Here is a 69,831-nt window from a genome sequence, read left to right on the forward strand (position 1 = left end):
CTCCAAATGTCTAATTCATTCACCAGCTGATTTCCAAAAATAGTTGGGCTATTCTTGAAGCCTTGTGGTAGAACCGTCCAAGTATATTGTGTCTTTCGCCCTGTTTCAGGATTTTCCCACTCAAAAGCAAAAAGCTTTGTTCACTGGTGAGGGTAGTTAGTACCGTATACAGGTTTGCAACTACTGGATGTATATCTTGTACTCTCTGATTTATTGCTCTAAGATCCCGGACTAAACGGTAATCTTTTCCGTTAGCTTTCTTTACTGGTAAGATAGGTGTATTATATTTTGACTCACATTCTATTAGCAACTCATATTTTAAGAATTTTTGAACTATTGGTACCAAGCCAGTTCTCACTTCTAATTTTAAAGGGTATTGTTTAATTCTCACTGGTGACGATCCTGGTTTTAGATCAATTCTTACTGGTTCCGCTCTCTTAGACCTTCTTGGAACTTCTCCTGCCCAAACGATGGGGATCACTGCATCTTCTAGTTCTCGAGGTATCTTGTCCCTTTGGGGATTTGTATCCTGTAACAACAAGGCTATGGCTTCGACATATTTAGATTCTGGGATTAAAATTTCAACTTCCCCATCCTTGAATCTGATTTCAGCTTCTACCTTTTCAAGTAAATCTCTACCCAGTAAAGTTTTCAGAGAATTTGGCAAATATAAAAACTGGTGAGTAACCCATTGTTTTCCAAGTTTAAATTTCAGGGATTTGAAAAATGGCCGGGCCTCAGGAGTTCCTGTCGCACCAATGACATTTATGCTTTTGTTACTTAAATTTCCTTCTAGTGTATTGAAGACCGAATACGTAGCCCCAGTGTTGACTAAAAATTCTGTTTCCTCATCTCCCAGCTTTGCTTTAACCAGAGGTTCTGCTGGGAGAGGTTCCTCCGGTCCCCATCAGTCCTCTCCCCCTGCTTACTTCAAAGGCTTCTCTCAGCACAGCCACAAACACACTTGATTCCTCTTTCCTTTAACATCCCTCTTCCTTAACCCTTTCCTCTTCTTGACCGCTGTAGCCAAACACATTACCTCATCCATTAACTTCCCTGGTCATTCAGGGACATGTTTAGAAAAATATTTTTCTTGCTGCACATATCCCAGGTTTCCACAATAGTAACATTTTCTTCTAGTGTTCCTTCACATTCTCCTTTTCTTTTTCTAGGTCTTAGTTCAGACCCTGTACCTGATCATCTTTCTTCCTAGTCCTTATCTCACTTGTAAATTCCTTGCAAAAGCGACTGCCAACAAATCAGCCTCTTGTTGCTTTGCTCCTCTTCTTTTTTTCTCTTTCTTTTTCTTTTTTTTTTTTTTTCATTTCTGCTATCAGGGGCCATTTGACCCACAAGGACACTAATTGCAAGTGCATCATTAAAATTTTGTTAGCAGAGCTTGTCTGAGTCCCCCAAAATCACTGGGATGCTCCTCAGGTCTCTGCCTGCATTCTTGCACTTTTAGTCCAGTTTACCAATTTACCCCTAGTTCTCCACATGCCCTAAATGGCTTCTATTAAATTTCAGAGCCCTGTCTGACAAACGGCTCAGTCTCCTACACTGTTATAGTCCCAGTTTCGATTTTTTTTTTTCTCCCCCTAGACTGTTGTGCTAGTTCTGCTCAGGGAAATTTAACCTTCACCCTTCTCCTTTTCTTATAGGGACATCAGATCCCAGGTAGCAGCCGCAGCCTCCTCCAAGGAAGCTATCCTTGAGATTTTTTCTTTTTTGGAGGAAGCTCTCCCCTCCGGGATCCACCTGTGACTCCTCCCAGCAACTCCCAGAGTCTTTTGATGTCTCTTTTAGGGACTTGGGATCCGGGGTAGCAGCCCCAGACTTCTCCAAGGCACCTACCCAAGATGATTTTTCTCCTTTGGAGGAAGCTCTTTCCTCCAGGGTCCACCTGAGGCTCCCCGGAGGCATCTCCCAGAGTCTTTTGGCCTTTTCTTATAGGGACCTCAGATCCCAGGTAGCAGCCCTGGATTCTCCAAGGCAGGTACACAAGATGATTTTTCTCTTTTGCAGGAAACTGTCTCCTCCGGGATCAACCCAAGACTCCTCCCAGTTATCTCTCAGAGTCTTCTGACCTCTGCTTTCGGTACCGGAGATCGCAGCTACCTGCCTCAGACTCCTCCAAGTCTGCCGTTATCTGAAGTGCAGCAAGAAGTCCGCATGTGAACATCCTTTATGAATACAGAAGGAAAGTGGAGGAAGGACAGAGGGGGCAGCCCAGGGACACAGAGCCCCAGGTCTCATCTGGCTGCTCCTGTGACCCTACGGTGTATTCAAAATCAAATACCTGAAGTGCTCCCTTAGATGCAGTTTACAGCCAGGGGACAAGAAGGTGGCAGTTCTGCATTTTGCAGCTTCCAGGCTGATGGCAGAGCCAAAGCGAAAAAAAAAAAATCCAAACCAACCAAGAGAGGTAAAACTGGAGCGCAGGGAGCAAATGCTTTTCTTTCACCTTAGGCCAATTGCTCGGACGCTCTCTATGCTGCCCTGCCACAGAGGGCATCCCTCTCGTACCAGTAAGAGACATAAGAGTGAATTAAAGCCAGGACCCCAAACCAGACCAAAAACCCGGTCGTGATGAAGAAGAAAGTGGAGAAGGCATCAAATATAACAGAAAATGATTTTGGACATTCCCAGTTTACATTTGGAAAAAAGAAAAAAAAAAAAGAGGAGGAATTAGGTATTAAAAGAAGAGCACTGAAGGATAAAGCAGTAGCAGTCCCTCTACCACTGCAAACCCACACCCCCACACGCACGTACGCACACAGACTTAACACCACCGAACTCCCATTGACTGTGACGTTCACCTCAGCTTGCTGGTCTAGAGATACTGAATGCCTGAAGCACACCAAGGATAACTGAAAACATCTGCATGGCTTTAATGGGAATCCTCCAACTGAAACAAAGCGCTTTCTCCCTCTGTCTGCATTGGCACATCCCCGAGTCACGCTCTCACTCCTCTCCTTCAAAGTCAAGATTCCTAAACGTGAAAAGCGGGAGTGGGGAAGGGCGAAGGGAAGAGAAAAAGAGGCAGAGCATCATCAGTGGAAGACCTGCCAGCTGCTGCTGATTCAGCCCTGTTCAGGGGACCACCCCAGCAGAGAGGAGCTGGTTTGAATGCCACGGTCCTCACTGCCTGTTCTCAAGGGACAGGCCATTTGCTCAGCCTTGCCGGCCAAAGCATGGGAAAAGCGTAGGCGTGCGCCATCGCTTGCAGAGGAGCACGGTCACGTTCATGTGCAATCCTTTACCTTTTTCCTCCCAGGATTCAAAGGGTTTCTGTCTTCAAAGTGAGAGCCTTCCATACGGGTGTTTGTGACGTTTCATCCAGGATAATAATCTCAGAAGGATCAGTCCTGCAATAAATATTTTACATAGCAATCCGTGATTATGGGAACTGATGCCACCAAGGGCATTAGCATCAGCAACAGGAACAGCGGAGCCCCGAGAATCAAAGCCCCGCATAAGCGTGGGAGGTTTTGCTGGATGAGGAGTTTTGGGAGGCAAGCCGGGGAGCTGCAGAGCAACAGCTCTGTGCAAAGGCTCTTGCTGGAGTTTAGCCCCGGTCCGGGTTCCTAAGCCACTGCTGGTACAGATCACGCCTGCAACTCCTCATGTTTAAGTATGAGGATCTCCAGCTACTGTAAAGGCACTGATGATGCAAGGTTTGGGGGTCAAACGCGAGTGCTGCAGCCACTCTGCTTGGGGTCAGAGCCCTGCGATCACCTCCTGCAGCCCTGCCCCCGAATTTGGTTTTCCCACCGAGCTGCCTGCTGGTTTCTGTGGGATGCCCCACAAAGAGGCAAGTGGAGAAAACTGTGCCAAACACCTTCAAGCTCATCTTGCCGGGGGTCCTGGCGCTTGGTGGGCCTTTACCTGTCACTGCGTTGCTTTGGGATATCCAAGTCACTGGTCTTCCCCACGCTCAGCTGAACTGAACTTGCAGCAGCAGCAGCTTCCATCGCCCTCTTGGACTCCTGACATAAAAAGGGACAAATCATGTTCTCTGTCTTTTGTCAAAGTGGAGATAAGCTGAAGGCCCAGCACAAACTTAGCAGTCTGCCCTCCCCTTCTGCCCCTTGGCAGCTATAGGTATTAGTGCAGCAGGGTAAAAACCGTTCACTCCAAAGATTTCGGGGCGGGGGAATTGTGTGTTCAAAACACGATTATGAGCAAATCTTGCCAGCAGCAGCAGCAGCAGCATCACCATCTAATAATAATAACGATAATGACCTTTCTGAAAAGCAACTTGTTTTAAAAATTACACCTGTATTCAAGTGTTCAGCTCACTGCTAATTGAGGAAACAAAGGTTACAACGTGGGATCCAGGCTATTGGGATCTATTTCGATCGAGTGCTGATCTTCCCCCAACGTTTCCAGACAAGCTGTAACAGAAACAGGCAATCTCAGCCCGAGGGAGATGTCCAGCCCCGAGGACCCAGCAAGCCTTACCTCTTCTTCTTCTCCGGCTTCATTTCTGCCATCGTCCAACTTCTTCTTCCTTTCTGGCATAAGGTCATCCAGAAAGCTGAGCTCTCGCTTTGAGAAGCACAAATCCATCGCTTTCCGGACAAAGACGAGAGCCAAAACCTTCACGAATCAGAGGGAAGGTGCGGTGAGCTCAGAGACGATGCTACCTCTCACTCCAACGCTGCAAACACCCCGCTGCCGAGCGGCAGCAGCTCTTACCATCACGGGAAAGATGATGGCGGCACGGGACACCTTGATGGTCCAGAGCAGGACGAGGCAGATCAGCTGGATCGCCGTGAAGAAATGCACCTTTCGCAAGGGCACGTGCCGCAGGTAGATGAAATCCGGCTGGTGTTTCGCCGGCATCCAAAACAGCTTCAAGCGATCAAAGAACTGCAAAATAAAAGGGAAAGCTTGCCACCTTGGGACTGCGGCAAGTTTCTGGCCCCCTCGAGACGTGGAGGCAGTTTGCAGCATCTCGCTTGCCGTCAGAAATCCTGGATCCCACCACGTTCCTCCTGGGAGCAGCACCCATTTTCCCTTCGCTCCATCTGTCAACCGGCTTGCCCCTGAGAGCTGCCCACCAAATGGCAACTATTCCACCTCATTCCATTATTAGCATTTCTTGGCCCACTGAATCCCCCAGCGAGGATTTCCACCAGTGGTAGAAACTGCCTTCCCTTTGCACTGAATTCCCCCGCTTTCACGTAACCAAACACTGACCTGCCCTAAACCCTGAAACAGAGCGCGCTGAACTTGCCTGGTCCTCCCAGCCCTATATACCTCCTGTGCCTCCACCGATCTTTTTCTTACGCAAAAGAGTTTCATTGCTTGCTCTGGGAGAAGTTTCTCCCATGCCACTGCTTTTTTCCCTGCTGCTACGGAGACAAAATACCAGGGAGCCGACACGCTGCATGCTGTAAAAGAGTCCGTACCCGAATTCCTCTGAGCGACGACACACCCATGTAGAGAAAGACGCCATAAAGCACAGGCATTGGTATAAACTGGGGGAAAAAGAAAAAAAAATAAAAGAAAAAAGAATGCAATCGTTTCTTTTTCTATGTTGCATTTTCAGTATTACCACCCTCTTCCACAGGCACTGCCTAAAATTGCTTGAAGCTTTCCAGTCTCCATTCAGGGTTAGAGATGGGTCAGATTTTAACCATTAAAGATTTTGTGCACACGCGTGAGCTAAGGCTCTGCTTTAGGCTGAACTTTGGAGTTACCTCTCATCAGAAGAATCCTATTTTCCAGAAAGATTGGAGGAAAATAGGCCATTTCACCCGTGTTACCCTATGCCCCATTCCGTGGCGGTAGAAAAAACACTTCTGCCTATTCTTGGGGCAACAGGCAAAGGCCACATGCCTCCTTTTAGCCTAGAGACGAGATTACTTTGTGGCAGGAATGTGCAAGGAAGCCCACGGGGATGACTTCAGTGTGTTTAGCTCCTGGGAACGGCTGTTGCGGGGCATTTGGGGAGCAAATTGCAACCAGTAAAGGGCTGCCTGTTTGAAAGAGAGCAGATGTGCTGGTCTGAATACGCTCAACTGTAACCCATAAACATGGGTGGGCCTGAAAGACACCCGAAAATTAAAGCAGTTGCGTTGCTCGCTCGCCTCGAGCACACCAAACGGGGGCCTGAAGGGCTGCAAAGCGTAACCGAGGCTGGTTCCCACCGTGGGTCAAGCCCCAAGGGTTGGGATCGCCTCCTCCTCCGCTCCACAACTAACTCCTCAGGCCTGCAGAGAGGGGACTGTTTTTCTGTAACCCCCAACAAGCTCGCGGTTGTTGGGTGGGTTGCATTTTCCTCTCACCTTTAACACGGAAGTGAAGAAGACAGAGCAGCCCATGAGCACAAAGATCAGCAAGCCGGTGACTCTCTGCTCTCGTATCCCCAGAAACTTGGGTTGTTCTCCTGGAGCTGAGCAGTCAGACTCTACTTTGAGGCTATTCACGTGGGTGATGGACAGCACGGTCGCAGCCACAAACCAGGGCAGCCCCATCACAGAGCACACCCCGAGCATCACGGCCACCATGAAAAGGTCCAGGTGGTACCCGCATCCTTTCTGCAGGCAGGAAAACAAGAAACAGAGCATCCCATAGCACAAGAGCAAGGACAACGTCGCAAATCAGACTCAAACCCTGCTCGAGCACAAGGCAACTTCTTCAGAATTTAAAACAAGAAATGGAAACAACTAAGGGTGTATGCAGGCTTTGCACAAGCACCTGGCATGACAATCTGGCAGGAGTTCAGACACAATGGATATGGGGAGCTTGTGCGATACATGCTTCTCCAAAAAAAAAAAAAAACCAACCCCAAACCACCAAAGCATTTTTTTCACTCACAAAGAAAATTCTACCACTTGCAAGGAAGGTGTGACTCTGAGTTATCCCTGGCAGCGCATCAAAACAATCCATTCCCCGCAGCTGCTGCTGCCATTTTAAAACAAAAGCACGCTTCTATATTGCTCCAAGATTAATTTGCTCCTCCAAAAGGTTGCTCATCTGAACTGCCCTGTCACTTGCTCCCTGCATCATCATTAATCCAGGAGAGCATCCTGCCACGCAATGTCCCAAACCCACGCCTTCAGAAAGCATTGGGAATAAGAGCTTCTCCCCAGACCTGCAGCCCAGAAGGGGCTGGGGATGGGGTCATCTCTTGCAGCTCCTTACCTTCAGCTTGTGCTCCTTCCTGTTCACAATAACGGCACTGATCTGCTGGTCCATGAATATCAAGATGGTGCAGAGCAGAGCTGGGACGAGCGCAGCCAACACCGTCCACCAAGGGTTGGGTCCTATGGGGTTGATGAACCACCCGCGGGCATCTCTGGTAGGCTGCAACAAAGCCCACACATCAGCATCGTCTCCCAGCCCAGGCACTCCGATGGCTTTCATTTTCCCCTCCGTCCCTGTGTCAGAGCACCTCCCAGCCCTGGCTTCATGTCACCCTCTCCCGTGGGCTTCAGCAGTGCCAGTGTCCTCTTTGCAAGCACCTCTAGATACTTCTCCTCTAGGTATCTAGTTTTGGGGCCATCTTCTCGTGTGCCAAAACACCCCATTACCTTGAACGCATGGGGGACGTGGAGCTTCGGTGATGGGATCCCAACCACAAAGTCAAGGAGCACCATGATGACAATGGTGAGGAAAACAGCAAAGTCGCTCACTGTGGACCGTACCTGGGGCGAGAAACCAGAGGTGAGAGGGGCATGGCAAACAGGGCCGTAACAGGAGATGCAAGAGTTGCAGACATCCACAACATTAAGGCTGGTTAACCAAATCCCACCACCCCTCTGAGCACATGCAGCCTAATCCCTTGCTTAGATACTGTTGCTGTGTTTGTCCCTGTGAGATCTGGTGTCAGACAATAAAAAAAGGTTAATTAGGCGGATAAGGGTTGGTTTAAGTCAAAACCTAAAAATAATAATAATATTAAAAATAAGAAAACAGATGTCTGCCACTACAGCTACACTCACAGCTACAATGGCAACAAGGCACTGAGGCATCCTTTATTCCTCAAAAGGAAGCTCCTCATTTGAATCTACTTTCTGCTCAAGCACATAATGCACAGAAGGTAGGGAAGAAAAAAACCCACAACCCCAAACCCCAAAACTTTGGGAAACCTGACTTCCTACTATCTGAGGAAAGGAAAACAAAAAAAAAAATCAAACCCAAAAACCATCAGTCTGGGGCAGGTCGTGAGGCAGGTGGGAAATGCTACGATGATTTTGCACTCATGGAAATGGGTGCGGGACATCCAAGCTCTTGGAGAGCTTGGCCTGCAAGGCCAACGTTTCCCAGCTTGACCAAGGGGTGGCAAATACTGCTCAGTGCTCCAGGAAAGCCATTTTGGGAAGCGAGTGTGGAGATGGACACTGGCCACCAACTTCTACCTACTCTGGTTGGAAAGTAGCGGCTGGTTTTAAACTTCTTCAAGAAGCTTGACAGGGCAAAGGTGGCGAAGAAGAGGATGCAGCACCAGAAGAACACGTCAGGCGTGTAGGGGCCGTCGCGTCCACAGGCAGGTCCTTGAAACTCCCCATGCAAATACCGACATTCCTGGAGAAACAGAGCGTCAGGACACAAAGGCAGTGCACGGGCGGCAGGGAAACCTCGCACAGCTAGGGGTTTTTGAGGATCTTGGTCCAAGATCCACGACCCTGTAAGTGCTCCTGCCAATGGAGATTTACAGTTAATGAGCAGCAGCAGCTGAACAAGTGACACATCGAACTACACAGCAGAGAAATGAGATGTGAGGGGACACCATACCACACACCCTCGGCACACCCTCTGCCTGCCATTCGAGCAATCGTGGCTAAAGAAGACACCAGAGGGGAGGGAAACACTGGAAACTCTTGGGGACAGAGAGAGAGGGAACAGGGAAGGAGGGCTAAAGACAACCATGGTAGGAAAGGAGGAGAAGAGACAGATCGTCCCTTCCCAGGGGAGGGCTCGCAGAACCTGGCCAAGAGGGGATGAAGGCCACCATAAGAGCCTGCCGTCCTAGGCCCGGGCTCTGCTTCCAGCAACAACAGCCTGAGAGGCTGCTCAGACATGCAAATTTATGCATGTACCTACAGACAGCACTGAATAAGAAAGCAAGGCCTGCAGTTACTAGGAAGGAGTACATTAAGGAGGCCAATTACTACCTTTCAAGCATGAACTTAAGTCCTACAACTTCTACAATAATCAAACCACCCACTACTTAACCTTGCTCCCAGTCAGAAATACTGTCCTGCAACAGGGTTGAGGGGGACACTTGCTACCCACAACGTTGGGGACCAGGTAGACTGGACAAGGTGGACTCTCCTCCCCAGGACCAAGCGGGTTAAAACCACACGCTAAATTTAAGCAAGGACTTTTCCGAGCAGCACTAGCACAGTTTGAAGCCCATCATCCCCTGAAGGGCTCTGACTTTTGCACCCTGCAAATGCCCCTGGACCCCATGGCCACGGCGCGAGGAAGCAGTGGCTCGGGGCACTTACGGTCACCGTGAGGTTTTCCCAGGCGATGCCAGACACGTTGATCTTGTTCCTCGCCCAGAAACGCAGGGTTTCGTTGCTGGGATGGGTCGGTGCCTCACACTTACAGCTGGGAGGAGAGAAGCCAAGACAGGGGTAAGGGAAAGGCGACGGAGGTGCAGCCCGGAGCTCCTGCCAAGGGGCAGCAGCTTTCTCAGGGGGAAAAAAACCCACTAGTAGCTGGTGAGGAAGTCCAGCTTGCTGTGCGTGTGCACAGGGTAGGTGTCTCGCAGGTGACTCAGCTTCTCCAGAGCCTCGTAGATGAAGATGATGCAGATGAGGGAGGCAAAGGCTTCTTCCGTGAAGCGGGTGACGTAGCACACCAAACAGCTGGCGTCGGTGGCCACCAGCACTATGCACAAGAAGGCGGTCCACAGCCCAATGCACGCCCGCAGAGACAGATAGGAGAGCGTGTACTCCCTGGGAAAGCAAAAGGAAACAAAGGCTGGAAAGGCCAGCAAGAGGCCCTGAGCCATGCCTGCCTTCGGGGAAAACGGGGAGCAATTTTGGAGCGTGCCAAGGCTGCGGATGGGAAATGCAGTTTCCATGTACTACTACAGAGAGCCTCGGGGCTGTGGTGCAGGGTGTAGAGCCACAGGAGGAGAGGCCCATTATTTAATTACCACTGCTTAACAAGGATCTTGTGTTAACACCTCGGAGGCTGCTTGAGGTCAGGTCCCTCTTGTGCCAGGTGGGGCTCTCCCACATCACCCTGATGCCCTAACACTGAAACCAGCTGGGTTTGCACCCAGTCACCTGCTGCCAGCAAGCTGGGGCTTAATAATAAACCTTATGGCAATAAGGGTGGTTTATCTCCCATCCAAGCCATCGCAACAAAAGGACTGTCACTAAAATCTAGCAACCACCCCTAAGAAAAACAAAAGAAAAGCATCTTTTCTCCATCACTGCTGGCTTCTGAAGGCTCTTGCAGCACCCAGCTGCGGCAGCCAGCCTTACTTGCAGAATTTGTAGAGGATCTTCTCAAACACGAGGACGGGTCCGGTGCTGCCGAGGATGGTGAGAGGTTGGCCGGCAAAGAGGGAATACACCACGCCGGCCACGGATGCGCCCAGCAGCGACTCCATGGCACTCTGTCCAGGGAAGAGAGGCAGCAGTGAGTAAAGAAATCATCAGGCAGAAACAAAAACCAATGCAAATTCACTGCAGCAAGGACTTTGGCCTGAGTTTTATCCTCCCCCATGCCCCCCAACAGAGAGAGGTGCTCACTATGTGGCCATTGGTCGCCTCCCCCAGCAGTCCCCCAAAGGTGATGACAGGGGACATGCAGGCACAGTAGAGGAAGAGGAAGGACGCCAGGCACTGCAGGCTCAGACCATCCCGGAAGTCGCTCCAGAACCACGGGGCTTTCCGCTTCACATCCAGGGTCAAACCTCCAAAGAGCCTGCAGGCAGGAAAAAGAAGAGAGTCTGTTCTCTTGGAAGAACATGTTGACTTTTCTTTGCTGCAGAAGGGCAATCACAAGCAGAGAGTAACTTCCATGGCTAAAAAGAAGCACTCTCCTTCATCCCAAAGCAAGGAAACCTGCGTGCAATGGTGATGCTGTGGCTGAGCCCAGCTGCCCAGATCTCCCACCTGCCCAGCCCAGGGGACCAAGCTGGTAGTGTGGAGCCCCTTCACTGAACCAGCTAACCCCAAAAACCTGCTAGAAGGGAAGGTGCATGCTCGGATTTGAGAGGCAAACAGAAAAAAACCCCAAACTGTTAAAGCTCCCACCTCCCCGTCCGCTGCAGTTCAGGGCCACCATGTTTCTCCAGCGTGCTGGGAGAAGCACTGTCATCAAGAGCTCCTGGCATCTTCCTTTTTTCCTGTTAAAATGGCAGTAAGATAAAGCTATGGATTTGTAACCACTGGCTTGTTTTGCTTCTGGTCTGGCTCTGTGACTGTGTCAGAGTGGGACCTCGTGACTTTGGGCACCTGAACAGCATCCACAGCCGTCCTGCCCGTCCCCCTCGCGCCTCCCGCCGACGCGGCACCCACCTGCGAAGGGACGTTTTTCGGGGGCTCGATTCGGATCGATGGATCCCACTCTCCTGGCGGCAAGACCGTGACCTGATCCAGGAACTCGTCGATGCCAGCCACGAGGTCAGCCCCGTTCTTGGCTTTATAGGCAACGTCACGGAAAACCTGCCAATAGAAGACAACCTAGCTCGGATGTCCTAACCAGCGCAATAAGCTCTTGGCTAAACGCAAGGTTTTCTCCCCCAAATTTCCTGCTGGAAAGGGCAGGAAATATTCCCCCAAAAGGAAAAATCTGTGCATCACGGCATTTGTAATCATCTCCCCCACGAGGCCCCCGTCCCCCATGGCACACCATACCCTTCTGCTTAAAGAGCAAGAGAAGTTTACTGGCCCTGGCAATGCCACCACTGGGGACAGCGTGCTGGGGACCCCAGGGAGAAGGATGAGGTGCAGGATGCACCCCGGGTGGGATTTCAGCCTCCAGGATGGGGGGTGATGCAAATCCGCGTGTTTGCTTTGGGGTGAGAAAGAGGGCTGGGCTATTTGGACAGCTGCGGGCAGCTGGGACAGCAAATCCTCTTCCTCACTACTTCAGAGACAGGGAGAGCTGAAGAGAGGCAAAAATGACCCGGAGCTATCTCATCTTGTCGCACCTCATCCGTCATGATAGTGGCCATGGACCTGCCGATCTCGTGGTACTGATGGCCTTTTCCTTCTGGTCCAAGCAAAACAAACAGGAACCTGGGCAAGAAAAACAAAATGAGAGAGAGAAGAAGGTGTCCTTGCTCCAAGAGCACCCAAGGAAAGCCCTGGGAGCTCCCAGCCCAGAGCGTGGCTCAAGACGGGACACGTAGGCTCAGCGACGCCACGATGAATTTGAAATTCTTCAAAACCGACGGCTAATTTAATTTGGGGGCCAACTTTCATTAAAATTGGCCGATGGGTTTAAAAGCTACAGCAGGGAATGGAGAAACGAAGGCGAGGAGATGTGGGGGGAGGGAACGTGCTTGCTCCCACTAGCCTTGTTCCCTTGAGACACCAAACTGATGCCTGCAACTTGACGTTTGGTTGGGTGTCTTTTTTACGGAAAAAATTTGTGCTTCTCATTCGCACCTTGTTGGGATGGGAACTTCCGTCATGCCTGAGAGGAGGACAGCCGGGCTCAGGCGGACAAATGCCACGACGGGCTGGTGAAGGAAATCCAGCTCTCCTACGAGCACGTTGGATGCTTCAGCCCCGGTGGGAATTTTCTTCATGAAGTGCAGCTCCGCCTGGGCACGACAAGCGATTGTCAGGCAATTACCCCAAAAGCAAAGCCCACAGTGCTCTGCAGCACACTCTGCAGCCAAGTTTGCAAGAGCAAATCTGGCCCTAAAGGCGTAAGAAAGCTACGAGTGTCTCACCTTGCTTAAATCCATTGCTCTGCTCTCACGGTTCACCCCATCTTTAGCTTCGGCAGTGGTGGGAGAAGGACAAGGGGTGGTTGTTTGGGCTGGTAGGAAAAAGAAAGCCACTCAGAGAGATGGACAAGGAGCAACTGGGATGCTTCTCCTTTGCCCGGACAAGTCTAATGGGGCCAAAGCCCTGCAGAAACCCTCACCTGGCTTGTAGAGGAGGTGCAGGTCTGACTGCCTCTTGCTCACATCGGCAAACGAGCAGACAACGGGGAGAAGGTTGGTTGTCTTCTCGTTCTGATGGTGGTGCTTCCTCAAAAGGACTTCTCGAACTTGCGCCCGCATGTGCTCGTCAAACTCCGTGGACTGTTCTTGCTGGGCCAGGATCATATCTGAGGATGGCAAAGGGAAATGAAGCCATCAGAGCAGAAACCCCAACAAGTCCCCGCCCCCAAAGCCCCCGGGGAAGGCTGTGCCACACAGGCTGCACCCTAACGCAGGCTCAGCCTTGCATAGCAAGGCCTTTTAATAATCTTCAGCCTTTGCAGCGAAAACGAGAATTTTCTTTTGCTAAAAAACATCATCCAAGTGCTTATTCATCATTCCGCTAAGATAAATATTTCCCATTCTAAATAATGCAATTTTCTTGCCCGACCTGGGCTTTCTGACTCTACACGTTTACCCAAATTATAAGCAATCTATAGCACAGACGTTCCCAGAGTTTCCCGGGCTGATCGAGTGCAATTTGCCGAGCCCGGGGAGAAACGTGCTAAGAACGGCTCCGACTTCTCCAGCCCTTGAAAGGGCTGAATGGAGACCTGCCGCCAGTCAAAGATAACTTCTCCAAAGCGGCTTTTGCAATTAACTTCAAGTATCTTCCCCACAGGAATACACTGCTTGGTCATCGCCAGATAAACTCTGCCTTAAAACTCTTAAATGCTGCATGTTAAGGCAAAAGGAAAAAAAAGAATGCGAGGAAACAGCTTGTAAGAAACAGTTCCTTTAAGGATGTTCAGCTCTTATGCAGACTCCGTATTTCTAAGAGCAGCCTGCTAAGCCCTGACACACACTCCTTTTTGGCTGGAGAATATTCTCTAGTGGCTTCTCCAACCCCACAAACTGCTTTCAAAAGGACCCCGTATTGGAATAAAAAACTGGTGCGACTGTTGCACGCCCAGTCTACATCCAAAAACAGCTCATGAGAAAAACACAGTGGGACTTCTGGAAAAGGACGTGCCATTGGGGCAGGGTTTGATCTGGGAGTGAAGAGCACCGTGGCGAGCTGAGCTCGGCCGTTCCCGGAGGGATGCAGCGCCCACGGTACCTGCAATCTCTTCGATGCTGTTGGCACAAACGTCCAGCAGCACCGTCCCGTTGCTGATGCAGCTCCTCAGCTCGGAGAGGCTGTGCAAGGACAGCGTGCCAACGTAGGGCTTGCTCCAGCGCTCGCCACCGTCTTCCGCATCCTCCTCAAACTTCAGCCACCTGTGGACATTGGGTGCGGTCAGCCCCATTGCAAGAAAACAGCCCCAGCTCCGCAACCCCTTTGATAGAGCCACGGGGTGGCAAGAGGAGAAGGCTCCTCGTGTCGCCACCTGCAGCTGCAAAAGCTTCGCGTCCTGGAGAGGAGAAAGCAGAGCCCACGGGCGCTGCCGGTGCGGGGACTCCTCTCCCACCGCAGCCAGCAGCAGGGATTTACCTTGCCGTTTCCTTCCACTCGGAATCTTGGCCCTCTTTTACACAGATCTCATCCAGCTCGGAGAATAAGCGGTGAGGGACGTGCTGCTCGTCCTCCTTGGTCCTGAGAATGAACTGCACCCGCTGGGACGGGGAGCCTGGGGGCAGAAGGCAAAGACCCATCCCGTTACCGTGCCTGAATACAGCTCGTCACGCTCACGTGCAAAGTGGCCGTCAGCACCAGTTCAGCCACAAACACTGGGCTGGCCCCTCTCCTCTGCGTCTGTCTGGGCTTCCACAGAGCCGTGGAGAAGGAGAAGCATCTATTCCACCTCTGCATAAGGATGGGCTGCTTTCCTTCCCCACATTGCCATTTTTAAAGCCAGGATCCCTCTGAGGAAGACGAGCCTAAACCCATTATGCATTTAACTGCATTAAAAAAAAACAAAACAAACCACCACCTTGGGAAAAAGAGGGTGTTGCTCAATAAGGCCACTTTCCCTCGGAAGAACAGCAACTCACTCAAACTAGCCACGGGGACCTGCTTGCAGAAGGCCCCAGCGCCCATGTAGCCCCCAGGAGTTTAGCGAATGCCGCGGTGGGACTTACAGTGGTAGCCCTGCTCCGTCGGGGCAGAGTCCTTCTCCGGTTCCCCTTTCCGATGCTTCTGGCCGTGGCGTCGGTGATGCCGCTGGCTCTGCCTAACCAGCGGCATCTGCGCACCCACGTACAGGGTCCGGTGGCCTGTGAAAAAGCAGCGTTTTTTGCAGCATTCTCGGCACTGCGGCAATGGTTGAGGTGGCTGGTGCCTTGCTATTTAACCTGGGTTAAATCCCAGGAGCAACACCAGCTTCCCTTAATGTTATTTTCACTGGACCTCCTTTTTTCCAAGCCTATTTTACTCGAGCTTTGCAACAACACAGCAACAACAAGTGTTGGCTCCGGGTCATCTAAAAGTGCCCTGAAAGTATCGAACCTCTTCTCAAATTCCAGCTTCGGCTGGACAACACTCAGACTTGCTCATTAGGCAGCAACACAAGCTAACTATTTTCAAAATCTCTCTATGGCACGAGGCGACAAGAGACGATCAAATCAGTCCCATCGTAATGAACTCCAGAACAAAAAGAGAAAATCACAGCCCCGCGTCTGCAGCCCTTAAATGATTCTCCTAACCTCTCCAAGCCAGGAGCAGCCTCTGCGAGAAAAAAAGCCGTGAATTATCGAGCCCCGTGGCTACAACTCACACCGTGGCCTCCCGGGGGGCTTTTTCCCTCCGTTTAAAACGCCATAACAGTAAAAAATGTGACAATAACTGTGCTGCTTTATTAAGAAGCGTGGCACGTTTTGCTGCACATGATGCGACACCGAGCAAGGCACATTGGAGAGACTTTGTGCAATGGGAAAACGCGCTGGGCTGGTGGCCCCTCTACCAGGACCTCAGCAGAGACTCACCTTCCAACTCCTCCTCCTCATAGCGAATACTGACAGTGTTGCTCGTTCTTCCCCGGTCAATCACTGCCTCCTCGTCATGTCTCTGTTTAGCAATGACAAGAAGGCAAAAGTTGGGGCTGGGGGTGGAGAGCTCCCTTACGTCCTCCCAGCCATCATCCACCCCTGCGTCCACGCGAGTCCACAAGCCATCACGCCTCTGCGTGCTTCCTCCTCCTTCAGGCACAGCCCTCAAACCACGGACTTGTAGGAGGTTTTTCTTCCCATACGCAAATAAAACAGCCCATAACATCACCTGTACTGTATACCATGCGAGTCTGGAAGTATTTACTACAGCAGGAGAGGGATGAGTGTTGCAGACCAAAAAAGCCCACCTCCTGCTTTGTTCTTGAGGTTCCTGTCTAACAAAGTGATTTCCAAACTGGACCCCCCCTCCCCTCCCCACAAAACTGCACTTTTGAGCCCCGGCCGTGCTACCTGTAACTCTTCCAGAAGGGTCATTTTGTAACCCCCGTTTGGGTTCATCCTCACGTCAGTCACTGGGTTTTGGGGACAACTGAACCTCCAGATCAGTCAGGGGGCCCGATTCCCCAAGGACTGATGGAGTAGCCCTCACGGGAGGAGCTAAGTGGCACCCAACGTGCACCAGCTCCAGTGACACAATAGGGACCATTATGAAATCACAAGCTACGATGCGGATCCAGGCAGCTATTTAAAGCCACGCACCCCTAGAGCCTTCCCGCTTGGAAAACTTAGTGCCTGGGGAGAAGCCAGCTCTGCTTTGAGCAAAAACTCTCCAGAACAGAGAAACTTCCTGCATGAGAGGTCTCAGGCTCAAAAGTGTGCAGAAGGAAAGCCCTTCACAGGCTCGTTCACCCTCCTGAGAAGCAAAGCCCATTAGCAGCATCATGTTTTCTCTCTTCTTCTTTCTAACAGTAGAGCTGAAGCTCTAGCATCCTGAGGATGCAAATAGGAGGTACAAATATGGTAGGGAAAAAGAATATCTTATTGGATCAATGGGTAGATTCAGAAGAAAACCCTGCTACACAGTAGTTTATCCTGACTGCTAGCTAGAACCGAGAAGACTGTTTTTTCCACCTGGGTCAACAGTTCTGGTGAAACATACTACCCGTCTAGGACGGTGTCCCGATCCAATGTCGGGGAAGGTTTCGATATGATCCCAGGAGCGAGATTAAGACACAAACGAGGTCAAACGCCGTATAGTCAAAAGAGCTTTTATTATCAAAAGTATCAAAAGTGGAAAATGGTGGCGATAGGATAGAATGGAAGAAAAGGTAGAAATCAAGCAAGCAGTCGGGATAGGATTGCTAGGATAGTCACCACCACGGATCCAGCGGCGTCCCGTTGGTCCTCAGGCAAGCAGTCGGCGGTGGGAGTTGCAAGGACGGATCCAGCGGCGTCCCGTCGGTCCTCAACCTTCAATTCTTTGGTGATGAAGAAGGCCCCCACAGCTTGTCTCTACGGGTTTTTATAGGGCATGTTTCGATGATGTCATGAGCTGCAGGTGTTGTCTATCACACGACCTTCATGGGATCGACACCAGAAACCAGTGTCTTATCAGCTCCAGCCTGTTTCCTCCTCTGGATGCCTCAATGGCCTGGTAATCGTCCTTATGGACAGAGGAGTGTCCTGCTTAAACAGGCCATCTTAGAGACAAAGGGCTCGAGATAAGCAGCTCACAGTTCCTTGAGATGACAGCCCAGTCCCTCACACCTAACAATCTTTGAGGCAAATAGTTCAAGATAACAATTCAGTCTCTTACACCACCCCGTGGCTCAAAGATTGCTTCAGGACCCATGGTGGTTTTGAGAAAAGACAGCTATATAGAAAAGCCAGAAAAGAGCATTTCATACAATCTCTATTACTGATGGTGTGGTTCGGTGTACAGCGCGAATTTGTTTAACACCATCAGGCGAAATAGTAGTTACAAATTGCATATTAGTTACAACACGTTGAATCAATTGTATAAAGCAGGGAATAATACTTGGTAAAAAGAATAACATGGCAAAACCACACAACAAGTAAAATAGGATTCGCTTAACCCATGGACCACCAGGGAGCCAGGAAAACATATCAACGTCCCAGCCTTTCCATGTCTGGACAGGAACATGGGCCAGCTTTCGTATTCCCGCAGTAATTTGTTTAACAATTTTCCCGCTGTCATCAATTTTTAAACAACAGTTAGAATCATTTAGTTTACCACAAACACCTCCTTCCTCGGCTAGCAGGTAATCGAGAACCATGCGATGTTGTAAAATTGCTGTTCGCATTTGTGTAGCTTGATCCGCCAATAGATCAAGGGCATGGGCTGTCTCATTAGTAATGATCTCTAGGACAGCTTGTAACCGGATGATGCGATTTAGGTTATAGATAGGTTCTCGAGCACCGCTAACACACTCGTTGGGGTTCCAGGTGGCAGGTCCATAATGTTGTATGATACGTTGAGGCGTCCACTCATCTTTGCCCCAGGTTTGACCACTCCCAGCTGCTATAGAGGTATCAATGGATCGCCGATATCGATTGAGATCATCGTATACCTTAACACCCAGCCCATCCCCTTTATCGTCTGGGAGCGGGAAAAACAAAGGGTGAATTACCCCCACATAACACACTCCAGTCCAATTTGCTGGTAGCAGTTTGTAGGCACGTTGGCCACACACCCAATAGTGACCCTTTAAGGCTCGTGCACCATTTTCAAACAAACCGGTAGGTGTCCATGGTGACTGGAAATATGTTGAATTACCTACTCCCAGAGGATGATCTGACGGACCATTCATCAACAACCTGTCCACAGTTTTTCCCACCTCCTCTATGGTGCCCCAACAGATAGGAAGTCCATCTGGACCTATACTCAAATGTCCCTGACAGTGGTCTTTATTATCACTTGACCACCAAATTTGAGTCCCATCAGGGAGACGAGAATATGTTTTATCAGTGGGTCTGCATCTCCAGGCACCAGAACCACGGTGCCAAAAGCAGGTAACATTAAGAAGGTTATTAGACTGATTAGTGAAAGACCAAAAATGGGAAAACCGTTTCCTGTGCCCTGTTTGATTCACCCAGGCCCATCTGGACCAGTGAGGCACAAAATTTGGAGAACTGGAACTCAAGAGGCGACAATATGCCTGGTCGTCCCCTTCTGGCAGTGACATAGCTGCCCTATGGTTTGAACAATCGATTGGTCTACAACCGTTAGTGAGGTAATGGTTGTCATAAGTATAGGTCCAGTTGCACTTGCTATTTCCCACAGGAATACCATCTTTCTTTCTATGTTCGGTTCAGACAATATTCACCTTGGACTGGGTATTGTATTGTCCAGGGCTGTGTGTCTTCACCCCAGTAAGAATCAGTTTTGACCTCACTGTAATTACTCACTAACCATTTTGGGGAAATAGGGACAGCAGTCCACGGCCAGCTTTCCAAACCTAACGGTCCACCACATACCCAACAATTAGTCAGATTAAAGGTGTTGGCCACTTGCTGGCCTAGAGCCACAAATTCATTTTGCCACTCCAAGCCGAAAAGAGGGGCACAGGAGTTTCCCCAGATATTAAAGGTGGCAACAATAGTCGACCAAAACAACATCTGTGGTGGTATACCAAACATCCTATAAATATTAACAAAGCAATCACTGACAAAACTACACAAACGATTAACAGCTTCACATATTTCCTCAGGCACGCTCCAGAGTCTTCACCTGAAAGAGAAAAGAGAAAACAGACTCGGTTCGTTCTAAGGAACCAGAAGCGAATTGTTATTAGAAGGATGGAATAATCCACCTGGTATTGATTTTATGTTCCCTTCCATAAGCATCTTTTGCTTTCCAAGCATATTTATTCATCGGTGTTTCCAGTACCAGAGGTACGGTTCCCACCGTGGGGAGTTCAACTAAGACTGGTTGGCCTGGAAAGTATGATGGATTTCTGAGACGATCCGGGTTATCTGGGGCTGGCATAATGGTTGGGGTCTTCGGGCAAAATGCTGTAATTTTCGGGCACCCATTCACTCCCCAACGACTGTTAACACTAGTCACTGCATCCCGTAGCCGTTCAGCCCATCCAGGCTTACGCGGCTTGAGGAAGCGTTTCAGCAAGCCATTCGTTCTTTCCACAATCCCGTTTGCCTGTGGATAATATGGAGTATGGCGTACCCACGAGATCCCTTCCTGTGTTGCCCAATCTTGGACTATGTTAGCAGTAAAGTGGGAACCATTATCCGACTGAATCGACTGAGGTTTGGGGAAAGTGCCAAACCACTCTTTCAAAGCTTTCACTGTGTTTTCCCCAGTAGCTCTGGCAAAGGCTTTGGCCTGGACTAATCCTGACACTATCTCTACTCCAACTAACACATAATGCTTTCCTTCTGATTTCCGGAAGGGGCCAATGTAGTCCACTTGCCAAGCCTCCCACAACCCTTTCCCCTCCCTTAGGTGTAGGGGATCACCTTCCAGGGGGTGTCTTTCCAAGCGGGTACGACATTGTTCACAGGCAGACACACAAGTTTTACATTCTTCCCTGGTAACTGGCCAACCTCGAGCTTGGGCCTCACAATAGAGATCTCTGATCCCTGAATGTTTCCTTTTTACGTGTAGCCATTCTAACAATCGCTCCCAGTCTTCTGCTATTGGGGTGTTCTGGAGGGGAGCTAATCGGGCCAATTCATCAGCTTTGCCATTCCACTGGCTAACAGGGGTGCCATCCTGTTGATGGGAAGCCACCCAGGCTACTGCAAATTTTCCTTGTCTAGCAATGGTTAGAATATCTTGCCACTTTTCTTTCTGCCATACAGGTATCCTATTGACTTCCCACCCATTTTGTTCCCAGAATGGAAGCCATTCAGTACAGCCTTTAAATACAGCATAGGAATCAGTACAGATATAGACAGGAGAGGTAGATTGAGCTTCATGCTGGAAAACACTCCATACTGCAACTAATTCCCCTACTTGAGCACTACCTTCCCCTTCGGTGATTATTTGTTTGTCCTCATCTACGCGGAGCGCTACAGCTCGATATTTCCAAGTTTTTCCTTCTCGTTTAGAGGAAGCATCAGTAAACCAAACATTCCGCAATTGTTCAGAAAACGGGGGGGGCCACTTGTATTACAGGAGTGTTGCCGAAATCCGGAATAAAACTCCTTAACAACAATGAGAAGTTAAGAAGCAGGCACTCCTTTATTGCAGCGCTGGGCACACGGGGGATCGCTCCACCTTCCTGGTGAGGTTTCTATGGTTTGCTTATTTCAAACTTAACAATACTAAGGTTCCTATAGTCACACATAACACAGTTCCTAAAGTTTCTATGACTACATTTCAAACTTAACACTGCTATACATTATGCTTCACAATTTTCTACTTCTTAATCAAACCAAACTCTTATATAATTGGATTTTAATTTCTTTATCAAAATATTTTCAACATTCCCCCCTTTGAAAGTTTTGAAAATCATTTCAATACTTTCACTATCATTTTACTAATCACTTACTATATGGTGGAGGAAACTCTGAGATTGTTGGTCCATCTTGCTGTCTTGCAACAGCTTGGATGATCATGCGATTAAAAGAAGTTTTACGAGTAATTTGTCTTTTCAAAAAGTAATAAATCAAAATGACCATTACAAAAATTATCAACAAGGTTAATATTGTACTAATCAATGATTTGATCCAAGAACTCAGATTCCAACCTAATCTCTTAAAAATCTTGTCTATCTAACTCTCTTGCATATCTTGCTGCAACTCTTGAGTGTCTTTCTCAATTTTTCCCAATAATTCCAAATCATGTTCTACATTCTGAGTTACATTTGGAATGTGTATACAACAATGGTCCATTCTGTCTTTTAAATATCCACACACCCCGTGTTCTTTGAGTAAAAACATATCTGAAGTCATTCTGTTTTGTAGAGTCATTTTGGAAGTGGTCTGTAATTGTATATTTAGATCTCTAAATCCTTTTCTGGTCACATTGGCCAGTTTCTCTACCTGTCCTGTTAGTTGGTACAGCCAGTCTCGATTTCTATATATTGCCAAAGGGGTTAGTAGAGATTCTAGGGTCCAACTAATTCTAACTCCGGTGGAGGGTTTATTCTATTAATCATCTATTTCTGACCTTTTCATCTGTTCCAATTTCAAATTGTCTAACAATCCTTTAAAAGGAGACTTTTTCCAAATTAGGCATAATGTTGGCATTCCCAAAGTGATTTGTTTTACCTTCCCATCAAGAGGCAGGTGGGTTGTCCAGGTTCCATCACTTATTGTCCAAACTAAGTGTCCTGGACTCTGAATAGTAGTTTTTCTGTAACTAAATATTGTTCCTCTTTTAGGTTTAAAGGTTTCAGTCAATTGAAGATCATTTTTAAGTCCTCTACACAAGCAGCCATACTTCACGGCTGCTGCTAAAGGTGGAATTCTTTGGATTGCCATGTCTTTAGTACTGTAATTGTATATTTTCTCACATTTCCACCACGGTACTGAATTTTCCTTTTCTCGTAATGTACTCCCTTTATCATTTACCGATGGTCAAGTTGTAAAAATGGTTCCGTCCTAAGTAAAACACCAAGGAGCTTTAGCCATATATTGGAATTGAGACAGTATAGTCATAGACCACACTGAGTCTCAACTAATTGTCCTTTCTAATATTGTCTGATTAGCCTTGTCACATTTCCATTCCATGATCATTCGAGTTGTATTTTTCTTAACTTGTTTATCATAAGTACAATATCCTACATTATGAAATCTCCCAACTTTTTATTTAATAAAACCAGAATTTAATAATTTTTCACAATCTGCCCTGCTCCTTGGAGACTTCCATTGTTTCTTGATAATTGTCACTTGTTCTTGCCATCTAACTACTGGTCTTTGTTCACAGTGGGTAGTCACATTTCTATGTTCTAAATTAGTTAAATTCATTGTCAAAATTCCTCATGGAATGGATTCACCAACTGCCCTTGGTATTGGTAAACAGGCAGTAATTTGTGTCACATTCTGGAAATTAGCAAATCCCTTAATCAATCTTACCATCAAATTTTCTTCCTGAGTTTTCTTTGGGAGGTAAATTAATTGTTCAGTTTGTCTCTTATTTCTTGTCTTTTTCTTCAGTTCAATTTGTCCTGGTAGATACTCGCCTTTTCCTTTCTCTCTCATCCAACTAATTTCTAATTTGTCAGGATCAAATTCTGGAATCTGAGTAAAATTACATCCCAATCCCAGAGTACCTCCATAGTTCACTGTTACTTGTTGTTCAGCCACAATCTCAGACCAGATCCCCACCAATATTATTTTCCAAATCAAAATGCATTTCCCCCAGATTCCAAAATTATATGGAAGATTAGGCATACTTCAAAGTCAGTTTTAAGGTTCTAGGGTTTCTATATATAACTTTCCAAGACGATGGAGCTTTCTTCACCCGAGTATAGTGGATCCATGCATCTGATTCAGCAATCTTGACAGCGGTGAAAGTAGTCAACAATACTTGAAAGGGTCCTTTCCAGCGTTCCTGAAGAGGTTCAGAAGTCCATGTCTTCACATAGACATAGTCACCTGGTTGGAAATCATGTACTGGATTTTCCAAAGACAGAGGTCTGTTCCAAACAACCGCACTCCGAAGTGTAGTTAAAGTTTTTCCTAAAGAAAGCAGATAGTTATATATATCTTGTTTTCCTTTTAAATGCATGTTCAGATTTGGTTCAGGAGATTCATAAGGTTTACTATATAATAGTTCATAGGGACTGATTAACGTCCCACTCTTTGGCTGAACCCGAATTCGTAAAAGGGTCAGTGGGAGTGCTTGAGGCCATTTCAAATTAGTTTCCTGACATATTTTACTAATTTGTCTTTTCAATGTTTGATTCATTCTTTCCACTTTCCCACTAGATTGTGGTCTCCAAGGTGTGTGTAAGTCCCATGTAATTCCCCAAATTCTACTAACACCCTGGACCACTTCTGCAACAAAATGGGAACCTCTATCAGAAGAGATTCCAATTGGTACTCCAAATCTCGGGATAATTTCTTGTAATAACCATTTAATGACTTCCTTTGCTTGATTGGTCCGACAGGGAAAGGCTTCTGGCTATCCTGTAAACGTATCAACCCCCACCAGAATGTATCGATACCCATTCTGTCGAGGTAACTCCGAAAAATCTATTTGTCAATAATCCCCTGGTTTCATTCCTGATTTCAACATTCTCATTTGAACCTTCCTTTTTACAACTGGATTATTCTTTAAACATATCTCACATTTTGCAGTTGTCATTGTAGCTATTTCTAGCATTTTTACTGATACTACTTGCCTTTTTAAAAGAGTTACTAATGCTTCTGCTCTCCAATGACATTCTTTATGTTTTGTTTGTACTATTTCCTTCATTACAAATGGTGGAATTACTACTTGTCCTTTTGATGTCACCTACTATCTTTCCAAATTTTTCCTTGCATTTAATAGTCTCCCTAATTTCTCATCCTCCTCTGAATATTTAGGTTTTTCCTTTGGTATTGCAATAGTTTTTGTAGGAATTAATGCCATTTGTAGGGCATTCCTTTTGGTTGCTTCCCTAGCTGATTTATCTGCTAATCTGTTCCCTATAATCTCTTTTGTATTTCTTGACTGATGTGTTTTATAGTGTATGCTTGCTACTGCAGTTGGTTTCCGAACTGCTTGTAGTAAATGTAAAATCTCCTCTTTATATTTAATGTTGGACCCCTGAGAGGATAATAATCCTCTTTCCTTCCATAAAATCCCATGGACATGGACCACACCAAATGTATATTTCGAATCAGTCCAAATATTCACTTTCTTTCCTTCACTCAATTCTAGAGCCCTTGTCAAAGCCACTAATTCCGCCTTCTGAGCTGAAGCTGTGTTTGGCAAAGCATTGGCTTCTATAACTGATTTTTCAGTTGTTACCGCATATCCTGCATAGCGGATTCCATTTTCAACAAAGCTGCTACCATCTGTGTACAATTCCCAGTCTGGATTGTCCATAGGTACATCCTTCAGATCCTCTCGACTGGAATATACATACTCAATGGTAGTCAGGCAATCATGTTCCAGTTGTCCTTCTTCCTGTATAGAACTCAAAAAGACTGCAGGATTAGTCAAATTAGTGGTTTTCAAAAGTACATCATCTTGTTCCATCAAAATTACCTGATATTTCATCATTCTGCTTGGGGAGAGCCAATGGCCCCCCTTTTGTTCTAATACTGATATCACCATATGTGGTACATATAGCACCATCATCCTTCCCAAAGTCAATTTTCGGGTCTCCTGTATTATCATCACAGTGCCTGCTACTGCTCTCAAACAAGCAGGCCAGCCTTTACTTACAAAGTCCAATTGTTTGGAAAAGTATCCAACCGGTCGCTTCCAACTTCCCATCTTCTGAGTCAGCACTCCCAGTGCAAGGTGTTGTTTCTCATGTACAAATAAATGGAAGTCTTTAGTCAGATCCGGAAGTCCCAGGGCTGGTGCTGTCATCAGGGCCTGTTTTAGATTCTTGAAAGCTCTCTGCTGATCTGGACCCCATTCAAATGGTGGACCTTTAAGAGCTTCATATAAAGGTTTAGCCAACAGACCATAGTTCATTATCCATAGCCGACACCACCCAGTCATTCCCAAGAAGGTTCTCAATTCGTGGGTATTTCTCAGCTCCGGGATACTGCAAATTGCTTCTTTGCGGTCTGTTCCCAACTGTCTTTGCCCTTGTGAGATTTCAAAACCCAGATATATCACAGTCTGTTTTGTTATCTGGGTCTTAGTTCTAGAGACTTTGTATCCGCTTAACCCCAAAAAGTTTAAAAGATCAATTGTTACCTTTATACACGCTGGTCTCTCCTCTGTTGTTATCAATATGTTGTCTACATACTGTAGGAGCAAATGTCCAGGTTTGGGACCATCTCGTTTCCACATCTCAAGTTCTTTTGCTAATTGGCTCCCAAAAATTGTTGGACTGTTCTTGAATCCTTGTGGCAATCTTGTCCATGTCAATTGTGTTTTTCGTCCTGTTTTTGGATTTTCCCACTCGAAAGCAAATAATTTTCGACTTCCTTCTTCCAGGGGTATACAAAAGAAAGCATCTTTTAAATTAAGCACTGTAAACCACTGGTGATTCTCCCCTAGAGCTGTTAAAAGTGTATATGGATTGGTTATTACAGGATATATGTCTTTCACTAGCTGATTTATCGCCCTCAGATCCTGTACTAATCTATATTCTCCTGATGGCTTTTTCACTGGTAAAATTGGAGTATTATATTCAGATTCACAATCCTCTAAGATTCCATATTCCAAAAATTTATCAATTAATTTCTTGATTCCCAATCTAGCCTCAGGTTTAACTGGATACTGTTTTAATCTCACTGGTTTCACATTTTCCTTCAGTTCTACTTTTACAGGCTGTGCCATTTTAGATTTTCCAGGTATCTCTGTGTTCCAAACTGTAGGGATCACAGCATCATCAACTTCTTGCGGCACCTCCTGAATCTTAACCTTCTCCTGTATCATCAATATTTCTCCTGTCTTTGATTCTGGTATTTTTAAAAGAATTTCTCCTCCCTCAAAAGCTATCTGTGCATTCAATTTGGATAACAAATCTCGACCCAACAGGGGTATCGGACATTCTGGTACATACAGAAATTCATGTGTAATTGCTTTATTTCCAAATTTTAAATCAAGGGGTTGAAAGAATGGTCTATTCTCCTGTTTCCCAGTCGCTCCAATTATGTTCGCTGTTTTATTTCCCAATTTTCCTTTATAAGTATTCAAAACAGAATATACTGCTCCCGTATCAACTAAAAATTCAACTTTATCATTTCCCAGCTTAATTGTAACCAGAGGTTCAGCTGGGTTCCCCTCCGGTCCCCTTCATTCATTTAAAGTCATCATTTTTGCAGCTTCTTGTTGACTTATTTGCCTTTTAGGGCAATCCCTTTTCCAGTGTCCATCCTCCTTACAATATGCACACTGATTCATTCCGAGAGGTGCATTAGGTTCCCGGTTACCAAAGTTTCTAAAACTTCCTCTTCCCCGAGCTCGTCCCCTTCCTCTTGCTGCATTCCCTGTTAAGACAGCTATTAATCTACTGTCTCTAATCTTTTCTTTCTTTTCTTTTCTTTGCTCTTCTTCTTTCTCTCGATTATTATAGACTTTCCATGTTGCCTCTAACATTTTATTTAAATTTCTTGAATCCTCTCCCTCCAATTTTTGGAGTTTCCGCCTTATATCAGGCGCGGACTGTCCCATAAAAATCGAAGCCAATTGTTGTTGTTCTGCTTCTGTTTCCAATTTCAAATCAGTATATTTTCTAGCGGTTTCCTTCAATCTTTCTAAAAACACAGAGGGAGATTCATTTTTGTCTTGCTTTATCTCATATAATTTAGACCAATTCAAAGCTTTCGGCATTGCATGCTTTACTCCATACAATACCCATTTTTGATATCGAGTTAACCTTCTCCTGTGTACAGTGTCATTTGGATCCCACTGGGGATCCCCTGAAGGAAAACTCTGTTCCAAAGTCCCAGAAAGCGTTTCATTCATAAGCGCTGCCTCTGCTCGTGCTTCTCCAGTTTTTAATACCATCTGTTTTTCAGTACTATCCAATAAATTATTCTCCCTGACTCAATACTCCTTTCCTGTGAATGTGAGGGAGAGAGATCCTGCTCCTCCCTTGGTGGGGCTATTTCTAATTCTAGTTCCATTTCATCCTCTTTTGGTACCGTACATCTAATGCACCTCCTTCCAATATCATAAGCCGAACAACAACTCTTAGCTTTCTTATTTTCTGCAGTCAATGTCATCACCAAATTGTCTCGACTAATTAACTTGCATTCCTTTTGCCAATCCGTTCTCTGTCTCAAATAAAAGAACAGATCCACATATGGCACTTCACTCCATTTACCCTCTCTCCTACAAAATAACATTAACTGTAATATAGTATTATAACTTAAAGTTCCATTTGTTGGCCACTTTTCCTGCTCTTCCAAAACATACAAAGGCCACCAATGATTACAATATTCAACCATTTGACTTTTACGTAAATCATCATGTAATTCACTCCAATGTGCCAATAAACATCCCAATGGTGATGTTTTCGGTATCTTTTCATCAGTGGTTATATTTCCCATACTCTTACTCTTGAATAATTTGGCTAATGCCATTATACTTATATATCAAATACCAAATGCACCAAAAATCAAATATCAAAGTTCCAAATATTAATAACCAAATATCAAATGCCAAATATCAAATATCGAGTATCAAATACCAAATATCAAATACCAAATACCAAATATCAAATACCAAATAAATGCAAATGACAATTGTCCCAGATACACAGATGTCCAACCCAGCAATAGCTTTCGCTTATGACTTACGGGCAGACTTATCCCAGATACACAGATGTCCAACCCAGCAATAGCTTTCGCTTATGACTTACGGGCAGACGCCTAGGCTTCTCCACAGACGGGTACCCTCTGAGCCCCAACCCTGCGAAGCTTTCGCCGCGCCTTACGGGCAGGCTATCCGAACAGATTCCAGAGAAGAAGTGCCTTACCCTTTCTCCAGGGAACGTTGCGAGGAGCTTTGCGAGTCGAGAGCGATGGTTCCCCCCCGAGAATCCCTCGGTGCCGGCTGGAGTTCGATCACCACTCGATCTCGTCCAGTCTCACTCGCAAGGTCCCATCTGGGTCGCCAAAACTGTTGCCGAAATCCGGAATAAAACTCCTTAACAACAATGAGAAGTTAAGAAGCAGGCACTCCTTTATTGCAGCGCTGGGCACATGGGGGATCGCTCCACCTATCGTGTGCACCTGTCTTGTCTAACAATACAGTTAAATACGCACCTGTTATACATATTCACTAGATTTCCAAGCAAAATGTTAATTCCTTTTCAATGATTGGTCTTTTAATCATACCACCTTATTAATATTCTTATGTTAAAACAATCATTGGTCAATTTCACTTCACTCTACTGATTAGAATCCTCAAATCGAGATGGGAAGGGTAAGGGGGTTTCCAAGCAGCAAACTGGTGTCCATGACGGTTTCCTTAGTTTTTGAAACAAAACATAGAAAGACCAGTATCTTCCTGGTGAGGTTTCTATGGTTTGCTTATTTCAAACTTAACAATACTAAGGTTCCTATAGTCACACATAACACAGTTCCTAAAGTTTCTATGACTACATTTCAAACTTAACACTGCTATACATTATGCTTCACAATTTTCTACTTCTTAATCAAACCAAACTCTTATATAATTGGATTTTAATTTCTTTATCAAAATATTTTCAACAGGAGGAAGTTCAGGTGTTTCTCTATCTGGGCTTGTTTCCTCTTGAATGGTTAACATCTTTGCTGCCCCCTCAGACACAGTAAAAATGTCACAATAATGCTTTATTTGGGTATACCATTTCCGTATAGAGGCTCTCTGAGCCACCCCGTCAGGGGGCGGAGTTCCTGCTAAAACTGTCTTGGTTACTTTAAACGGGCCTCTAAGCACTATAGACTGCTGTCGAATAGTCCGTTCAGCCTCTCTCAAGGCTAAACTGACTACAAACAAACCTTTCTCCCAAGCAGTATATCTTTTTTCTGCATCCTTAAAACTGCGAGAATAGAACCCAATAGGTCGAGTGGGTCCTTCGGGGCCCTTTTGCCATAAATGTATTGATAACCCACTTTTGGCAAATCCCCATTCAATATGGACAGGGTCTGTGGGATGAATAGGACCAAGAGCTTGATGGGCAGTTGCTTCAAAAATTAGCAATTGCAATGCCTCTTCGTGGGGCTTGGTCCATTCCCACTGAGCCCCTTTTCGCAACAAGTCATACAGGGGTCTTGCAATAATTGAAAAATCAGGGATATGTTTCCTCCAAAACGCAAGTAATCCTAGTACGTGCTGCAAATCCTTTTTTGACTCTGGCATTTTAATCTGATCCAATGAGGAAAGGGTGTCAGGGGGGATACATGTCATTCCTCCCTTCCACCAAATTCCTAAAAACTTTACTTCGCTTGAGGGTGTTTGTATTTTCTCTGATGGAATTTTCAGCCCCAGGCTTTCCAAGTGAGAAATTATATCATCCTGAGTTTTCTGAACCTTTTCTGTTTCATCCCCACCTACAAGAATGTCATCAATGTACTGATAAACACTGACCCCCTCCTCTGTCTGAATTAGTTCTAGCTCCTGCGCTAACGCATGATGAGCTAGAGTGGGGGAATGCTTGTACCCTTGTGGGAGTCGGGTGAAAGTAAATTGCTGACCCTCCCAAGTAAATGCAAAGCGGTCTTGATCCTGTTTGCAGGGGGACCATAAAAAACATATCTTTAACATCCACTGTTGCCATAATCGGGTGGGCTCGTTCCTATATTGTAGCTACAAGCTCAGCAATATTCGGTACCGCAGCTGTCAATGGACCAGTATTTGCATTAAGTCTGCGATAATCTACAGTTAATCTCCACTTGCCATTAGGTTTTCGCACTGGCCACACCGGGGAGTTAAAAGGAGAATGGGTTGGAATTACAATACCCTGTCCCTTCAAGTCCTCTAACACAGGCGCTATTCCCTCTCTGGCCCCCAAGGGTATCGGGTAGGGCTTAACATTTGTAAGCTTTGAAGGGGGAAGCAGCGGCGCGGCTTTTAACAGCCGAATATCTATTGTGGGAGAGCCAAACGACCACTGTCTCCTTTTGTTATCAATCCAGGTCTTTCCTTTTAAAACATCGAGTCCTAAAAGGTTAAGTGGAAACTCCCCCACAACCATCGTCACTGTAGTGACACTATCTTCTCCTGGCAAACGCAGGCTGACCATTGCTAATGCCTGTGGCTGAACAATGCCGAATGCATCTGCCACAAAAAGCTGCTGTTTGGAGGGTGTAAGTCCGCAATTAGCAGCGTCTTTGGTTTTAATAGCTGAAATCTGAGCTCCGGTATCTACCAAAAAGGTGACCGGAACTTGTCTTGGTCCCACAATGCCTGTAATTAATAAATCACCCTGGCCGTTTTCAGTGAGCTGTCTAATATACATCCAACCTTCGCCCCCCCGCTCACCACCGAAAGGCGAAGGATCTAGTTTCCCGCCGGCTCTTGGGTGGCGTTTGTTTCTGATAAATCAATCAGGGAGGGTGCGCTGGGAGTAGTATTCTCAAAATTCACTTTTCTATTTGCTGATTTATCAGGCCACCCTGTTACCAATTTTTCCAATTTGTCTGTTGGCATCCCGTCCATTAAGTCATGCGGGATCCCCTTCTGGTATCCCCGCGCCCACAGTATATTACGTTTGTTCGGGATATCTCTCCCCCCCGGCGGTTTAGCAAGGGGTGTTCTCTTATCACTCCCAGGGCACGAAACTATTTTTACTTCAGCCCGCCTCAAGCCCCTGGAGTCTGTTTTGGTGGCTGGAGGGTTAACGGGACCATACTTGCGCCCGTAATTAATTAATTCCTGGGCCACTTCTCCCCAAGTCCACATTTTCTTATCTGGGGGGCGGCGGTGCTGATCAGGCGTGAATCCTCCTGAAGCAGCCACAACACTCTCGCCCTGGGGCATCGCCTGTATTTTTCCTTGTAATTGTATACCAATCGGTTTCAGAGAATCAGGGAGTCCCCGTATAAGGGGAGTCATTCGCTCAGGATCCACCGACATCATCATCGGGGACTCCTGCCTAGGCTCCAATTTTCGATCATACATCATCTGCAGACAAGCTGCCTTTTGCACACTCTCCACTAATTGATCAACAGTCCCTGTAATCGCGAGGGGATCCCCCCTCTCCAAGGGGTTCAAACCCCCCGCCCAATAGGCTGCCCGTTGGGTTAAAGATCAGGGGGCACGGTGATTCCCAGTAGTTAAAAACACTCCCAGTCCCCAATACCCTTCTGCCTCCTTTTCACTTAACAGAATCCGGTCCCCCCCCCGACAACGATACTCTCCACACATACTCTGTTTCTGACTCCTTAGGGGTTCGGCCAAATTCCTTTTTTAGTTTTGCCAACTCAGTGGCAGTATAGGGGACCTCTTTAGTTGTAACTTGGGGGAACTGGTCCTGCTCATCATCATAAGTATATTCAGTTTTGACTAAAGGTCGCAATGAAGGCAGCTCTAACTTCTCCACTCTCTCTTTTGCTGCCTGCAGGTCCTTAAAGGGGTAGCCAATTTCTGATCTTGGAGGAATTTCCTCACGGACAGTACCTGCAAGGAGCTGCTCCTTAAGAGCAATTTGCAAATGTTTCACTCGGTTCTTTTCTGCTTCAAGTTGTGCTTTTAATCCCGCCACTTGTCCCATAAGGGACTGAACAAGATTTTGGAGGGATTCAATAATTTGAGATTCTGCAGTGAGGTGGCAATCCCTATCCTCCACTGCTGCAGCCAGACTGGCACCGAGAACGGCACAGACAATTGCTTTTCCTTTCCCTGACCGCACTCTAGCATCTTTCTGTAAAGCGACCATCCGATCAATAACGCTCTGCAGATTATACCAATTTCCCTGGGCCCAGTCTATCCCAAGCACACAGGGTCGTGCTTTATGTTTTTCTAAAAAATCAAACAAAGCTTCTTTCCCCAAACGGGCAATTTTGTTATCACTCATCTTATACAAAGTGGGGAAGCAGTCGTCTCAGGAAGGCAGCACGTAAACTTTCAAACACAGCACAACACAAGCCTGCACCCCCTTACGTTCCTGAGAGGTCTCACGTATTAAAGCACGTAAAGTTTCAAACACAACACAAGCCTGCACCCCTTACGTTCCTGAGAGGTCTCACGTATTAAAGCGGGGAAGCAGTCATCTCAGGAAGGCAGCACGTAAAGTCTCAAACACCTTATAAAAAGCGGGGAAGCAGTCGTCTCAGGAAGGCAGCACGTAAAGTTTCAAACACCACAAGCCTGCCCCCCCTTACGTTCCTGAGAGGTCTCACGTATTAAAGCAGGGAAACAATACGGCACTCTCGTCTCAAGGGATCCTGTCCGTGACGCCAATTTAAATGTCCCGATCCAATGTCGGGGAAGGTTTCGATATGATCCCAGGAGTGAGATTAAGACACAAACGAGGTCCAACGCCGTATAGTCAAAAGAGCTTTTATTATCAAAAGTATCAAAAGTGGAAAATGGTGGCGATAGGATAGAATGGAAGAAAAGGTAGAAATCAAGCAAGCAGTCGGGATAGGATTGCTAGGATAGTCACCACCACGGATCCAGCGGCGTCCCATTGGTCCTCAACCTTCAATTCTTTGGTGATGAAGAAGGCCCCCACAGCTTGTCTCTACGGGTTTTTATAGGGCATATTTCGATGATGTCATGAGCTGCAGGTGTTGTCTATCACACGACCTTCATGGGATCGACACCAGAAACCAGTATCTTATCAGCTCCAGCCTGTTTCCTCCTCTGGATGCCTCAATGGCCTGGTAATCGTCCTTATGGACAGAGGAGTGTCCTGCTTAAACAGGCCATCTTAGAGACAAAGGGCTCGAGATAAGCAGCTCACAGTTCCTTGAGATGACAGCCCAGTCCCTCACACCTAACAATCTTTGAGGCAAATAGTTCAAGATAACAATTCAGTCTCTTACAGACGGCTGCATCTGAGGAAGAAGAATTAGTTATCTGCAATACAAGGAGTAACAATGAGTCATTTTGTGTCACGATATTCATCAGACCGCACAGAGAAACAAGAGACAAATGCATTTGAATAACCACGTCTTGTGTTACGTTTTAACCACTTAACACTCCGTGAGAAATACCCCAAGAGCTCAAGAAGAAAGAGCAGAAAGACAGGAGACAGGTGAAAGCCTAGAGCCCCAGCTAGACGGAATGAAAGACCCTCTTCCTTCTCTGAAGCTTCAGCAAGGCTTCCTTCACCTGCTTGTTCCTCCCACTGTAAATGACGGGGTTCACACTGGGGCTGACGAGACTGTAGAAAAGGGAAAGAACTTTCTCCCTCCCAGGTGAGTTACCGCTCCCGGGCCCCACGTACATGAAGATGGCGTTTCCATAAAAGACACCCACCATGGTCGGGTGGGAGCCACAGGTGGAGAAGGTTTTGTGCCATCCTGGCGCAGAGCGGATGCACAGAACGGTGGCCACGATGTCCAGGGAGGAAAGCAGGAATAAGGCTAAAGGGAAGAGGAAGAAGCACACACAAACAGCAAAGATCAGGACTTTATCGGCACTAGCGGCAGCGCAGGCCAGCTTTAAGACAGCAAGAATTTCACAGGAGAAGTGGACAACCTCACAGGGGCCACAGAAAGGCAGGTGTAAAGCCAGAGAGGCTCGCAGTGTACCAAATACGAACGCCAAAGCCCACGGAACTGTGGCAAGGGTGAGGCACAGCCTCCAGATCGTGATGAGGGCACAGCGGAGGGGACGGCAGATTGCCACGTAGCGAACAGAAGACATCACGGCCAGCAGCACGCACTCTGTAAGTGCAAAGATTAAATAAAGATGGATCTGTGCCCCACACCCAGCAAAGGAGATGGTTCTGCCTTGTCCAAGGAGGCTCCTTAGCATATGGGGGACATTGCTGGAGGCGTAGCAGATGTCCACGATGGAGAGGTGGCAGAGGAAGAAGTACATGGGGCTGTGGAGGCAGTAGTCCAGGCAGATAAGCAGAAAGACAAGTGCGTTTCCCATCCGAGTGGCAGAGCAGAGGGCAGAGAAAAGGCCAAAGAGGCAGCGCTGCAGGGCTGGGGTGCTGCAGAACCCCAGGAGGATGAATTCTGCGACAGTCGTTTCATTCTGCACGCTGTGCTGGAGGTGAGGCAGCACAAACTGCCACCACGGAGATCTGGAAGGGAAGGAGCAAGGAAAAGGAAAGAAAAAGGAGAGTTTTCCTAAGAATGTTGTGTCCTTTACTCTTTACGCTGCAGCTCCCTTCTCCCTGTTTTTCCCTCTGACTCCAGTGAAAGGTGCGTACTACCCTCACCATGCCGAGCGACGTACATCTGAATTGCAAGCTCCAATCTCTCGGCAAACTTTGAGCAGTTTGACCAATCTCGCACAACTTTGCTGCCTAGCTTGCCCTTGAAGTCTTTCTTTTCCTGGCTTGGTTTTGGGTTTTTTTTGCAGGGGGTGGGGAGGGGCAGGGGGCGGTTTTGCTGTTGGAGAAAATAAGATGATGAAGATTGCAGGTGTCGATTAAGGTGAAGTCAGAACAACTTCAAAGCAGCTATTTTAAATTAAGTCCATATTAAAAGGAATGCACAGTTCACAGAATAATTCCAGTTTTACCATTAAACCAACCCGCATTTCCAATCCACTGCTGTGTCCTCTTTACCTTAGTGAAATGCATTCCTACTGAATCCTGCAGTTGCTTGATCCAACTCCCCTTCCCAGCAGGGAGGCTACTGCAGGTCCGGGAAGGTCAGGCAGAACGTCCCCTTGGTTCCTGCTGCGCAGCTGCTCGCCGTTACCAGTTTCGCAGGGTGCTGGTCAAGGTCCCTGGGCATCCCCTGGCACTTGTCTCCACGCGGCTCTCTGGTCTCCAAGATCTTCCGCCACTTCCAGGATATTTCCTCCAGCCAGGATCTTCACCTTTTCCTTCCTGGGTCCCCTTCTTCTTTTCGAGATCCCTTCTTCTTTCTGGGAACCCTTCCTTTTGCCACCACCTCTTCTTTCTGGAACCCCACGCCCCCAGTTTTCCCAATCTAAGTTGTCTATGTGAGCAGTACAATGCCTGATCAGCCTCCTAATTAAGGGTTCTGTCTCCTAGCTCTTTATTAACTGTAGGGTTCGGGACATGCCACTTTTGCTTATTCCAGGTGTTACCCAAATTTACAACCAGCCCACGCTGGTTGCGTGTAGCAAGAAGCAGGCTTCTGCTTGACAGCTCAGAATTCAGTTTCAGACATTCACACGCACAGACCTTGCCACACACGTGCACCCAGTCACGTGTTGCCTGGGAACATTCACAGTTTCAGCCAGTTTTTCGTCTACGGCCGGGCTTCAGAGGCAGGGCATGGCCACAGAAGCGCATTCCCCCCGTCAGCCTGTGAGGTGAGCAAGGGAGAGTCAATACTTGTCTGGTGAGCCTCATACCCAGACAACGTGGTCCATCCCTGTCCTGGGACAGCCCTGGGAAAAGCCACAGCAGGGTGCTCCCTTGCCTCTGCCTAGGTCACTGGGGTTCCCCTGCCTGCCATTGCTCCTTGGTCCTCCTCTGTGTTTGTGGAGATGAACCTTGAACTACACAACCTAACACCTACACCACCGGGAAAAAGAGAGGCAGCAGAGGGTCCAACGGGGAAGGTCGCTGATGTAAAATGCTCTTTGTGAGAGGCAGCACACCTAGCTCACCTCCTTGCTCCTGAGCTGCTCTATCGGAAGCACTGCGTGCAGGACGCTCTGTTCAACAGGCTGTGTCTGTATCTCACTGCCTTGTCCTTGCTACAGCACCGTGTGCTGGGGGAACACCACGGAGAGCAAGGAGGACGCTTTTTCCCCAGGAGCAACGGAGGGTGCTCAGCTGAGTGCTGCTGCAGGGGCCAAAGTGGGGCGGGCAGGCAGGGGGGGGGAATGCAGGAACGAGGGAGCTGGGAGTAACCGGGCAGTCTGGGAGATGCCCGAGAGGCTCAAGAACCCTGTAAGCACAGGATGAGCTTAGAGGAGGTTCAACGTGAGGCCCTGTGGTTAACCATCCCCTCCAGATCTGGACCTTCTCTGGTTCCCGAGTTACCCTGCAGTTTAACAGCCTGGTGCAGAGATCCTGACTGGGAGATCACTGTACCTCCAGCAGTTAGGGATCCACCTAACAGTTAACCTGAGCGGGTGCAGGTCTGTGCTGCGCTGTACGCACAGCGTGGCCTTCAGGCTGTGTCCCTACACGTGTCCCTTGGCCGCAGGATAAACGGAGCTGGTTGACTGTAACAGAGGAGCCTCCAGGCAGCTCCTGCTTGGTACCAGCAATTACGCCACCTGCGCGGCCCTGCCATTATCTAAAGTGCAGCAAGAAGTCCGCGTGTGAACATCCTTCATGAATAGAGTTGTTTTCTTCTAAGAAAAGTTGTATAACACCGTGAACGACCAAAAAGGAGGAACTTCTCCACAGGCAGGATCTGTACAGTGTGCCAAGGGAAAACCCACCTGGGGTCTGCCCAATGCTGCATGAACGCAGGGTTCCCAGCATCTGAAGAGACCTAAGATTTACTTGCTACCTATGTGCCTCTTCTTGCTGCCTGTATGCCTTCTTCCTGGCTACGCCGCCTCCCAAGATCTTGCCCACCCCCAGCCTACTGGGGAGGGGGGGAATGTTAGAGAGACGGCCTTGATGCTGTGCCAGCACTGCTCAGCCATGGCCAAAACACTGCTGTGTTATCAACAGCTTTCTAGCTACCAGTACAGAGCACAGCACTACGAGGGCTGCTATGGAGTAAAGGAACTCCAACTCAGCCAGACCCAATACAGAAGGAAAGTGGAGGAAGGACAGAGGGGGCAGCCCAGGGACACAGAGCCCCAGGTCTCATCTGGCCGCTCCTGTGACCCTACGGTGTATTCAAAATCAAATACCTGAAGTGCTCCCTTAGATGCAGTTTACAGCCAGGGGACAAGAAGGTGGCAGTTCTGCATTTTGCAGCTTCCAGGCTGATGGCAGAGCCAAAGCAAAAAAAAAAAAAAATCCAAACCAACCAAGAGAGGTAAAACTGGAGCGCAGGGAGCAAATGCTCTTCTTTCACCTTAGGCCAGCTGCTCGGACGCTCTCTATGCTGCCCTGCCACAGAGGGCATCCCTCTCGTACCAGTAAGAGACATAAGAGTGAATTAAAGCCAGGACCCCAAACCAGACCAAAAACCCGGTCGTGATGAAGAAGAAAGTGGAGAAGGCATCAAATATAACAGAAAATGATTTTGGACATTCCCAGTTTACATTTGGAAAAAAAAAAAAAAAAAAAAAAGAGGAGGAATTAGGTATTAAAAGAAGAGCACTGAAGGATAAAGCAGTAGCAGTCCCTCTACCACTGCAAACCCACACCCCCACACGCACGTACGCACACAGACTTAACACCACCGAACTCCCATTGACTGTGACGTTCACCTCAGCTTGCTGGTCTAGAGATACTGAATGCCTGAAGCACACCAAGGATAACTGAAAACATCTGCATGGCTTTAATGGGAATCCTCCAACTGAAACAAAGCGCTTTCTCCCTCTGTCTGCGTTGGCACATCCCCGAGTCACGCTCTCACTCCTCTCCTTCAAAGTCAAGATTCCTAAACGTGAAAAGCGGGAGTGGGGAAGGGCGAAGGGAAGAGAAGAAGAGGGAGAACATCATCAGTGGAAGACCTGCCAGCTGCTGCTGATTCAGCCCCGTTCGGGGGACCACCCCAGCAGAGAGGAGCTGGTTTGAATGCCACGGTCCTCACTGCCTGTTCCCAAGGGACAGGCCATTTGCTCAGCCTTGCCGGCCAAAGCATGGGAAAAGCGTAGGCGTGCGCCATCGCTTGCAGAGGAGCACGGTCACGTTCATGTGCAATCCTTTACCTTTTTCCTCCCTGGATTCAAAGGGTTTCTGTCTTCAAAGTGAGAGCCTTCCATACGGGTGTTTGTGACGTTTCATCCAGGATAATAATCTCAGAAGGATCAGTCCTGCAATAAATATTTTACATAGCAATCCGTGATTATGGGAACTGATGCCACCAAGGGCATTAGCATCAGCAACAGGAACAGCGGAGCCCCGAGAATCAAAGCCCCGCATAAGCGTGGGAGGTTTTGCTGGATGAGGAGTTTCGGGAGGCAAGCCGGGGAGCTGCAGAGCAACAGCTCTGTGCAAAGGCTCTTGCTGGAGTTTAGCCCCGGTCCGGGTTCCTAAGCCACTGCTGGTACAGATCACGCCTGCAACTCCTCATGTTTAAGTATGAGGATCTCCAGCTACTGTAAAGGCACTGATGATGCAAGGTTTGGGGGTCAAACGCGAGTGCTGCAGCCACTCTGCTTGGGGTCAGAGCCCTGCGATCACCTCCTGCAGCCCTGCCCCCGAATTTGGTTTTCCCACCGAGCTGCCTGCTGGTTTCTGTGGGATGCCCCACAAAGAGGCAAGTGGAGAAAACTGTGCCAAACACCTTCAAGCTCATCTTGCCGGGGGTCCTGGCGCTTGGTGGGCCTTTACCTGTCACTGCGTTGCTTTGGGATATCCAAGTCACTGGTCTTCCCCACGCTCAGCTGAACTGAACTTGCAGCAGCAGCAGCTTCCATCGCCCTCTTGGACTCCTGACATAAAAAGGGACAAGTCACGTTCTCTGTCTTTGGTCAAAGTGGAGATAAGCTGAAGGCCCAGCACAAACTTAGCAGTCTGCCCTCCCCTTCTGCCCCTTGGCAGCTATAGGTATTAGTGCAGCAGGGTAAAAACCGTTCACTCCAAAGATTTCGGGGCGGGGGGATTGTGTGTTCAAAACACGATTATGAGCAAATCTCGCCAGCAGCAGCAGCAGCAGCAGCAGCAGCATCACCATCTAATAATAATAACGATAATGACCTTTCTGAAAAGCAACTTGTTTTAAAAATTACACCTGTATTCAAGTGTTCAGCTCACTGCTAATTGAGGAAACAAAGGTTACAACGTGGGATCCAGGCTATTGGGATCTATTTCCATCGAGTGCTGATCTTCCCCCAACGTTTCCAGACAAGCTGTAACAGAAACAGGCAGTCTCACAGCCCGAGGGAGATGTCCAGCCCCGAGGACCCAGCAAGCCTTACCTCTTCTTCTTCTCCGGCTTCATTTCTGCCATCGTCCAACTTCTTCTTCCTTTCTGGCATAAGGTCATCCAGAAAGCTGAGCTCTCGCTTTGAGAAGCACAAATCCATCGCTTTCCGGACAAAGACGAGAGCCAAAACCTTCACGAACCAGAGGGAAGGCGCGGTGAGCTCAGAGACGATGCTACCTCTCACTCCAACGCTGCAAACACCCCGCTGCCGAGCGGCAGCAGCTCTTACCATCACGGGAAAGATGATGGCGGCACGGGACACCTTGATGGTCCAGAGCAGGACGAGGCAGATCAGCTGGATCGCCGTGAAGAAATGCACCTTTCGCAAGGGCACGTGCCGCAGGTAGATGAAATCCGGCTGGTGTTTCGCCGGCATCCAAAACAGCTTCAAGCGATCAAAGAACTGCAAAATAAAAGGGAAAGCTTGCCACCTTGGGACTGCGGCAAGTTTCTGGCCCCCTCGAGACGTGGAGGCAGTTTGCAGCATCTCGCTTGCCGTCAGAAATCCTGGATCCCACCACGTTCCTCCTGGGAGCAGCACCCATTTTCCCTTCGCTCCATCTGTCAACCGGCTTGCCCCTGAGAGCTGCCCACCAAATGGCAACTATTCCACCTCATTCCATTATTAGCATTTCTTGGCCCACTGAATCCCCCAGCGAGGATTTCCACCAGTGGTAGAAACTGCCTTCCCTTTGCACTGAATTCCCCCGCTTTCACGTAACCAAACACTGACCTGCCCTAAACCCTGAAACAGAGCGCGCTGAACTTGCCTGGTCCTCCCAGCCCTATATACCTCCTGTGCCTCCACCGATCTTTTTCTTACGCAAAAGAGTTTCATTGCTTGCTCTGGGAGAAGTTTCTCCCATGCCACTGCTTTTTTCCCTGCTGCTACGGAGACAAAATACCAGGGAGCCGACACGCTGCATGCTGTAAAAGAGTCCGTACCCGAATTCCTCTGAGCGACGACACACCCATGTAGAGAAAGACGCCATAAAGCACAGGCATTGGTATAAACTGGGGGAAAAAGAAAAAAAAATAAAAGAAAAAAGAATGCAATCGTTTCTTTTTCTATGTTGCATTTTCAGTATTACCACCCTCTTCCACAGGCACTGCCTAAAATTGCTTGAAGCTTTCCAGTCTCCATTCAGGGTTAGAGATGGGTCAGATTTTAACCATTAAAGATTTTGTGCACACGCGTGAGCTAAGGCTCTGCTTTAGGCTGAACTTTGGAGTTACCTCTCATCAGAAGAATCCTATTTTCCAGAAAGATTGGAGGAAAATAGGCCATTTCACCCATGTTACCCTATGCCCCATTCCGTGGCGGTAGAAAAAACACTTCTGCCTATTCTTGGGGCAACAGGCAAAGGCCACATGCCTCCTTTTAGCCTAGAGACGAGATTACTTTGTGGCAGGAATGTGCAAGGAAGCCCACGGGGATGACTTCAGTGTGTTTAGCTCCTGGGAACGGCTGTTGCGGGGCATTTGGGGAGCAAATTGCAACCAGTAAAGGGCTGCCTGTTTGAAAGAGAGCAGATGTGCTGGTCTGAATACGCTCAACTGTAACCCATAAACATGGGTGGGCCTGAAAGACACCCGAAAATTAAAGCAGTTGCGTTGCTCGCTCGCCTCGAGCACACCAAACGGGGGCCTGAAGGGCTGCAAAGCGTAACCGAGGCTGGTTCCCACCGTGGGTCAAGCCCCAAGGGTTGGGATCACCTCCTCCTCCGCTCCACAACTAACTCCTCAGGCCTGCAGAGAGGGGACTGTTTTTCTATAACCCCCAACAAGCTCGCAGTTGTTGGGTGGGTTGCATTTTCCTCTCACCTTTAACACGGAAGTGAAGAAGACGGAGCAGCCCATGAGCACAAAGATCAGCAAGCCGGTGACTCTCTGCTCTCGTATCCCCAGAAACTTGGGTTGTTCTCCTGGAGCTGAGCAGTCAGACTCTACTTTGAGGCTATTCACGTGGGTGATGGACAGCACGGTCGCAGCCACAAACCAGGGCAGCCCCATCACAGAGCACACCCCGAGCATCACGGCCACCATGAAAAGGTCCAGGTGGTACCCGCATCCTTTCTGCAGGCAGGAAAACAAGAAACAGAGCATCCCATAGCACAAGAGCAAGGACAACGTCGCAAGTCAGACTCAAACCCTGCTCGAGCACAAGGCAACTTCTTCAGAATTTAAAACAAGAAATGGAAACAACTAAGGGTGTATGCAGGCTTTGCACAAGCACCTGGCATGACAATCTGGCAGGAGTTCAGACACAATGGATATGGGGAGCTTGTGCGATACATACTTCTCCAAAAAAAAAAAAAACCAACCCCAAACCACCAAAGCATTTTTTTCACTCACAAAGAAAATTCTACCACTTGCAAGGAAGGTGTGACTCTGAGTTATCCCTGGCAGCGCATCAAAACAATCCATTCGCGGCAGCTGCTGCTGCCATTTTAAAACAAAAGCACGCTTCTATATTGCTCCAAGATTAATTTGCTCCTCCAAAAGGTTGCTCATCTGAACTGCCCTGTCACTTGCTCCCTGCATCATCATTAATCCAGGAGAGCATCCTGCCACGCAATGTCCCAAACCCACGCCTTCAGAAAGCATTGGGAATAAGAGCTTCTCCCCAGACCTGCAGCCCAGAAGGGGCTGGGGATGGGGTCATCTCTTGCAGCCCCTTACCTTCAGCTTGTGCTCCTTCCTGTTCACAATAACGGCACTGATCTGCTGGTCCATGAATATCAAGATGGTGCAGAGCAGAGCTGGGACGAGCGCAGCCAACACCGTCCACCAAGGGTTGGGTCCTATGGGGTTGATGAACCACCCGCGGTCGTCTCTGGTAGGCTGCAACAAAGCCCACACATCAGCATCGTCTCCCAGCCCAGGCACTCCGATGGCTTTCATTTTCCCCTCCGTCCCTGTGTCAGAGCACCTCCCAGCCCTGGCTAGATGTCACCCTCTCCCGTGGGCTTCAGCAGTGCCAGTGTCCTCTTTGCAAGCACCTCTAGATACTTCTCCTCTAGGTATCTAGTTTTGGGGACATCTTCTCGTTTCCAGGAGGAAGCAAGGCACTTGGAGGTGGAAGAGTAGATGGTCACACCACCATCATCTCCTCCAGACTCAGCCCTGCCCTGCCCCGGCATCACCTTGTGGCACCCCCACGTGCCAAAACACCCCATTACCTTGAACGCATGGGGGACGTGGAGCTTCGGTGATGGGATCCCAACCACAAAGTCAAGGAGCACCATGATGACGATGGTGAGGAAAACAGCAAAGTCGCTCACTGTGGACCGTACCTGGGGCGAGAAACCAGAGGTGAGAGGGGCATGGCAAACAGGGCCGTAACAGGAGATGCAAGAGTTGCAGACATCCACAACATTAAGGCTGGTTAACCAAATCCCACCACCCCTCTGAGCACATGCAGCCTAATCCCTTGCTTAGATACTGTCGCTGTGTTTGTCCCTGTGAGATCTGGTGTCAGACAATAAAAAAAGGTTAATTAGGCGGACAAGGGTTGGTTTAAGTCAAAACCTAAAAATAATAATAATATTAAAAATAAGAAAACAGATGTCTGCCACTACAGCTACACTCACAGCGACAATGGCAACAAGGCACTGAGGCATCCTTTATTCCTCAAAAGGAAGCTCCTCATTTGAATCTACTTTCCGCTCAAGCACATAATGCACAGAAGGTAGGGAAAAAAAAACCCCCACAGCCCCAGCTCTTGCTGCTCTTCACGGTGCCTTGGCGCCCTACCTACAGGCACAACAGCAGTGGGGATCTGTGCTTTCCCAGAGACGCAACATCTCATGGCGCTCGGCCGCGGCAGAGCCTCTTGCCGAAAAGGCAAAGGTCCGGCTCCTTCTCCCACAAGGAAGGGCCCAGCTTTGAAAGCTGTTGCTGCTCTTCACGGTGCCTTGGCGCCCTATCTACAGGCACAACAGCAGTGGGGATCTGTGCTTTCCCAGAGACGCAACATCTCATGGCGCTCGGCCGCGGCAGAGCCTCTTGCCGAAAAGGCAAACGTCCGGCTCCTTCTCCCACAAGGAAGGGCCCAGCCCTGAAAGCTCTTGCTGCTCTTCACGGTGCCTTGGCGCCCTATCTACAGGCACAACAGCAGTGGGGATCTGTGCTTTCCCAGAGACGCAACATCTCATGGCGCTCGGCCGCGGCAGAGCCTCTTGCCGAAAAGGCAAACGTCCGGCTCCTTCTCCCACAAGGAAGGGCCCAGCCCTGACAGCTCTTGCTGCTCTTCACGGTGCCTTGGCGCCCTATCTACAGGCACAACAGGACTGGGGATCTGTGCTTTCCCAGAGATGCAACATCTCATGGCGCTCGGCCGCGGGTGAGCCTCTTGCCGAAAAGGCAAACGTCCGGCTCCTTCTCCCACAAGGAAGGGCCCAGCCCTGAAAGCTCTTGCTGCTCTTCACGGTGCCTTGGCGTCCTATCTACAGGAACAACATCAGTGGGGATCTGTGCTTTCCCGGAGACGCAACATCTCATGGCGCTCGGCCGCGGCAGAGCCTCTTGCCGAAAAGGCAAACGTCCGGCTCCTTCTCCCACACGGAAGGGCCTAGACCTGAAAGCTCTTGCTGCTCTTCACGGTGCCTTGGCGCCCTATCTACAGGCACAGCAGCAGTGCGGATCTGTGCTTTCCCAGAGACGCAACATCTCATGGCACTCGGCCGCGGCAGAGCCTATTGCCGAAAAGGCAAACGTCCGGCTCCTTCTCCCACAAGGAAGGGCCCAGCCCTGAAAGCTCTTGCTGCTCTTCACTGTACCTTGGCGCCCTATCTACAGGTACAACAGCAGTGGGGATCTGTGCTTTCCCAGAGACGCAACATCTCATGGCGCTTGGCCGCGGCAGAGCCTCTTGCCGAAAAGGCAAACGTCCGGCTCCTTCTCCCACAAGGAAGGGCACAGCCCTGAAAGCTGTTCCTGCTCTTCACTGTACCTTGGTGCCCTATCTACAGGCACAGCAGCAGTGGGGATCTGTGCTTTCCCAGAGACGCAACATCTCATGGTGCTCGGCCGCGGAAGAGCCTCTTGCCGAAAAGGCAAACGTCCGGCTCCTTCTCCCACAAGGAAGGGCCCAGCCCTGAAAGCTCTTGCTGCTCTTCACGGTGCCTTGGCGCCCTACCTACAGGCACAACAGCAGTGGGGATCTGTGCTTTCCCAGAGACGCAACATCTCATGGCGCACGGCCGCGGCAGTGCCTCTTGCCAAAAAGGCAAACGTCCGGCTCCTTCTCCCACAAGGAAGGGCCCAGCTTTTGAACGCTGTTGCTGCTCTTCACCTACCCTTGGCGCCGTATCTACAGGCACAACAGCAGTGGGGATCTGTGCTTTCCCAGACACGCAACATCTCATGGCGCTCGGCCGCGGCAGAGCCTCTTGCCGAAAAGGCAAACGTCCGTCTCCTTCTCCCACAAGGAAGGGCCCAGCCCTGAAAGCTCTTGCTGCTCTTCACGGTGCCTTGGCGCCCTATCTACAGGCACAACAGCAGTGGGGATCTGTGCTTTCCCAGAGACGCAACATCTCATGGCGCTCGGCCGCGGCAGAGCCTCTTGCCGAAAAGGCAAACGTCCGGCTCCTTCTCCCACAAGGAAGGGCCCAGCCCTGAAAGCTCTTGCTGCTCTTCACGGTGCCCTCGCAGCCTATCTCAGGCACATCAACAATTGGGATCTGTGCTTTCCCGGAGACACAACATCTCATGGCACTCTGACGCAGCAGAGCCTCTTGCCGAAAAGGCAAACGTCCGGCTCCTTCTCCCACAAGGAAGGGCCCAGCCCTGAAAGCTCTTGCTGCTGTTCACGGTGCCTTGGCGCCCGACAAACAGGCACAGCAGCAGTGGGGATCTGTGCTTTCCCAGAGACGCAATATCTCATGGCGCTTGGCCGCGGCAAAGCCTCTTGCCAAAAAGGGAAACGTCCGCTCCTTGTCCCACAAGGAAGGGCCCAGCCCTGAAAGCTCTTGCTGCTCTTCACGGTGCCTTGGCGCCCTATCTACAGGTACAACAGCAGTGGGGATCTGTGCTTTCCCAGAGACGCAACATCTCATGGCGTTCGTCTGCGGCAGAGCCTCTTGCCGAAAAGGCAAACGTCCGGCTCCTTCTCCCACAAGGAAGGGCAGAGTCCTGAAAGCTGTTCCTGCTCTTCACTGTACCTTGGTACCCTATCTACAGGCACAACAGCAGTGGGGATCTGTGCTTTCCCAGAGACGCAACATCTCATGGCGCTCGGCCGCGGCAGTGCCTCTTGCCAAAAAGGCAAACGTCCGGCTCCTTCTCCCACAAGGAAGGGCCCAGCCCTGAAAGCTGTTGCTGCTCTTCATTGGTGCCTTGGTGCCCTATCTACAGGCACAACAGCAGTGGGGATCTGTGCTTTCCCAGAAACGCAACATCTAATGGCTCTCGGCGCACGGCAGAGCCTCTTGCCGAAAAGGCAAACGTCCGGCTCCTTCTCCCACAAGGAAGGGCCCAGCCCTGAAAGCTCTTGCTGCTCTTCACGGTGCCTTGGCGCCCTATCTACAGGCACAGCAGCAGTGGGGATCTGTGCTTTCCCAGAGACGCAACATCTCATGGCGCTCGGCCGCGGCAGAGCCTCTTGCCGAAAAGGCAAACGTCCGGCTCCTTCTCCCACAAGGAAGGGCCCAGCCCTGAAAGCTCTTGCTGCTCTTCACGGTGCCTTGGCGCCCTATCTACAGGCACAAGAGCACTGGGGATCTGTGCTTTCCCAGAGACGCAACATCTCATGGCGCTCGGCCGCGGCAGAGCCTCTTGCCGAAAAGGCAAACGTCCGGCTCCTTCTCCCACAAGGAAGGGCCCAGCCCTGAAAGCTCTTGCTGCTCTTCACGGTGCCTTGGCGCCCTATCTACAGGCACAGCAGCAGTGGGGATCTGTGCTTTCCCAGAGACGTAACATCTCATGGCGCTCGGCCGTTGGAGAGCTTCTTGCCAAAAAGGCAAACGTCCGGCTCCTTCTCCCACAAGGAAGGGCCCAGCCTCAAAGCTGTTGCTGCTCTTCACGGTGCCTTGGCGCCCTACCTACAGGCACAACAGCAGTGGGGATCTGTGCTTTCCCAGAGACACAACATCTCATGGCGCTCGGCCACGGCAGAGCCTCTTGCCGAAAAGGCAAACGTCCGGCTCCTTCTCCCACAAGGAAGGGCCCAGCCCTGAAAGCTCTTGCTGCTCTTCACGGTGCCTTGGCGCCCTATCTACAGGCACAACAGCAGTGGGGATCTGTGCTTTCCCAGAGATGCAACATCTCATGGGGCTCGGCCGCGGGTGAGCCTCTTGCCGAAAAGGCAAACGTCCGGCTCCTTCTCCCACAAGGAAGGGCCCAGCCCTGAAAGCTCTTGCTGCTCTTCACGGTGCCTTGGCGTCCTATCTACAGGAACAACATCAGTGGGGATCTGTGCTTTCCCAGAGACGCAACATCTCATGGCGCTTGGCCGCGGCAGAGCCTCTTGCTGAAAAGGCAAACGTCCGGCTCCTTCTCCCACAAGGAAGGGCCCAGCCCTGAAAGCTCTTGCTGCTCTTCACGGTGCCTTGGCGCCCTATCTACAGGCACAACAGCAGTGGGGATCTGTGCTTTCCCAGAGACGCAACATCTCATGGCGCTCGGCCGCGGCAGAGCCTCTTGCCGAAAAGGCAAACGTCCGGCTCCTTCTCCCACAAGGAAGGGCCCAGCTTTGAACGCTGTTGCTGCTCTTCACCTACCCTTGGCGCCGTATCTACAGGCACAACAGCAGTGGGGATCTGTGCTTTCCCAGAGACGCAACATCTCATGGCGCTCGGCCGCGGCAGAGCCTCTTGCCGAAAAGGCAAACGTCCGGCTCCTTCTCCCACAAGGAAGGGCCCAGCCCTGAAAGCTGTTGCTGCTTTTCATGGTGCCTTGGTGCCCTATCTACAGGCACAACAGCAGTGGGGATCTGTGCTTTCCCAGAAACGCAACATCTAATGGCTCTCGGCGAGCGGCAGAGCCTCTTGCCGAAAAGGCAAACGTCCGGCTCCTTCTCCCACAAGGAAGGCCGAAGCCCTGAAAGCTCTTGCTGCTCTTCACGGTGCCTTGGCGCTCTATCTACAGGCACAGCAGCAGTGGGGATGTGTGCTTTCCCAGAGAAGCAACATCTCATGGCGCTCGGCCGCGGCAGAGCCTCTTGCCGAAAAGGCAAACGTCCGGCTCTTTCTCCCACAAGGAAGGGCCCAGCTTTGAAAGCTGTTGCTGCTCTTCACCTACCCTTGGCGACATACCTACAGGCACAACAGCAGTAGGGATCTGTGCTTTCCCAGAGACGCAACATCTCATGGCGCTCGGCCGCGGGAGAGCCTCTTGCCGAAAAGGCAAATGTCCGGCTCATTCTCCCACAAGGAAGGGCCCAGCCCTGAAAGCTGTTCCTGCTCTTCACGGTGCCTTGGTGCCCTATCTACAGGCACAACAGCAGTGGGGATCTGTGCTTTCCCAGAGACGCAACATCTCATGGCGCTCGGCCGTGGCAGAGCCTCTTGCTGAAAAGGCAAACGTCCGGCTCCTTGTCCCACAAGGAAGGGCCCAGCCCTGAAAGCTCTTGCTGCTCTTCACGGTGTCTTGGTGCCCTATCTACAGGCACAACAGCAGTGGGGATCTGTGCTTTCCCAGAGACGCAACATCTCATGGCGCTCGGCCGCGGCAGTGCCTCTTGCCGAAAAGGCAAACGTCCGGCTCCTTCTCCACAAGGAAGGGCCCAGCTTTGAACGCTGTTGCTGCTCTTCACCTACCCTTGGCGCCGTATCTACAGGTACAATAGCAGTGGGGATCTGTGCTTTCCCAGAGACGCAACATCTCATGGCGCTCGGCCGCGGCAGAGCCTCTTGCCGAAAAGGCAAACGTCCGGCTCCTTCTCCCACAAGGAAGGGCCCAGCCCTGAAAGCTCTTGCTGCTCTTCACGGTGCCTTGGCGCCCTATCTACAGGCACAACAGCAGTGGGGATCTGTGCTTTCCCAGACACGCAACATCTCATGGCGCTCGGCCGCGGCAGAGCCTCTTGCCGAAAAGGCAAACGTCCGGCTCCTTCTCCCACAAGGAAGGGCCCAGCCCTGAAAGCTCTTGCTGCTCTTCACGGTGCCTTGGCGCCCTATCTACAGGCACAGCAGCAGTGGGGATCTGTGCTTTCCCAGAGACGCAACATCTCATGGCGCTCGGCCGCGGCAGAGCCTCTTGCCGAAAAGGCAAACGTCCGGCTCCTTCTCCCACAAGGAAGGGCCCAGCCCTGACAGCTCTTGCTGCTCTTCACGGTGCCTTGGCGCCCTATCTACAGGCACAACAGCAGTGGGGATCTGTGCTTTCCCAGAGACGCAACATCTCATGGCGCTCGGCCGCGGCAGAGCCTCTTGCTGAAAAGGCAAACGTCCGGCTCCTTCTCCCACAAGGAAGGGCCCAGCCCTGAAAGCTCTTGCTGCTCTTCACGGTGTCTTGGTGCCCTATCTACAGGCACAACAGCAGTGGGGATCTGTGCTTTCCCAGAGACGCAACATCTCATGGTGCTCGGCCGCGGCAGAGCCTCTTGCCGAAAAGGCAAACGTCCGGCTCCTTCTCCCACAAGGAAGGGCCCAGCTTTGAACGCTGTTGCTGCTCTTCACCTACCCTTGGCGCCGTATCTACAGGTACAACAGCAGTGGGGATCTGTGCTTTCCCAGAGACGCAACATCTCATGGCGCTCGGCCGCGGCAGAGCCTCTTGCCGAAAAGGCAAACGTCCGGCTCCTTCTCCCACAAGGAAGGGCCCAGCCCTGAAAGCTCTTGCTGCTCTTCACGGTGCCTTGGCACCCTATCTACATGCACAGCAGCAGTGGGGATCTGTGCTTTCCCAGAGACGCAACATCTCATGGCGCTCGGCCGCGGCAGAGCCTCTTGCCGAAAAGGCAAACGTCCGGCTCCTTCTCCCACAAGGAAGGGCAGAGTCCTGAAAGCTGTTCCTGCTCTTCACGGTGCCTTGGTACCCTATCTACAGGCACAACAGCAGTGGGGATCTGTGCTTTCCCAGAGACGCAACATCTCATGGCGCTCGGCCGCGGCAGTGCCTCTTGCCAAAAAGGCAAACGTCTGGCTCCTTCTCCCACAAGGAAGGGCCCAGCCCTGAAAGCTGTTGCTGCTCTTCATGGTGCCTTGGCGCCCTATCTACAGGCACAACAGCAGTGGGGATCTGTGCTTTCCCAGAAACGCAACATCTAATGGCTCTCGGCGCGCGGCAGAGCCTCTTGCCGAAAATGCAAACGTCTGGCTCCTTCTCCCACAAGGAAGGGCCCAGCCCTGAAAGCTCTTGCTGCTCTTCATGGTGCCTTGGCGCCCTACCTACAGGCACAAGAGCACTGGGGATCTGTGCTTTCCCAGAGACGCAACATCTCATGGCGCTCGGCCGCGGCAGAGCCTCTTGCCGAAAAGGCAAACGTCCGGCTCCTTCTCCCACAAGGAAGGGCCCAGCCCTGAAAGCTCTTGCTGCTCTTCACGGTGCCTTGGCGCCCTATCTACAGGCACAGCAGCAGTGGGGATCTGTGCTTTCCCAGAGACGTAACATCTCATGGCGCTCGGCCGCGGCAGAGCCTCTTGCCAAAAAGGCAAACGTCCGGCTCCTTCTCCCACAAGGAAGGGCCCAGCCCTGAAAGCTGTTGCTGCTCTTCACGGTTCCTTGGCGCCCTACCTACAGGCACAACAGCAGTGGTGGATCTGTGCTTTCCCAGAGACGCAACATCTCATGGCGCTCGGCCGCGGAAGAGCCTCTTGCCGAAAAGGCAAACGTCCGGCTCCTTCTCCCACAAGGAAGGGCCCAGCCCTGAAAGCTCTTGCTGCTCTTCACTGTACCTTGGCACCCTATCTACAGGCACAACAGCAGTGGGGATCTGTGCTTTCCCAGAGACGCAACATCTCATGGCGCTCGGCCGCGGCAGAGCCTCTTGCCGAAAAGGCAAACGTCCGGCTCCTTCTCCCACAAGGAAGGGCCCAGCCCTGAAAGCTCTTGCTGCTCTTCACGGTGCCTTGGCACCCTATCTACATGCACAGCAGCAGTGGGGATCTGTGCTTTCCCAGAGACGCAACATCTCATGGCGCTCGGCCGCGGCAGAGCCTCTTGCCGAAAAGGCAAACGTCCGGCTCCTTCTCCCACAAGGAAGGGCCCAGCCCTGAAAGCTGTTGCTGCTCTTCACGGTGCCTTGGCGCCCTATCTACAGGCACAACAGCACTGGGGATCTGTGCTTTCCCAGAGACGCAACATCTCATGGCGCTCGGCCGCGGCAGAGCCTCTTGCCGAAAAGGCAAACGTCCGGCTCCTTCTCCCACAAGGAAGGGCCCAGCCCTGAAAGCTCTTGCTGCTCTTCACGGTGCCCTCGCAGCCTATCTCAGGCACATCAATAATTGGGATCTGTGCTTTCCCGGAGACACAACATCTCATGGCACTCTGACGCAGCAGAGCCTCTTGCCGAAAAGGCAAACGTCCGGCTCCTTCTCCCACAAGGAAGGGCCCAGCCCTGAAAGCTCTTGCTGCTCTTCACCTACCCTTGGCGACATATCTACAGGCACAACAGCAGTGGGGATCTGTGCTTTCCCAGAGACGCAACATCTCATGGCGCTCGGCCGCGGCAGAGCCTCTTGCCGAAAAGGCAAACGTCCGGCTCCTTCTCCCACAAGGAAGGGCCCAGCCCTGAAAGCTCTTGCTGCTCTTCACGGTGCCTTGGCGCCCTATCTACAGGCACAGCAGCAGTGGGGATCTGTGCTTTCCCAGAGACGTAACATCTCATGGCGCTCGGCCGCGGCAGAGCCTCTTGCCGAAAAGGCAAACGTCCGGCTCCTTCTCCCACAAGGAAGTGCACAGTCCTGAAAGCTGTTCCTGATCTTCACTTATGCTTGGTGCCCTATCTACAGGCACAACAGCAGTGGGGATCTGTGCTTTCCCAGAGACGCAACATCTCATGGCGCTCGGCCGCGGCAGAGCCTCTTGCCGAAAAGGCAAACGTCCGGCTCCTTCTCCCACAAGGAAGTGCACAGTCCTGAAAGCTGTTCCTGATCTTCACTTATGCTTGGTGCCCTATCTACAGGCACAACAGCAGTGGGGATCTGTGCTTTCCCAGAGACGCAACATCTCATGGCGCTCGGCCGCGGCAGAGCCTCTTGCCGAAAAGGCAAACGTCCGGCTCCTTCTCCCACAAGGAAGGGCCCAGCCCTGAAAGCTCTTGCTGCTCTTCACGGTGCCTTGGCGCCCTATCTACAGGCACAAGAGCAGTGGGGATCTGTGCTTTCCCAGAGACGCAACATCTCATGGCGCTCGGCCGCGGCAGAGCCTCTTGCCGAAAAGGCAAACGTCCGGCTCCTTCTCCCACAAGGAAGGGCCCAGCCCTGAAAGCTCTTGCTGCTCTTCACGGTGCCTTGGCGCCCTATCTACAGGCACAACAGCACTGGGGATCTGTGCTTTCCCAGAGACGCAACATCTCATGGCGCTCGGCCGCGGCAGAGCCTCTTGCCGAAAAGGCAAACGTCCGGCTCCTTCTCCCACAAGGAAGGGCCCAGCCCTGAAAGCTCTTGCTGCTCTTCACGGTGCCCTCGCAGCCTATCTCAGGCACATCAATAATTGGGATCTGTGCTTTCCCGGAGACACAACATCTCATGGCACTCTGACGCAGCAGAGCCTCTTGCCGAAAAGGCAAACGTCCGGCTCCTTCTCCCACAAGGAAGGGCCCAGCCCTGAAAGCTCTTGCTGCTCTTCACGGTGCCTTGGCGCCCTACCTACAGGCACAACAGCAGTGGGGATCTGTGCTTTCCCAGAGACGCAACATCTCATGGCGCTCGGCCGCGGCAGAGCCTCTTGCCGAAAAGGCAAACGTCCGGCTCCTTCTCCCACAAGGAAGGGCCCAGCCCTGAAAGCTCTTGCTGCTCTTCACGGTGCCTTGGCGCCCTATCTACAGGCACAGCAGCAGTGGGGATCTGTGCTTTCCCAGAGACGTAACATCTCATGGCGCTCGGCCGTTCGAGAGCCTCTTGCCAAAAAGGCAAACGTCCGGCTCCTTCTCCCACAAGGAAGGGCCCAGCCCTGAAAGCTGTTGCTGCTCTTCACGGTGCCTTGGCGCCCTATCTACAGGCAAAACAGCAGTGGGGATCTGTGCTTTCCCAGAGACGCAACATCTCATGGCGCTCGGCCGCGGCAGAGCCTCTTGCCGAAAAGGCAAACGTCCGGCTCCTTCTCCCACAAGGAAGGGCCCAGCCCTGAAAGCTCTTGCTGCTCTTCACGGTGCCTTGGCGTCCTATCTACAGGAACAACATCAGTGGGGATCTGTGCTTTCCCAGAGACGCAACATCTCATGGCGCTCGGCCGCGGCAGAGCCTCTTGCCGAAAAGGCAAACGTCCGGCTCCTTCTCCCACAAGGAAGGGCCCAGCCCTGAAAGCTCTTGCTGCTCTTCACGGTGCCTTGGCGCCCTATCTACAGGCACAACAGCAGTGGGGATCTGTGCTTTCCCAGAGACGCAACATCTCATGGCGCTCGGCCGCGGCAGAGCCTCTTGCCGAAAAGGCAAACGTCCGGCTCCTTCTCCCACAAGGAAGGGCCCAGCCCTGAAAGCTCTTGCTGCTCTTCACCTACCCTTGGCGACATATCTACAGGCACAACAGCAGTGGGGATCTGTGCTTTCCCAGAGACGCAACATCTCATGGCGCTCGGCCGCGGCAGAGTCTCTGCCGAAAAGGCAAACGTCCGGCTCCTTCTCCCACAAGGAAGTGCACAGTCCTGAAAGCTGTTCCTGATCTTCACTTATGCTTGGTGCCCTATCTACAGGCACAACAGCAGTGGGGATCTGTGCTTTCCCAGAGACGCAACATCTCATGGCGCTCGGCCGCGGCAGAGCCTCTTGCCGAAAAGGCAAACGTCCGGCTCCTTCTCCCACAAGGAAGGGCCCAGCCCTGAAAGCTGTTGCTGCTCTTCACGGTGCCTTGGCGCCCTATCTACAGGCACAAGAGCAGTGGGGATCTGTGCTTTCCCAGAGACGCAACATCTCATGGAGCTCGGCCGCAGCAGAGCCTCTTGCCGAAAAGGCAAACGTCCGGCTCCTTCTCCCACAAGGAAGGGCCCAGCCCTGAAAGCTCTTGCTGCTCTTCACGGTGCCTTGGCGCCCTACCTACAGGCACAGCAACAGTGCGGATCTGTGCTTTCCCAGAGACGCAACATCTCATGGCGCTAGGCCGCGGCAGAGCCTCTTGCTGAAAAGGCAAACGTCCGGCTCCTTCTCCCACAAGGAAGGGCCCAGCCCTGAAAGCTCTTGCTGCTCTTCACGGTGCCTTGGCGCCCTATCTACAGGCACAGCAGCAGTGGGGATCTGTGCTTTCCCAGAGACGTAACATCTCATGGCGCTCGGCCGTTGGAGAGCCTCTTGCCAAAAAGGCAAACGTCCGGCTCCTTCTCCCACAAGGAAGGGCCCAGCCCTGAAAGCTCTTGCTGCTCTTCATGGTGCCTTGGCGCCCTATCTACAGGCACAACAGCACTGGGGATCTGTGCTTTCCCAGAGACGCAACATCTCATGGCGCTCGGCCGAGGGAGAGCCTCTTGCCGAAAAGGCAAACGTCCGGCTCCTTCTCCCACAAGGAAGGGCCCAGCCCTGAAAGCTCTTGCTGCTCTTCACGGTGCCTTGGCGTCCTATCTACAGGAACAACATCAGTGGGGATCTGTGCTTTCCCAGAGACGCAACATCTCATGGCGCTCGGCCGCGGCAGAGCCTCTTGCCGAAAAGGCAAACGTCCGGCTCCTTCTCCCACAAGGAAGGGCCCAGCCCTGAAAGCTCTTGCTGCTCTTCACGGTGCCTTGGCGCCCTATCTACAGGCACAACAGCAGTGGGGATCTGTGCTTTCCCAGAGACGCAACATCTCATGGCGCTCGGCCGCGGCAGAGCCTCTTGCCGAAAAGGCAAACGTCCGGCTCCTTCTCCCACAAGGAAGGGCCCAGCCCTGAAAGCTGTTGCTGCTTTTCACGGTGCCTTGGTGCCCTATCTACAGGCACAACAGCAGTGGGGATCTGTGCTTTCCCAGAGACGCAACATCTCATGGCGCTCGGCCGCGGCAGAGCCTCTTGCCGAAAAGGCAAACGTCCGGCTCCTTGTCCCACAAGGAAGGGCCCAGCCCTGAAAGCTCTTGTTGCTCTTCACGGTGCCTTGGCGCCCTATCTACAGGCACAAGAGCAGTGGGGATCTGTGCTTTCCCAGACACGCAACATCTCATGGAGCTCGGCCGCAGCAGAGCCTCTTGCCGAAAAGGCAAACGTCCGGCTCCTTCTCCCACAAGGAAGGGCCCAGCCCTGAAAGCTCTTGCTGCTCTTCACGGTGCCTTGGCGCCCTACCTACAGGCACAGCAACAGTGGGGATCTGTGCTTTCCCAGAGACGCAACATCTCATGGCGCACGTCCGCGGAAGAGCCTCTTGCCGAAAAGGCAAACGTCCGGCTCCTTCTCCCACAAGGAAGGGCCCAGCCCTGAAAGCTCTTGCTGCTCTTCACGGTGCCTTGGCGCCCTACCTACAGGCACAGCAACAGTGGGGATCTGTGCTTTCCCAGAGACGCAACATCTCATGGCGCTAGGCCGCGGCAGAGCCTCTTGCCGAAAAGGCAAACGTCCGGCACCTTCTCCCACAAGGAAGGGCCCAGCCCTGAAAGCTGTTGCTGCTCTTCACGGTGCCTTGGCGCCCTATCTACAGGCAAAACAGCAGTGGGGATCTGTGCTTTCCCAGAGATGCAACATCTCATGGCGCTCGGCCGCGGCAGAGCCTCTTGCCGAAAAGGCAAACGTCCGGCTCCTTCTCCCACAAGGAAGGGCCCAGCCCTGAAAGCTCTTGCTGCTCTTCACGGTGCCTTGGCGCCCTATCTACAGGCACAACAGCACTGGGGATCTGTGCTTTCCCAGAGATGCAACATCTCATGGCGCTCGGCCGCGGGAGAGCCTCTTGCCGAAAAGGCAAAGGTCCGGCTCCTTCTCCCACAAGGAAGGGCCCAGCCCTGAAAGCTCTTGCTGCTCTTCACGGTGCCTTGGCGTCCTATCTACAGGAACAACATCAGTGGGGATCTGTGCTTTCCCAGAGACGCAACATCTCATGGCGCTCGGCTGCGGCAGAGCCTCTTGCCGAAAAGGCAAACGTCCGGCTCCTTGTCCCACAAGGAAGGGCCCAGCCCTGAAAGCTCTTGCTGCTCTTCACCTACCCTTGGCGACATATCTAGAGGCACAACAGCAGTGGGGATCTGTGCTTTCCCAGAGACGCAACATCTCATGGCGCTCGGCCGCGGCAGAGCCTCTTGCCGAAAAGGCAAACGTCCGGCTCCTTCTCCCACAAGGAAGTGCACAGTCCTGAAAGCTGTTCCTGATCTTCACTTATGCTTGGTGCCCTATCTACAGGCACAACAGCAGTGGGGATCTGTGCTTTCCCAGAGACGCAACATCTCATGGCGCTCGGCCGCGGCAGAGCCTCTTGCCGAAAAGGCAAACGTCCGGCTCCTTCTCCCACAAGGAAGTGCACAGTCCTGAAAGCTGTTCCTGATCTTCACTTATGCTTGGTGCCCTATCTACAGGCACAACAGCAGTGGGGATCTGTGCTTTCCCAGAGACGCAACATCTCATGGCGCTAGGCCGCGGCAGAGCCTCTTGCCGAAAAGGCAAACGTCCGGCTCCTTCTCCCACAAGGAAGGGCCCAGCCCTGAAAGCTCTTGCTGCTCTTCACGGTGCCTTGGCGCCCTATCTACAGGCACAAGAGCAGTGGGGATCTGTGCTTTCCCAGAGACGCAACATCTCATGGCGCTCGGCCGCGGCAGAGCCTCTTGCCGAAAAGGCAAACGTCCGGCTCCTTCTCCCACAAGGAAGGGCCCAGCCCTGAAAGCTCTTGCTGCTCTTCACGGTGCCTTGGCGCCCTATCTACAGGCACAAGAGCACTGGGGATCTGTGCTTTCCCAGAGACGCAACATCTCATGGCGCTCGGCCGCGGCAGAGCCTCTTGCCGAAAAGGCAAACGTCCGGCTCCTTCTCCCACAAGGAAGGGCCCAGCCCTGAAAGCTCTTGCTGCTCTTCACGGTGCCCTCGCAGCCTATCTCAGGCACATCAATAATTGGGATCTGTGCTTTCCCGGAGACACAACATCTCATGGCTCTCGGCCGCAGCAGAGCCTCTTGCCGAAAAGGCAAACGTCCGGCTCCTTCTCCCACAAGGAAGGGCCCAGCCCTGAAAGCTCTTGCTGCTCTTCACGGTGCCTTGGCGCCCTACCTACAGGCACAACAGCAGTGGGGATCTCTGCTTTCCCAGAGACGCAACATCTCATGGCGCTCGGCCGCGGCAGAGCCTCTTGCCGAAAAGGCAAACGTCCGGCTCCTTCTCCCACAAGGAAGGGCCCAGCCCTGAAAGCTCTTGCTGCTCTTCACGGTGCCTTGGCGCCCTATCTACAGGCACAGCAGCAGTGGGGATCTGTGCTTTCCCAGAGACGTAACATCTCATGGCGCTCGGCCGTTGGAGAGCCTCTTGCCAAAAAGGCAAACGTCCGGCTCCTTCTCCCACAAGGAAGGGCCCAGCCCTGAAAGCTCTTGCTGCTCTTCACGGTGCCTTGGCGCCCTATCTACAGGCAAAACAGCAGTGGGGATCTGTGCTTTCCCAGAGACGCAACATCTCATGGCGCTCGGCCGCGGCAGAGCCTCTTGCCGAAAAGGCAAACGTCCGGCTCCTTCTCCCACAAGGAAGGGCCCAGCCCTGAAAGCTCTTGCTGCTCTTCACGGTGCCTTGGCGTCCTATCTACAGGAACAACATCAGTGGGGATCTGTGCTTTCCCAGAGACGCAACATCTCATGGCGCTCGGCCGCGGCAGAGCCTCTTGCCGAAAAGGCAAACGTCCGGCTCCTTCTCCCACAAGGAAGGGCCCAGCCCTGAAAGCTCTTGCTGCTCTTCACGGTGCCTTGGCGACATATCTAGAGGCACAACAGCAGTGGGGATCTGTGCTTTCCCAGAGACGCAACATCTCATGGCGCTCGGCCGCGGCAGAGCCTCTTGCCGAAAAGGCAAACGTCCGGCTCCTTCTCCCACAAGGAAGTGCACAGTCCTGAAAGCTGTTCCTGATCTTCACTTATGCTTGGTGCCCTATCTACAGGCACAACAGCAGTGGGGATCTGTGCTTTCCCAGAGACGCAACATCTCATGGCGCTAGGCCGCGGCAGAGCCTCTTGCCGAAAAGGCAAACGTCCGGCTCCTTCTCCCACAAGGAAGGGCCCAGCCCTGAAAGCTCTTGCTGCTCTTCACGGTGCCTTGGCGCCCTATCTACAGGCACAAGAGCAGTGGGGATCTGTGCTTTCCCAGAGACGCAACATCTCATGGCGCTCGGCCGCGGCAGAGCCTCTTGCCGAAAAGGCAAACGTCCGGCTCCTTCTCCCACAAGGAAGGGCCCAGCCCTGAAAGCTCTTGCTGCTCTTCACGGTGCCTTGGCGCCCTATCTACAGGCACAACAGCACTGGGGATCTGTGCTTTCCCAGAGACGCAACATCTCATGGCGCTCGGCCGCGGCAGAGCCTCTTGCCGAAAAGGCAAACGTCCGGCTCCTTCTCCCACAAGGAAGGGCCCAGCCCTGAAAGCTCTTGCTGCTCTTCACGGTGCCCTCGCAGCCTATCTCAGGCACATCAATAATTGGGATCTGTGCTTTCCCGGAGACACAACATCTCATGGCTCTCGGCCACAGCAGAGCCTCTTGCCGAAAAGGCAAACGTCCGGCTCCTTCTCCCACAAGGAAGGGCCCAGCCCTGAAAGCTCTTGCTGCTCTTCACGGTGCCTTGGCGCCCTACCTACAGGCACAACAGCAGTGGGGATCTGTGCTTTCCCAGAGACGCAACATCTCATGGCGCTCGGCCGCGGCAGAGCCTCTTGCCGAAAAGGCAAACGTCCGGCTCCTTCTCCCACAAGGAAGGGCCCAGCCCTGAAAGCTCTTGCTGCTCTTCACGGTGCCTTGGCGCCCTATCTACAGGCACAGCAGCAGTGGGGATCTGTGCTTTCCCAGAGACGCAACATCTCATGGCGCTCGGCCGCGGCAGAGCCTCTTGCCGAAAAGGCAAACGTCCGGCTCCTTCTCCCACAAGGAAGGGCCCAGCCCTGAAAGCTCTTGCTGCTCTTCACCTACCCTTGGCGACATATCTACAGGCACAACAGCAGTGGGGATCTGTGCTTTCCCAGAGACGCAACATCTCATGGCGCTCGGCCGCGGCAGAGTCTCTGCCGAAAAGGCAAACGTCCGGCTCCTTCTCCCACAAGGAAGGGCCCAGCCCTGAAAGCTGTTCCTGCTCTTCACGGTGCCTTGGTGCCCTATCTACAGGCACAACAGCAGTTGGGATCTGTGCTTTCCCAGAGACGCAACATCTCATGGCGCTCGGCCGCGGCAGAGCCTCTTGCCGAAAAGGCAAACGTCCGGCTCCTTCTCCCACAAGGAAGGGCCCAGCCCTGAAAGCTCTTGCTGCTTTTCACGGTGCCTTGGCGCCCTATCTACAGGCACAACAGCAGTGCGGATCTGTGCTTTCCCAGAGACGCAACATCTCATGGCGCTCGGCCGCGGCAGAGCCTCTTGCCGAAAAGGCAAACGTCCGGCTCCTTCTCCCACAAGGAAGGGCCCAGCCCTGAAAGCTCTTGCTGCTCTTCACGGTGCCTTGGCGCTCTATCTACAGGCACAACAGCAGTGGGGATCTGTGCTTTCCCAGAGACTCAACATCTCATGGCGCTCGGCCGCGGCAGCGCCTCTTGCCGAAAAGGCAAACGTCCGGCTCCTTCTCCCACAAGGAAGGGCCCAGCCCTGAAAGCTCTTGCTGCTCTTCACGGTGCCTTGGCGCCCTATCTACAGGCACAAGAGCAGTGGGGATCTGTGCTTTCCCAGAGACGCAACATCTCATGGCTCTCAGCGGCGTCAGAGCCTCTTGCCGAAAAGGCAAACGTCCGGCTCCTTCTCCCACAAGGAAGGGCCCAGCCCTGAAAGCTCTTGCTGCTCTTCACCTACCCTTGGTGCCCTATCTACAGGCACAGCAGCAGTGGGGATCTGTGCTTTCCCAGAGACGCAACATCTCATGGGGCTCGGCCGCGGCAGAGCCTCTTGCCGAAAAGGCAAACGTCCGGCTCCTTCTCCCACAAGGAAGGGCCCAGCCCTGAAAGCTCTTGCTGCTCTTCACGGTGCCTTGGCGCCCTATCTACAGGCACAGCAGCAGTGGGGATCTGTGCTTTCCCAGAGACGTAACATCTCATGGCGCTCGGCCGCGGCAGAGCCTCTTGCCGAAAAGGCAAACGTCCGGCTCCTTCTCCCACAAGGAAGGGCCCAGCCCTGACTGCTCTTGCTGCTCTTCACGGTACCTTGGCGCCCTATCTACAGGCACAGCAGCAGTGGGGATCTGTGCTTTCCCAGAGACGCAACATCTCATGGCGCTCGGCCGCGGCAGAGCCTCTTGCCGAAAAGGCAAATGTCCGGCTCCTTCTGCCACAAGGAAGGGCCCAGCGCTGAAAGCTCTTGCTGCTCTTCACCTACCGTTGGAGCCCTATCTACAGGCACAACAGCAGTGGGGATCTGTGCTTTCCCAGAGACGCAACATCTCATGGCGCTCGGCCGCGGAAGAGCCTCTTGCCGAAAAGGCAAACGTCCGGCTCCTTCTCCCACAAGGAAGGGCCCAGCCCTGAAAGCTCTTGCTGCTCTTCACCTACCCTTGCAGCGCTACCTACAGGTACAACAGCAGTGGGGATCTGTGCTTTCCCAGAGACGCAATATCTCATGGCTCTCGGCGAGCGGCAGAGCCTCTTGCCGAAAAGGCAAACGTCCGGCTCCTTCTCCCACAAGGAAGGGCCCAGCCCTGAAAGCTCTTGCTGCTCTTCACGTTGCCTTGGCGCCCTATCTACAGGTACAACAGCAGTGGGGATCTGTGCTTTCCCAGAGACGCAACATCTCATGGCGCTCGGCCGCGGCAGAGCCTCTTGCCGAAAAGGCAAACGTCCGGCTCCTTCTCCCACAAGGAAGTGCACAGTCCTGAAAGCTGTTCCTGATCTTCACTTATGCTTGGTGCCCTATCAACAGGCACAACAGCAGTGGGGATCTGTGCTTTCCCAGAGACGCAACATCTCATGGCGCTCGGCCGCGGCAGAGCCTCTTGCCGAAAAGGCAAACGTCCGGCTCCTTCTCCCACAAGGAAGTGCACAGTCCTGAAAGCTGTTCCTGATCTTCACTTATGCTTGGTGCCCTATCTACAGGCACAACAGCAGTGGGGATCTGTGCTTTCCCAGAGACGCAACATCTCATGGCGCTAGGCCGCGGCAGAGCCTCTTGCCGAAAAGGCAAACGTCCGGCTCCTTCTCCCACAAGGAAGGGCCCAGCCCTGAAAGCTCTTGCTGCTCTTCACGGTGCCTTGGCGCCCTATCTACAGGCACAACAGCACTGGGGATCTGTGCTTTCCCAGAGACGCAACATCTCATGGCGCTCGGCCGCGGCAGAGCCTCTTGCCGAAAAGGCAAACGTCCGGCTCCTTCTCCCACAAGGAAGGGCCCAGCCCTGAAAGCTCTTGCTGCTCTTCACGGTGCCCTCGCAGCCTATCTCAGGCACATCAATAATTGGGATCTGTGCTTTCCCGGAGACACAACATCTCATGGCTCTCGGCCGCAGCAGAGCCTCTTGCCGAAAAGGCAAACGTCCGGCTCCTTCTCCCACAAGGAAGGGCCCAGCCCTGAAAGCTCTTGCTGCTCTTCACGGTGCCTTGGCGCCCTACCTACAGGCACAACAGCAGTGGGGATCTGTGCTTTCCCAGAGACGCAACATCTCATGGCGCTCGGCCGCGGCAGAGCCTCTTGCCGAAAAGGCAAACGTCCGGCTCCTTCTCCCACAAGGAAGGGCCCAGCCCTGAAAGCTCTTGCTGCTCTTCACCTACCCTTGGCGACATATCTACAGGCACAACAGCAGTGGGGATCTGTGCTTTCCCAGAGACGCAACATCTCATGGCGCTCGGCCGCGGCAGAGTCTCTGCCGAAAAGGCAAACGTCCGGCTCCTTCTCCCACAAGGAAGGGCCCAGCCCTGAAAGCTGTTCCTGCTCTTCACGGTGCCTTGGTGCCCTATCTACAGGCACAACAGCAGTTGGGATCTGTGCTTTCCCAGAGACGCAACATCTCATGGCGCTCGGCCGCGGCAGAGCCTCTTGCCGAAAAGGCAAACGTCCGGCTCCTTCTCCCACAAGGAAGGGCCCAGCCCTGAAAGCTCTTGCTGCTTTTCACGGTGCCTTGGCGCCCTATCTACAGGCACAACAGCAGTGCGGATCTGTGCTTTCCCAGAGACGCAACATCTCATGGCGCTCGGCCGCGGCAGAGCCTCTTGCCGAAAAGGCAAACATCCGGCTCGTTCTCCCACAAGGAAGGGCCCAGCCCTGAAAGCTCTTGCTGCTCTTCACGGTGCCTTGGCGCTCTATCTACAGGCACAACAGCAGTGGGGATCTGTGCTTTCCCAGAGACTCAACATCTCATGGCGCTCGGCCGCGGCAGCGCCTCTTGCCGAAAAGGCAAACGTCCGGCTCCTTCTCCCACAAGGAAGGGCCCAGCCCTGAAAGCTCTTGCTGCTCTTCACGGTGCCTTGGCGCCCTATCTACAGGCACAACAGCAGTGGGGATCTGTGCTTTCCCAGAGACGCAACATCTCATGGCTCTCAGCGGCGTCAGAGCCTCTTGCCGAAAAGGCAAACGTCCGGCTCCTTCTCCCACAAGGAAGGGCCCAGCCCTGAAAGCTCTTGCTGCTCTTCACCTACCCTTGGTGCCCTATCTACAGGCACAGCAGCAGTGGGGATCTGTGCTTTCCCAGAGACGCAACATCTCATGGGGCTCGGCCGCGGCAGAGCCTCTTGCCGAAAAGGCAAACGTCCGGCTCCTTCTCCCACAAGGAAGGGCCCAGCCCTGAAAGCTCTTGCTGCTTTTCACCTACCGTTGGAGCCCTATCTACAGGCACAACAGCAGTGGGGATCTGTGCTTTCCCAGAGACGCAACATCTCATGGCGCTAGGCCGCGGCAGAGCCTCTTGCCGAAAAGGCAAACGTCCGGCTCCTTCTCCCACAAGGAAGGGCCCAGCCCTGAAAGCTCTTGCTGCTCTTCACGGTGCCTTGGCGCCCTATCTACAGGCACAGCAGCAGTGGGGATCTGTGCTTTCCCAGAGACGTAACATCTCATGGCGCTCGGCCGCGGCAGAGCCTCTTGCCGAAAAGGCAAACGTCCGGCTCCTTCTCCCACAAGGAAGGGCCCAGCCCTGACTGCTCTTGCTGCTCTTCACGGTACCTTGGCGCCCTATCTACAGGCACAGCAGCAGTGGGGATCTGTGCTTTCCCAGAGACGCAACATCTCATGGCGCTCGGCCGCGGCAGAGCCTCTTGCCGAAAAGGCAAATGTCCGGCTCCTTCTGCCACAAGGAAGGGCCCAGCGCTGAAAGCTCTTGCTGCTCTTCACCTACCGTTGGAGCCCTATCTACAGGCACAACAGCAGTGGGGATCTGTGCTTTCCCAGAGACGCAACATCTCATGGCGCTCGGCCGCGGAAGAGCCTCTTGCCGAAAAGGCAAACGTCCGGCTCCTTCTCCCACAAGGAAGGGCCCAGCCCTGAAAGCTCTTGCTGCTCTTCACCTACCCTTGCAGCCCTACCTACAGGTACAACAGCAGTGGGGATCTGTGCTTTCCCAGAGACGCAATATCTCATGGCTCTCGGCGAGCGGCAGAGCCTCTTGCCGAAAAGGCAAACGTCCGGCTCCTTCTCCCACAAGGAAGGGCCCAGCCCTGAAAGCTCTTGCTGCTCTTCACGTTGCCTTGGCGCCCTATCTACAGGTACAACAGCAGTGGGGATCTGTGCTTTCCCAGAGACGCAACATCTCATAGGGCTCGGCCGCGGCAGAGCCTCTTGCCGAAAAGGCAAACATCTGGCTCCTTCTCCCACAAGGAAGGGCCCAGCCCTGAAAGCTCTTGCTGCTCATCACGGTGCCTTGGCACTCTATCTACAGGCACAGCAGCAGTGGGGATCTGCGCTTTCCCAGAGACGCAACATCTCATGGCGCTCGGCCGCGGCAGCGCCTCTTGCCGAAAAGGCAAACGTCCGGCTCCTTCTCCCACAAGGAAGGGCCCAGCCCTGAAAGCTCTTGCTGCTCTTCACGGTGCCTTGGCGCCCTATCTACAGGCACAACAGCAGTGGGGATCTGTGCTTTCCCAGAGACGCAACATCTCATGGCGCTCGGCCGCGGCAGAGCCTCTTGCCGAAAAGGCAAACGTCCGGCTCCTTCTCCCACAAGGAAGGGCCCAGCCCTGAAAGCTCTTGCTGCTCTTCACGGTGCCTTGGCGCCCTACCTACAGGCACAGCAACAGTGGGGATCTGTGCTTTCCCAGAGACGCAACATCTCATGGCGCTCGGCCGCGGCAGAGCCTCTTGCCGAAAAGGCAAACGTCCGGCTCCTTCTCCCACAAGGAAGGGCCCAGCCCTGAAAGCTCTTGCTGCTCTTCGTGTGCCCTCGCAGCCTATCTCAGGCACATCAACAATTGGGATCTGTGCTTTCCCGGAGACACAACATCTCATGGCACTCTGACGCAGCAGAGCCTCTTGCCGAAAAGGCAAACGTCCGCCTCCTTCTCCCACAAGGAAGGGCCCAGCCCTGAAAGCTCTTGCTGCTCTTCACGGTGCCTTGGCGCCCTATCTACAGGCACAAGAGCAGTGGGGATCTGTGCTTTCCCAGAGACGCAACATCTCATGGCGCTCGGCCGCGGCAGAGCCTCTTGCGGAAAAGGCAAACGTCCGGCTCCTTCTCCCACAAGGAAGGGCCCAGCCCTGACAGCTCTTGCTGCTCTTCACGGTGCCTTGGCGCCCTATCTACAGGCACAACAGCAGTGGGGATCTGTGCTTTCCCAGAGACGCAACATCTCATGGCGCTCGGCCGCGGCAGAGCCTCTTGCCGAAAAGGCAAACGTCCGGCTCCTTCTCCCACAAGGAAGGGCCCAGCCCTGAAAGCTCTTGCTGCTCTTCACGGTGCCTTGGCGCCCTACCTACAGGCACAGCAACAGTGGGGATCTGTGCTTTCCCAGAGACGCAACATCTCATGGCGCTAGGCCGCGGCAGAGCCTCTTGCCGAAAAGGCAAACGTCCGGCTCCTTCTCCCACAAGGAAGGGCCCAGCCCTGAAAGCTGTTGCTGCTCTTCACGGTGCCTTGGCGCCCTATCTACAGGCAAAACAGCAGTGGGGATCTGTGCTTTCCCAGAGATGCAACATCTCATGGCGCTCGGCCGCGGCAGAGCCTCTTGCCGAAAAGGCAAACGTCCGGCTCCTTCTCCCACAAGGAAGGGCCCAGCCCTGAAAGCTCTTGCTGCTCTTCACGGTGCCTTGGCGCCCTATCTACAGGCACAACAGCAGTGGGGATCTGTGCTTTCCCAGAGATGCAACATCTCATGGCGCTCGGCCGCGGGAGAGCCTCTTGCCGAAAAGGCAAACGTCCGGCTCCTTCTCCCACAAGGAAGGGCCCAGCCCTGAAAGCTCTTGCTGCTCTTCACGGTGCCTTGGCGTCCTATCTACAGGAACAACATCAGTGGGGATCTGTGCTTTCCCAGAGACGCAACATCTCATGGCGCTCGGCCGCGGCAGAGCCTCTTGCCGAAAAGGCAAACGTCCGGCTCCTTCTCCCACAAGGAAGGGCCCAGCCCTGAAAGCTCTTGCTGCTCTTCACGGTGCCTTGGCGCCCTATCTACAGGCACAGCAGCAGTGGGGATCTGTGCTTTCCCAGAGACGCAACATCTCATGGCGCTCGGCCGCGGCAGAGCCTCTTGCCGAAAAGGCAAACGTCCGGCTCCTTCTCCCACAAGGAAGGGCCCAGCCCTGAAAGCTCTTGCTGCTCTTCACCTACCCTTGGCGACATATCTACAGGCACAACAGCAGTGGGGATCTGTGCTTTCCCAGAGACGCAACATCTCATGGCGCTCGGCCGCGGCAGAGTCTCTGCCGAAAAGGCAAACGTCCGGCTCCTTCTCCCACAAGGAAGGGCCCAGCCCTGAAAGCTGTACCTGCTCTTCACGGTGCCTTGGTGCCCTATCTACAGGCACAACAGCAGTTGGGATCTGTGCTTTCCCAGAGACGCAACATCTCATGGCGCTCGGCCGCGGCAGAGCCTCTTGCCGAAAAGGCAAACGTCCGGCTCCTTCTCCCACAAGGAAGGGCCCAGCCCTGAAAGCTCTTGCTGCTTTTCACGGTGCCTTGGCGCCCTATCTACAGGCACAACAGCAGTGCGGATCTGTGCTTTCCCAGAGACGCAACATCTCATGGCGCTCGGCCGCGGCAGAGCCTCTTGCCGAAAAGGCAAACATCCGGCTCGTCCTCCCACAAGGAACGGCCCAGCCCTGAAAGCTCTTGCTGCTCTTCACGGTGCCTTGGCGCTCTATCTACAGGCACAGCAGCAGTGGGGATCTATGCTTTCCCAGAGACGCAACATCTCATGGCGCTCGGCCGTGCCAGCGCCTCTTGCCGAAAAGGCAAACGTCCGGCTCCTTCTCCCACAAGGAAGGGCCCAGCCCTGAAAGCTCTTGCTGCTCTTCACGGTGCCTTGGCGCCCTATCTACAGGCACAACAGCAGTGGGGATCTGTGCTTTCCCAGAGACGCAACATCTCATGGCACTCAGCGGCGTCAGAGCCTCTTGCCGAAAAGGCAAAAGTCCGGCTCCTTCTCCCACAAGGAAGGGCCCAGCCCTGAAAGCTCTTGCTGCTCTTCACCTACCCTTGGTGTCCTATCTACAGGCACAGCAGCAGTGGGGATCTGTGCTTTCCCAGAGACGCAACATCTCATGGCGCTAGGCCGCGGCAGAGCCTCTTGCCGAAAAGGCAAACGTCCGGCTCCTTCTCCCACAAGGAAGGGCCCAGCCCTGAAAGCTCTTGCTGCTCTTCACGGTGCCTTGGCGCCCTATCTACAGGCACAGCAGCAGTGGGGATCTGTGCTTTCCCAGAGACGTAACATCTCATGGCGCTCGGCCGCGGCAGAGCCTCTTGCCGAAAAGGCAAACGTCCGGCTCCTTCTCCCACAAGGAAGGGCCCAGCCCTGACTGCTCTTGCTGCTCTTCACGGTGCCTTGGCGCCCTATCTACAGGCACAGCAGCAGTGGGGATCTGTGCTTTCCCAGAGACGCAACATCTCATGGCGCTCGGCCGCGGCAGAGCCTCTTGCCGAAAAGGCAAATGTCCGGCTCCTTCTGCCACAAGGAAGGGTCCAGCGCTGAAAGCTCTTGCTGCTCTTCACCTACCGTTGGAGCCCTATCTACAGGCACAACAGCAGTGGGGATCTGTGCTTTCCCAGAGACGCAACATCTCATGGCGCTCGGCCGCGGCAGAGCCTCTTGCCGAAAAGGCAAACGTCCGGCTCCTTCTCCCACAAGGAAGGGCCCAGCCCTGAAAGCTCTTGCTGCTCTTCACCTACCCTTGCAGCCCTACCTACAGGTACAACAGCAGTGGGGATCTGTGCTTTCCCAGAGACGCAATATCTCATGGCTCTCGGCGAGCGGCAGAGCCTCTTGCCGAAAAGGCAAACGTCCGGCTCCTTCTCCCACAAGGAAGGGCCCAGCCCTGAAAGCTCTTGCTGCTCTTCACGTTGCCTTGGCGCCCTATCTACAGGTACAACAGCAGTGGGGATCTGTGCTTTCCCAGAGACGCAACATCTCATAGGGCTCGGCCGCGGCAGAGCCTCTTGCCGAAAAGGCAAACATCTGGCTCCTTCTCCCACAAGGAAGGGCCCAGCCCTGAAAGCTCTTGCTGCTCATCACGGTGCCTTGGCACTCTATCTACAGGCACAGCAGCAGTGGGGATCTGCGCTTTCCCAGAGACGCAACATCTCATGGCGCTCGGCCGCGGCAGCGCCTCTTGCCGAAAAGGCAAACGTCCGGCTCCTTCTCCCACAAGGAAGGGCCCAGCCCTGAAAGCTGTTGCTGCTCTTCACGGTGCCTTGGCGCCCTATCTACAGGCACAACAGCAGTGGGGATCTGTGCTTTCCCAGAGACGCAACATCTCATGGCGCTCGGCCGCGGCAGAGCCTCTTGCCGAAAAGGCAAACGTCCGGCTCCTTCTCCCACAAGGAAGGGCCCAGCCCTGAAAGCTCTTGCTGCTTTTCACGGTGTCTTGGCGCCCTATCTACAGGCACAACAGCACTGGGGATCTGTGCTTTCCCAGAGACGCAACATCTCATGGCGCTCAGCGGCGTCAGAGTCTTTTGCCGAAAAGGCAAACGTCCGGCTCATTCTCCCACAAGGAAGGGCCCAGCCCTGAAAGCTCTTGCTGCTCTTCACCTACCCTCGGCGCCCTATCTACAGGCACAGCAGCAGTGGGGATCTGTGCTTTCCCAGAAACGCAACATCTCATGGGGCTCGGCCGCGGCAGAGCCTCTTGCCGAAAAGGCAAACGTCCGGCTTCTTCTCCCACAAGGAAGGGCCCAGCCCTGAAAGCTCTTGCTGCTCTTCACCTACCCTTGCAGCCCTACCTACAGGTACAACAGCAGTGGGGATCTGTGCTTTCCCAGAGACGCAATATCTCATGGCTCTCGGCGAGCGGCAGAGCCTCTTGCCGAAAAGGCAAACGTCCGGCTCCTTCTCCCACAAGGAAGGGCCCAGCCCTGAAAGCTCTTGTTGCTCTTCACGGTGCCTTGGCGCCCTATCTACAGGTACAACAGCAGTGGGGATCTGTGCTTTCCCAGAGACGCAACATCTTATGGCGCTCGGCCGTTGGAGAGCCTCTTGCCGAAAAGGCAAACGTCTGGCTCGTTCTCCCACAAGGAAGGGCCCAGCCCTGAAAGCTCTTGCTGCTCATCACGGTGCCTTGGCGCTCTATCTACAGGCACAGCAGCAGTGGGGATCTGTGCTTTCCCAGAGACGCAACATCTCATGGCGCTCGGCCGCGGCAGCGCCTCTTGCCGAAAAGGCAAACGTCCGGCTCCTTCTCCCACAAGGAAGGGCCCAGCCCTGAAAGCTCTTGCTGCTCTTCACCTACCCTTGGCGCCCTACCTACAGGCACAACAGCAGTGGGGATCTGTGCTTTCCCAGAGACGCAACATCTCATGGCGCTCGGCCGCGGGAGAGCCTCTTGCCGAAAAGGCAAACGTCCGGCTCCTTCTCCCACAAGGAAGGGCCCAGCCCTGAAAGCTCTTGCTGCTCTTCACCTACCATTGGCGCCCTACCTACAGGTACAACAGCAGTGGGGATCTGTGCTTTCCCAGAGACGCAACATCTCAAGGTGCTCGGCCGCGGCAGAGCCTCTTGCCGAAAAGGCAAACGTCCGGCTCCTTCTCCCACAAGGAAGGGCCCAGCCCTGAAAGCTCTTGCTGCTCTTCACGGTGCCTTGGCGCCCTATCTACAGGCACAACAGCAGTGGGGATCTGTGCTTTCCCAGAGACGCAACATCTCATGGCGCTCGGCCGCGGCAGAGCCTCTTGCCGAAAAGGCAAACGTCCGGCTCCTTCTCCCACAAGGAAGGGCCCAGCCCTGAAAGCTGTTGCTGCTTTTCACGGTGCCTTGGTGCCCTATCTACAGGCACAACAGCACTGGGGATCTGTGCTTTCCCAGAGACGCAACATCTCATGGCACTCAGCGGCGTCAGAGCCTCTTGCCGAAAAGGCAAACGTCCGGCTCCTTCTCCCACAAGGAAGGGCCCAGCCCTGAAAGCTCTTGCTGCTCTTCACCTACCCTTGGCGACATATCTACAGGCACAACAGCAGTGGGGATCTGTGCTTTCCCAGAGACGCAACATCTCATGGCGCTCGGCCGCAGCAGAGCCTCTTGCCGAAAAGGCAAACGTCCGGCTCCTTCTCCCACAAGGAAGGGCCCAGCCCTGAAAGCTCTTGCTGCTCTTCACCTACCATTGCAGCCCTACCTACAGGTACAACAGCAGTGGGGATCTGTGCTTTCCCAGAGACGCAATATCTCATGGCTCTCGGCGAGCGGCAGAGCCTCTTGCCGAAAAGGCAAACGTCCGGCTCCTTCTCCCACAAGGAAGGGCCCAGCCCTGAAAGCTCTTGCTGCTCTTCACGGTGCCCTGGCGCCCTATCTACAGGCAAAACAGCAGTGGGGATCTGTGCTTTCCCAGAGATGCAACATCTCATGGGGCTCGGCCGCGGCAGAGCCTCTTGCCGAAAAGGCAAACGTCCGGCTCCTTCTCCCACA

General features: G+C 52.2%; 2 protein-coding genes across 3 annotated transcripts; both read right to left on the minus strand.

Annotated features, from left to right (window-relative positions):
- Positions 1–3,171: 3,171 nt before the first annotated feature.
- LOC128135569 (electroneutral sodium bicarbonate exchanger 1-like) lies at positions 3,172–43,206 on the minus strand. 2 transcript variants are annotated; one of them, XM_052774599.1, is made up of 27 exons: positions 42,850–43,206; positions 42,350–42,511; positions 41,492–41,743; positions 40,613–40,681; positions 16,004–16,085; positions 15,161–15,295; positions 14,574–14,709; positions 14,199–14,359; positions 13,081–13,266; positions 12,884–12,972; positions 12,594–12,751; positions 12,134–12,221; positions 11,499–11,645; positions 11,235–11,326; positions 10,728–10,902; positions 10,458–10,591; positions 9,675–9,920; positions 9,465–9,570; positions 8,377–8,538; positions 7,563–7,658; positions 7,156–7,317; positions 6,297–6,548; positions 5,418–5,486; positions 4,702–4,875; positions 4,465–4,602; positions 3,889–3,989; positions 3,172–3,368 (listed from the first exon to the last, which is right to left on the minus strand). In XM_052774599.1, exons 1-27 carry the CDS (start codon positions 42,913–42,915, stop codon positions 3,281–3,283), a joined length of 3,726 nt encoding a protein of 1,241 aa, XP_052630559.1. In that variant the 5' UTR covers positions 42,916–43,206; the 3' UTR covers positions 3,172–3,280. The 2 variants fall into 2 exon arrangements, with proteins under 2 accessions (XP_052630559.1, XP_052630558.1); XM_052774598.1 differs by having other exon boundaries at positions 7,545–7,658.
- Positions 33,575–34,967, minus strand: LOC128135573 (olfactory receptor 2A14-like). Its single transcript, XM_052774605.1, has one exon. The coding sequence runs from the start codon at positions 34,605–34,607 to the stop codon at positions 33,780–33,782; it is 828 nt and encodes a 275-aa protein (XP_052630565.1). The 5' UTR covers positions 34,608–34,967; the 3' UTR covers positions 33,575–33,779.
- Positions 43,207–69,831: the final 26,625 nt, after the last annotated feature.

Source organism: Harpia harpyja, chromosome 23 (genome assembly GCF_026419915.1).
Source record: "Harpia harpyja isolate bHarHar1 chromosome 23, bHarHar1 primary haplotype, whole genome shotgun sequence".
Lineage (NCBI taxonomy): Eukaryota > Metazoa > Chordata > Aves > Accipitriformes > Accipitridae > Harpia > Harpia harpyja.

What these genes read in the sequence shown, in the direction of transcription:
- LOC128135573 (XM_052774605.1), bottom strand. Translation starts at nt 34,607, where the DNA reads ATGGGAAACGCACTTGTCTTTCTGCTTATCTGCCTGGACTACTGCCTC.
- LOC128135569 (XM_052774598.1), bottom strand. Translation starts at nt 42,915, where the DNA reads ATGGTGCTCCTTGACTTTGTGGTTGGGATCCCATCACCGAAGCTCCAC. An exon ending in GAAGTTCCCATCCCAACAAG is followed by an intron (nt 12,222 to 12,593) that starts GTGCGAATGAGA and finishes TTTCTTGCCCAG; the next exon opens with GTTCCTGTTTGTTTTGCTTG. An exon ending in AGGCGACCAATGGCCACATA is followed by an intron (nt 10,592 to 10,727) that starts GTGAGCACCTCT and finishes TTCCCTGGACAG; the next exon opens with AGTGCCATGGAGTCGCTGCT.